Consider the following 64,704-nt stretch of genomic DNA (forward strand, 5'->3'; position numbering starts at 1 on the left):
ACGGCCCTGAAATATCATTACAGACAAAATGGTAATATATTTACAAGTGCACTTTACGTATTGTTCTCCACGGGCAAGGGCACAGGCACCGGAAGTATGAATACATGTATTTAGAGATTGGCCTTCTACTGGTATATAATAAAATGAATTTTATTATACCGGTAGAAGGCCAATCTCTATACCGGTAGAAGGACAATCTCTAAAGCTTACCAAAAAAAAAAACGTGAAACGATTACATGAATCGAAGAGGGATGAAATAGACGCCGAATTCATACACTTCAGAGAAATTATTCCCATAAAAAAAATATGAAAAAAAGTTGAGGGGGGGGGGTAGTAATATCCATATTTAAGGTGCCTGTGGACAAGGGCGCATCCAGGAATTGTTTAAAGGATGAGCGGATTGCGACCCAAGTTTGTGCCTATTCCGCCCCGGCCCCAAAGAGGGGTGAATATCGCAAACTGGTAAAATGACCAGTTTTGTTTAAAACTATGGAAGTAAAGTGGAGTGACTACAACCCTCTCGATCCGCCACTGATGAACAAGAACTACATTACGGGGATTAGAAAGCACAGGGTTCATTTAGAATAATTGTAATCTTTAAGGAAATCTTCGTGGAGCACATTATCGCAAATAGTTGCTGAAATTGAACCTTACCATAATTCCGCCGGCGAGGATTGCAGCTATTTTCACTTTCACATCGCAGGAGGTGCGTTTGATGAGCTATCAACTTATACAGACAGTATCTCCTCATATCTACATGTACAGGGGCGGATCCAGGAATTGTGGTTACGGGGCGCCACTTTATGAGGCAGTGGGTCCATGGCGAAGCCCTGGTTGGGGCCCAGGGGGCGAAGCCCCCGGAAACTCCTGGGTTTTACAAATTTTATGGGGCTTGAAATATTTCTCCTATTTAGTCATTTGTACTACTTGTATTTTCTATCAATTTAATAAGGTGAAATTAATAAAATGACCCAAATTTTAAGGGTTTTTTGGGGGAAAATATTAAGTTCTCCCAATAAAGTAATTAAAAAAATTAAAAGATTTTGTCATTTATTTCTCCGCCTACGCCCCCTCTAAATCCGCCACTGATGTATATTGCAATAATCTACCAGAATATACTGACACCTTATAGGTGATACTTCATTAGTACAAATGGACACCACCACCACCACCATCCCTCCAAAGGGAGGGGGTGAGACTAACAACGAAAGGGGAAAAACACATTCCGCAAATTATAATATACATGTAACAGGCTGTCTTTGCATTTAGTCCGAGTGTTTTCAGTTATCTTTTTAAAAATTCTATATATTGATTGCAACACAAACATCCTATTATAATTACATGGCGATGATAAAGTCTCAGTAAGTTTCCACAAAGCTGAAAATTGGTATACACCATATTGTACAAACTGATACAGAACTAAAATATTGCGGAAACTTATCAAAACTTTGCGGTAGACTATCAGTATAGCAATGTGCATACTAAAACAGAACAGTTTCTGCAAACCGAAATTTGCGTAAACTTGATCAGCTTTCAGCAAATTGTCGTTGCGGAAACTACTTGAAAACAACGTAGATATATCAAGTTTCAGCAGGACACACCAAGTTTTTGCAGGGAGAAAGCTGAAAAATGAGTGCGGAAACTTGACGAAAACCACTTGTACACCTAAGTCTATGTAGTGAAATTTGTATTTTTCATCCATTTGTAAATTCCATGTTTTTAATGAAAAGAACTTATAATAATTGACATTAGTAAATACTATGTAATATTGCAGGTAAATTTTGTAGGGTATATAAGCGAGTGGGGGGGGGGGGGATTCAGACCAGCTTTTAGTGTTAGGAATTGCATGCTTTAGTCCCAGTTTGTGTTACTCTGAAGTGAAGTCCCAATTGGTTATTAAAATGCACGTACATAGATCTATACATTTCCATACACCTATATTCAGTGCAACCCCCCCCCCCCCTAAAATTTTCAAATTTAAGGTAAATCGCGGTATCTTGTTTAGAAAAATGTACTAAACGATAAAAGAAGCAATAATTTCTTCCACTCCCGGAGAAATAAATGACAAAATCTTTTGATTTCTTGCATTACTTTATTGGGAGAACTTAATTTTGTTCTAAAACCCATAAAATTTGAGTCATTTTATTAATTTCACAAATGACTAAATAGAAGACATATTTCAAGCCCTGTAAAATCCCGGAGCTTCCAGGGGCTTCGCCCCCCTGAACTCCACCAGCGCTTTGCTCTGGATCCACTGTGGGCCTCAAGGCGGCCCCCAGACCCCCTGCCTCATAAAGTGGCGCCCCCTCCCTGTAACCGCATTTCCTGGACCCACCCCTAATATTACGAAGTTCATATAACCAGAATCATCGAAGCTTAGACTGGGTATTTTGAATTGAAGATTTCCAAAACGCAGTTTGACAAATAAAAACGGGTGTGTAATGCTCTAGTATGAAATTATATTGGAAAAGAAGAATCTACACGCGTGCACATGCGCATGCCTTTCTGCTGTCTGACTGGCTCTATCCTTCAGACTCTCGCGTTATAATCTAGGGGATAATTGAATTATCTCTCAAGATCCATGCAAATGGCCACATTCAAGTAATAAACAATTGTGTAGTATTACATGAATTTACATTTGTTGATTTTAAAGCAAGATAACCATGAATTATGTATTGTATTCAGAGGCGGGTGCAATATTTCAGTTTGGGGCCCGGAGAAATTGCTGGGTGGGTGGGTCTAAAGACCGCCTTTAGACCTCAGTAAGTCCAGGACAGAGTCCTGGGTGGTTCCAGGGGACAATGCCTATGAAAGCTCCCGCTTTTTTCTCTCTTCTTTTTATTGCAAAAACTAGCACCAGTACTCTCTAAAGTATTTTGATTGCATATCTTTATTCTTAAAAGCTGTATATTTGGCATGCGCATATTTAATATACATTAATGAAAAAAAAGTCTAAAACTATATCGCATTAAAAGTGTACAAATTAAGTTTACTTAGTTCATTCCCAACATTGGGTGCATGATCTTTAGTTCCTTAGAATGTATTAAGTACTAGAGACACACGTTACATGGATATGAAAACAGACTCAGATTTGATTGATAGGATATTGTTTAAGTTTCCTCTCGAGAATTTTTCACTCATATGAAGACGTCACCATTACCGGTGAAGGGCTGAAAACATAGGCCTATGCTCGGTGCTTACGGCCTTTGAGCATGGAGGGAATTTATCGTGCCACAGAAGTTGAGACAGTGGGCCTCGGTTTTTGCGTTCTCATCCGAAGGACTGTCCCATTGGGTCGTCTCTTACGACAGGCAAGGAGTACTGAGGACCTATTCTACCCGGTGTTGTAAAGCATAAGATTCTCCCCCGCATAGACTTTCCCTCCGGAAAAACGGGCCCGGGATAGACATTCCCCCCGGAAAGATGGGCCTGGAATAGAATTTCCCCTTACGAAGAATTAACCCGGGTCCAACCCAACCCCCCTTGGAAAAACCGTCCCAATATAGAAATTCCCCCTAAATGACAGTACACCCCCATTCTTACATTTTAGCTATGTATCTGTTTCCATTTCTATTACTAGAATTCTCTTGCTTATTTAGACCCAGTAATTCTTCTGATTATTTTTGTGTGTGTGTATCGTGAACAATCATCATCTTATGATTTTTTTATAAAAAGGAAATTGCTCAAATCGTGTAATGGTATATCAAAATTCATTCAGACATCTTAAAAGTCTTTATCGTTATTTACTAGTATCTAACATTTGAATTAGTAAAGTTGGGAAGAACTTAAATGATTTTTTTAATTTAAATAAACGAGAAAATTTAATAACTTTTATTTATACAGTTCATCTATTTTACTTTTCAAATATTTTAATTATACATCTTATAGTCGATTTTTTACGAAAAATCCTACTTATATTGACCATCGTTAAAGTCTTTTGGTAAGCATATTGTATTTACAATATGCATTTCAAAGTTCATCTATTTTACTTTTCAAATATTTTAATTATACATCTTATAGTCGATTTTTTACGAAAAATCCTACTTATATTGACCATCGTTAAAGTCTTTTGGTAAGCATATTGTATTTACAATATGCATTTCAAAGTTTTCAGCGTGTAAATCCAACTTCATCATGTCAACAACAAACAATATTCGTTTGTTTTATGAATATCGTAATATTAATGAGCGCATCTCTATTTCCTTAAACTATTATAACAAATGAAATCCGGAAACAGGGGGGGGGGGGGTGTTCTATATATACCAGGGTGATTTTTCCGCCAAAGGGGAGACTCTTTATTGACTTTGTACATAGGGGGAAATTATATGCTGGGGCGCAATTCCGGGCCCGTTTTTCCGGGGGGGGGGGGGGGGGTCTATGATACAACACCGGATCCCCACGGGATAAAACATATCTGATATACATATTACATGTAAAAGCCCTACATTAACTGGATACTGGATATTGGACTACAGGGGCTTTGCAATTGAGGACTAACCAAATCACGGTTAGGGTGGTTCGGGAGGGGTTGTCCCCCTCCCTTACGGGAGAAAATATTGAAGCAGAGCAATTTCAAGCACATTAAATTCTTATCTTTGAAATGATGGGGGGGGGGGGGGGGGTGCGATCTCCACACCCCTTAATTCCGCAAGTGAGACTGTTAGTTAACTCTATGTTAAAATTTAGAAGATATAAAACAGAAAGAATTTTGATACAAGTAAAAAGTTTCATATATTTTTGGAAAATTATCTAGATGTGCAATATTTAGGATTAAACTCAATAAAAATCCGAAGTATGTAACATTTGATAAGGGTAATTTTCGCATGGGGCGCCTCTATGCCGGCTTGATTAGATCGCGTCGTATACGTACATTTAATGACAGAGTGAAATTTCAGTGTTTTTATTGAAGAAAATATGTGGTTGTCATAGACAAAAAACTCCGCACTTTTATCGTGTCCAGAGTTAAATGTCGCACTTTTAAAGGTATTTTGTTGATTAGGAATATGCATTGATTGATCACTATTTTACGATCAAGTGTTGCATCTATATATTTTGGAAAATGAACTATACGTGATGGCTGGTCGAGGGGTTGGGGAAAGGGTGGGTGCTTTGATCAGTCCGCTACTAAAGTTTTCCTAGTAATGAAGACAGTATTAGTTCTTCATTGTAAAATCTATTTCCAATATCAACCGTAACTATTTCAACTCCAGTAAAGCTTCCACCAAAAATTACAACAAACAACAAATCATCAATACATAAATGTTCGAGATTATGTCTCTAGGTAGTGTCAAAAATAACAACGAAATCTTTCTTTGGAAGCGGAAGACCATAATGATAACAGAGATAACAATGAGGTCTTCAGTTGGAAGCGGAGGACCTGAATTACAGTAATCAAAAAACCCATATATACTAGACTAGATAGGTTAGGGTCAATGGCTTATGATCTCGTGTCTGACGAAGCGTAACGTGTAGAATTTAATAGGGTAGTTTGTTAATTGGGAATACAAAATGACTGACTAGTGGGACCACTATTTTTTTTAATTTTATTATTATTATTTAAGTAGTGTCAAGAACAACGGAATCTTCCGTTGGAAACGGAAGACCTTAATGATATCTTATTCAGGTTTCCATTTGGGAGCAGAAGACCTTAATTACAAGACTTGTTCGGTTAGGGTCAATCTGTTATGTTGTCGTGTCTGACGAAGCGTAACGACTAGGATTTAAAAGGATAGTTTGTTAATTGAGAATACACAATGACTGACCAGTTGGGCCACTATATTTTTTTTTTTATATCCGTGTGATTATTTCCTGTACATATAGTATTGAAATTGTACATTGTATAGAATATCAGGGACTAAGTAGAGTGATTGATCAGTATTTTCCGTTCAAGTGCCATTTCTATCTGGTCAAAACGAGCCTTTTGTCAATTTTGGACAATAAATCCTGCAGGAGGAGGGGTGGCTTCTGCTCCTCCGCCGCTAAAGTTTTTTTTTTTAAATTTCAAAATATTCAAAAATAAACACGATTATCTATTCTAAATATTTAAATTATTCAAAATGTTAACGTTGTCTATTTCAACTTCCAATATAGTTAGGAAGCTAAGTGAATAACGCTGAATATTACCGCAGATATCCATTGACTTCATTTACCTAATTATTATAGATCAACACAATTATATTTATACATTTACTTAAAAAAGTGGCGGATCCAGGGGGTTAAATTGCAATATGAATACTTTACTTTTGAAAAAGAAGAAAATAGAAAACCCAAACAAATAGAAACTCCAAATAAACAATGAAACATACTAGTAAAGATCACAGGAATTTATCACGTACAAAATCAGTATCTAGGTAGTATTAGTGGGTTAGTGTCTGACGAAGCGTAACGGTCAGGACTCAATGGTGAAGTTCGTTAATTGGAATTACACAATGACTGACCAGTGCTTTACGTTCAAGGGTAAAAATGGGCCACTTGTCAATTCTAGAAATTGAATTGTGCGAGGGAGAGGGGGATGTTCGCTCTCAGTCATCCACCACTAAAGTTAATAAACATCATATGATGAATTCCTTAACATGTATATATGTAAAGTATTCAAAATGTTAACATTATATCTACTTGTATTTTAACTTCCAATAATGTTACAATGATAGATGAGTACCGCTGTTATAGGCATCACCAAAATTATCTAGCTAGTGGCGGATCCAGAGGGGTAAGAAGTAGGCATAAAATCGTGATAACAGTACTTTGCTTTTGGAATAATGATAAATAAACCCTGACAAGACAACCCTGATATATATATAAATGTCCGTGATCATAGAAATGTATCACATAAAAAATCGATGACTAAGTGGAATAACAATTAATTGTCAATGATAACAGGTTTTCATTGCGAAGCAGACCTTAATTACAATAAACAAGTACATCCATACATACAAGACTAGTTCGGATATGTTGTCATGTCTGACGAACCGTAACGAGTAGGATTTAAAAGGGTAGTTTGTTAATTGGGAATACACAATGACTGACCAGTGTCCCCACTACATTTTTTTTTATTTCCGAACTAAACATCGTGTGACTGTTTATACCATACAGATATGAAATATTCAAATTGTACATTGTAGAATACCAGGGACTAAGTAGAGTTACAATGGGAGTAGTTTTTTTAATTGGAAGTACACAATGACTGACCAATATTTTCCGTTTGAAAGTGCCATTTCTATCTGGTCAAAACGAGCCTTTTGTCAATTTTGGACCATAAATCCTGCAGGAAGAGGGATGGCTTCCGCTCCTCCGCCTCTAAAGTTGTTTTTCTAATTTCAAAATATTAAAAAATAATCCTCGTATGATTATGTATCCTAGATATTTAAAGTATTCGAAATGTTAACGTTGTTTATTTCAACTTTCAATATAGTTAGGAAGCTAATATTAAGTGAATAACGCTAAATATTACCGCAGATATCCATTGACTTCATTTACCTAATTAGTAGATCAACACAATACGTCTACCTAATAACTGGCGGTTCCAGGGGGTTAAACTGCAATATCAATACTTTGCTCTTGAAGAAGAAGAAGAAGAAGAAGAAGGGGAAAAACCAAACAAATAAAAACTCCAAATAAGCAATGAAACATACGAGTAAAGATCATAGGAATCTATCACCTACAAAATCAACTCACGACTAAGTAGTGTCAGTGGCAACATAACGGTCTGTATTCAATGATGAAGTTTGTTTATTAGAAATACACAATGACTGACCAGTGTTTTACGTTCAAGGGTAATGTCTATCTGGTCAAAATGGGCCGCTTGTCAATATTAGAAATTGAATTGTGCGAAGTAGGGGTGGGGTGTCGTTCTCGGTTATCCACCACTAAAGTTAATAAACATCATAACATCATATGATGATGGCATGCCTTCATCATATGATATATATATATCTAGTATTCAAAATGTTTACATTATATCTACATTTATTTTAACTTTCAATAAGTTAGAATGATAGGTGAGTACATGTACGTACCGCTGTTATAGGCATCACCAGAATTAATTTAGCTAGTGGCGGATCCAGGGAGGTATTATAAGAAGTAGGTATAAAATCGTTGTAACGGTACATGTACTTTGCTTTTTGAACACTGATAAATAAATCAGATAATCCTGATATATAAATGTCCGAAATCATAGAAATGTATCACAATACAAAATCGTTGACTAAGTAGTGTCAATGGATTGATTTAAGGTTTCATGTCCAACGAAGCGTAACGATTATGATTTACGAGGGTAGATTGTTAATTAATTGGGAGTACACAATGACTGAAAAGTGCTTTACATTCAATAGTCGTGTATATCTGGTCATTAAGTGGCTGGGGAAATAATTAGTATTATGCGTGAGGGATGGGAATGGGACGGGGGATCCGCCCATTCGCCACTGAAGTTATAATTTGAAAAATAAACATCGTATAGTTAAATTCTTTTGCGTATACAAGGTATTCAAAATATTAACGTCATCTATTTTATCATCCAATGAAATTAAAATGATAAGTGAAGACTGTTGTAACCACACAACTTGTGTAACTAATTAGTGGCGGATCTCGGGGTTAATACATTTGTAAGTAGACCTAAAAATTTGCGATAACATTGCTTTGCTTTATAAGTAAAAAAGTCTACAATATTCATAAAACATTGATACACAAATGTCGAAAATCATAGAAGTTTATCACTATAAAATCGCTCGAGATGTTTAGAACACTTAGGGCCGAACTTCCCTAGAGTCGAGACGTCTGTTAACCGTTTATTCTGACACGCCTGTCAAAGTCTTTTCGACGCTTAAGGTAATGGTAGCAATCGGAGAAAGTACTTTGACTTGAGAATGAATACGATTGTAGAAGGGAGGGAAAGATGGACCGAAGCATGCATTTTGTAAAACGATTCTTGTGTTGTTAAATAATCGAGAATCTTATTTGAGATGTCTGATTCGGTTCACTAAACAACTTAGCATCACCTAGCAGAGTTCATCTTTCACCGTAAGCACTTAACACTAATTTTAGAATATGTAAACAAGTTGTAAGTTGGGCCTATTCCGTAATTCAACAACATATCACAGGAACTGGTAATTTAATATGTAGTAATAATACTGCTACCCTTTATAAAACCACAAGGATGGTGGGTGACGATAATTTTAAGAACTATTTTGAAACGAAGTTTTGAGTGAAGTATCAGCCCTTGTACCCCCCCCCCCCCCCCCCAATAGCAGCTGATTAGGGGATGGTACGGTATATGGTATACCCACACTATTATTAATACACTGACAAATTACCGGTTCCTGTGAACATATTTTAACACCTGACGACATATGAAGGGTTGTGAATAGGGAATGTGAGCAACTGCATGTGAATGCAGGGGCAATGGAAGTTGATGTAAATAGATACATGCACATACTATATATTTACATTAACTTACAGTGCCCGTGTGAATGAGTATTTCATACTGTTCTTGTCTGCTTGTTGCAATAATATAGTCCCGTCCAATTTTATATGGAGATTTTTGTGCAAGGTTATATGTATACAATTAAAATTGCATGGGTAAAAGTTTAGTAATGCAGAGCTCTAATATCCTTTATTATCTCTCATGTTTTTTAGACATTTATTCACAAACACATAGGCCGACACATAAGAGTTTATAATTACTATATATATTTAAAAATTAATGTCATGCCTTGGCTTTTAAGTATATTTTAAGAATCATGACAAACAACACTTTTTAAGATACAATTTTCTGTTTTATTGTTATATTCATGGAATAAAAATCCCATCCTGTGCTTTATTTGGGATATCTATTCCCATTCATGCTCAAATAGGATATTTACTGCCATTTCATGTTCATTATGGGACATTTCCTCCTATGGGACATTGTATCCCATAATAAGTTTAAATATGGGAGTTAAAATCCTATGGGAGAAATTATATTTTTTCTCCCACAGGATTTTTGGTGGGAGTGAAAATCCCCCAAGTGGGATTAAAAATCCCTCCAAAATCCCATGGGATTTTTTGATTTCAGGTGAAATATCTTAAAAACTACAATAGTTACAAGTGTAAATGTTGGTGCATGTCTTGTGAACATAAAATCCCATCTTTTTTTGTAAAGGGTTTATTTGTATCCTTAATAAAAGGGTTGGCGAAACTCCGGACTTTTGTCGTGTCCAGAGTTAAATGTCGCACTGTTATAAGATGGGTCCACAATAGGGGATAAAAGGTTTACGTGCAAATGTCAAGGGAAAATCTTTAAAAATCTTCTCAAGAACCAATGGGTCAGGAAAGTATAAATTTACATGAAAGCTTCCTGACATAATGCAGATTAAAGTTTGTTCAAATCATGGTCCCTGGGGTAGGATGGGACCACAATAGGGGATCAAAGATGGGAATATATAGGGAAAATCTTCTCAAGAACCACTGAGCCAGAAAAGTTTACATTTACATGAAATCTTCCTGATATAATGCAGATTCAAGTTTGTTAAAGCCATGGTCCCCGGGTGTAGGGTGGGGCCAACATAGGACGTCAACGTTTTACATACAAATATACCGGGGATATATTTAAAAATCTTCTCAAGAACCACTGGGCCAGAAAAGTTTATATCTACATTAAAACGTCCTGACATAGTACAGATTCAAGTTGGTAAAAATTATGGCCCCTGGGGGTAGGATAGGGCCACAATAGAGGGTCAAAGTTTTACACTGAAATGTATAAGGGAAATCTTTAAAAATCTTCTTCTCAAGAACCATTAGGCCAGAGAAGTTTACATTTACATGACAACTTTCTGACATAGTGCAGATTCAAGTTTGTTAACATCATGACCCCCAGGAGTAGGGTGGGGCCACGATAAAGGATCAACGTTTTACATACAAATACAGTGTATGTAGTGAAAATCTTTAAAGATCTTCTCAAAAACCACTGGGTCAGAAAAGTTTACATGTACCTTTTCTGACCTAGTACATATGAAAGTTTATAAAACGCGTATCCCTTCCCCTCGGGGGAGGGGGGGGGGAGAGAGATTGGGATCATCGTTTTACACGCACATATGTGGGGAAAATCTTTAAAAATGGGCCAAGGTGACTCAGGTGGGCGATGTGGCCCTTGGGCCTCTTGTTCAATAACTTCTGTCGTATAATCTCGATTGTATTCATTTGTTCCATTAATTTTAAACATATTTTTACACGAGTGTTGTTCATTTTTGTTCGCCGTTATATACCGTATGCAATCCTACATATTGTAGCAAGATGGTTCACTTCTCCCACTTTATCTTCCACTCTCTGTTCTAAATTTTCAATTAGTCCACTTTGTCATGTAGAGATAGTAGAGTCGTGTTGATCAAGTTGAATCAAGTTTTATTTTTTCCTCAAATATTTTTTATGACATCAAGATCGTTTCTGGAATAATGTCAGATTTTAAACATCTTTTAAATTTCGTCCATGATACTTCAATGTTGGAGCACTCTGAGGACTTGAATCAGTTTTACTACTACCCCCGCTCTAGTGGCTCTCCCCGAGATGTGGTTGTAGAAAAGTTTACAGAAAACTTGTGTATGCGAAGTTATGAATAATTACGATATCCTCATCCACAGATGCATGTAAACAAAAGTTCTATATATAGAAACAATCACTACGCATGATTCTGTCAATGTGTAAATTTTATGATCCAATATTGGACACTATTGTATATCTCAAAACACAAAAATATAGTATGTACAAACACAAATATTATCACTCTAAAAAGCTTCTAATGTCGGTATGACGATATTGTAGTAGTTAGGGCTACACGAGCCGTAGATATTATGCACAACATTGATCTTTGAATACGATTGGTTTTATTCACTGACAGTAGATTGGTTTTATTCACTGACAGTAGATTGGTTTTATTCACTGACAGTAGATTGGTTTTATTCACTGACAGTAGATTGGTTTTATTCACTGACAGTAGATTGGTTTTATTCACTGACAGTAGATTGGTTTTATTCACTGACAGTAGATTGGTTTTATTCACTGACAGTATATTGGTTTTATTCACTGACAGTAGATTGGTTTTATTCACTGACAGTAGATTGGTTTTATTCACTGACAGTAGATTGGTTTTATTCACTGACAGTAGATTGGTTTTATTCACTGACAGTAGATTGGTTTTATTCACTGACAGTAGATTGGTTTTATTCACTGACAGTAGATTGGTTTTATTCACTGACAGTAGATTGGTTTTATTCACTGACAGTAGATTGGTTTTATTCACTGACAGTAGATTGGTTTTATTCACTGACAGTAGATTGGTTTTATTCACTGACAGTAGATTGGTTTTATTCACTGACAGTATAAACTTATACAGATAACATGTAATTATTGGTCATATAAAGGTGACGATAAAACAAAGCGTTGTCCTGATATTTGAATATAGACACGCGGTGGTGCCAAACTTCCCCCGATCGTCGGAATTGTGTTGAGGTGTTTGATAAAACTAGAGAGTGTACAGTGGATACATTTCCATATATTCCTGAATTAATGCTTTCTTCCGTAACCGTATGCTTTCCTGCGAAATATATCCATAAATGAGATATTACGCAAAAACGAACCTCCACCATCTATATTGTCGCTTCGGTAGCCTACACTACGATCACAACAAAGCCTACACCCCGCATGTTGGGGTATAATACTAGTAGGTGTTTTTATTGTATTTTTAAAACAATACTACTGAATTTCTCGGTATTAATTTCACTATTACGTGGACAAACCCCCGAAACTACAATTTTACGAAGTGCATATTTTAAAAGAAATCACCATAAAATCCATGAAATTAAACCTTGATTTTGTTAAAGATATAAGACAACCTGTAAAAACTCAGTATAATAAAATATTTGGTAACGTAAGCATTACTCTATGCACTGTTGATACCACATGTATTTACGTGAAGCCTAGGACCGCAATGGTAATCGCGCCCCCAACATCCGGTGTAAGTGAAGTAAATGTAGGACATTAAGAAACATATTAACTTCCATTGCAAATAATATTTAAGTTGAAGACATTCATTCTAGACACAGAAAAACGGTCTTGTGGTTGTACAGGAAATATCGTCTAGACCCCCACTTGGACACCACTGACCCATGTTGAGATCGACACCCAGGCACTCAGTGTCCTCGTACGGCTGATCCAAACACCACCACCCCGAGGACGGGATGGATGAACCGTCGAACCACTCATAGGATTTAGGTCCCACTCGTCGGGAGAGCACATGAATCCATTCTAAAAAGCAAGTTATTTTTTAGAAGTTTCGATTAAACGCGAACGAATGACATGTACATGTAGGTGAATTTACATTGTAGTGATTCAAAAACAAACAAAACAATACACTTAAGTACTTAGTAAATCAAAATGTATTTCAATGCTGGGTACTTACTTTTCCAATTACAACGGCAATGCTATCATGTTTAATCACTATCATTTTATACATTATTCTAACCTTATTTAAGGTTTGTAAAGATAGAAATATCAATCAGGAATTTGACTTACTGAAATTAAGAAGATTCATTAAACTTTGAATTTGAATTTTATTTTTCGCTCCCATCATGATTTTGCCTTCTGATTCACATCGATCTTTTGCCTCGTGGTAGTTCAGAACATCCGTGTGGATCCAAACACACTTTTGGTATTCTGGAAACCATTCATCTCTTCCGGAAATACAGTCTGTAATTAGTGAATAACAAAAACTATTTTCACGACTTATGTAAAAGGAATAAATTTAAAATTTACTTGTTTCCCTTTGTTAAACAATTATCATGAAATCAATAGATTAATAATAGGTAAAATAATGAAAACATTGTTACATTGAAATACACTGAAGCAATGGTTTATAATTGGAAGCAGCAAATAATATGCACATAATACAATCTATGATACATGAAATGTAAATGTACGCCATTACTCAGGTAGTGCTTGTTTGTTATGTCCTGTTTGATTATTATCCACTTATTTATGGACGCTTTGGGATTGATTGATTGTTTTTTACGTGACGTCGAGAATTGTTCACTCACATTGAGATGTCACCAGCTGTAGGTGAAGTACCACAAATTTAGACCGATGCTTAGGGCTTAGGGCAGTAGCAGTGAGGGTTCCTTATCGAGCCAATGCCTGCCGCGACTCGGAACCTCCATTTTAAGGGCATACCCGAAAGACCTGTGACTCTCACTTCTGAATGCCGGGCGTTTTGCAATGGAGCATTTACTACCTGGTTTGACGAGGTCATGGCACAAGCTGGACTCGAACTCACGACCTCCCGGTTACGAAGCGAACGCTCTACAACTGAGCTACCGCGACCGGTTGGTAAAGTGCCTCAAAACGCCTAACCTGACCTGACATGGTATCTCCGTTCTTAATGGAGAATCGAACCCGATTCAAACTATCGAGAATCGAACCCGAGCCAAACAGTTGTAAAACAACGTGACTAGCCACTATATCATCACGACCGTACGACATTCTTGTAGTTACACCCAATGTGATACCTTTGTAGGTACTTGCCAATGCAATACTGTTGTAAGAACACACAAAAGCAATACTATTGTAGGGACACACTAATACGATATCTTGTAGGAATATGTCACATATATGTGGTTAAAACATTTATAATTCGTTTGAGACCATTTGGCCGAAAATATAATTATATACATTTAGGACGGCATCCATGTAGACAGGATTATCTGTTTCTAATCCCAAGTGCTACATAACGTTCTTATCTACAATTAAATGAACAAGTATTATTCATCGGTAAAGTATTCTCATATACAGTATATGTATTTTTTAAAGAAATATTCATACTAAAATTGTATCGTCTCATAATATCAGAATCATCTTTGTAAGAACCTTTAGTTTCACTTTCCGGTACACTGTGCATTCCTCTGAAAATTGGAGATAACGAACACCTTATAGGCACCTGGTCCCACCTTTGGTATATCCAGGGGTCCGTGTTTGCCCTACTCTTAAATTTGTGTAAAGATATCCTATAAAGAGAAACGTTCTAATGAACTTGATTTATGTGGGAATAATGAAACCACTTGACTTCCCTTGGAGTGGTCTACTCCAAGGGTATATAAACTACTGCACTGCATAATCTGGGAGAGTTGGAAGTGAACAGCAGCGGAGAAGATTGCATAGAAAGAAGAAGAAAACTCAGTGGCAGGAAACCCAGGGATTGGGGTGATGCGCTTTGTGTAGTAAATCTGAAGAAGGTTGAGACACCAAGTGCTTCACTCTCAATAGGAACCGGGTACAGACACACGGTGAAATAAGAAAGCCCACCTCGTACATTATTCCCATTGATTTTTAGTGATTGAAGTATTACCCAATTAGAGAAAAATTACTATACCGATCATTATTAACTCAGGTATAATATCCCTGAAAACCCAAGAAAAACACGTCACAGTTGTATTCTTTATAGGAGTTATGAGATTGATCACTGTTCGTTATCTTCACCTTTATAGGAGTTATGAGATTGATCACTGTTCGTTATCTTCACCTTTATAGGAGTTATGAGATTGATCACTGTTCGTTATCTTCACCTTTATAGGAGTTATGAGATTGATCACTGTTCGTTATCTTCACCTTTATAGGAGTTATGAGATTGATCACTGTTCGTTATCTTCACCTTTATAGGAGTTATGAGATTGATCACTGTTCGCTATCTTCACCTTTATAGGAGTTATGAGATTGATCACTGTTCGTTATCTTCACCTTTATAGGAATTATGAGATTGATCACTGTTCGTTATCTTCACCTTTATATGAATTATGAGATTGATCGCTGTTCGCTATCTTCACCTTTATAGGAGTTATGAGATTGATGACTGTTCGTTATCTTCACCTTTATAGGAATTATGAGATTGATCACTGTTCGCTATCTTCACCTTTATAGGAATTATGAGATTGATCACTGTTCGCTATCTTCACCTTTATAGGAATTATGAGATTGGTCACTGTTCGCTATCTTCACCTTTATAGGAATTATAAGATTGATCACTGTTTGTTATCTTTACCTTTATAGGAGTTATGAAATTGATCACTGTTCGCTATCTTCACCTTTATAGGAATTATAAGATTGATCACTGTTTGTTATCTTTACCTTTATAGGAGTTATGAAATTGATCACTGTTCGCTATCTTCACCTTTATAGGAATTATGAGATTGATCACTGTTCGCTATCTTCACCTTTTTGATCATGAATTAGTTAATTGTTTCTTTTCATCGAATCATCTATTTTACAGTTGTATGGTCCGAATTTCGACAAATTGTTCCACCCTGTAAAACCACTGTTCCGTTGCGCGTTTTAACAACAACCCATCTAAATTGCATAGCAATAAATTATTGAATTCAGGTTTTTTTATGGAGACGCAGATAATTTTCTACTGAATTGCCATTTTTTCCAACACATGTATATCAAAATTGTTGTTGTGTAATATTGCAACCCAGTATAGTTAGTGGTAAAGTAATTTAAAAAAAAAACAAAAAAAACCCCCCACAATCAAAGCCCCTTTTAAATTTAACAAAAAACTGCCATTTTTCAGATTCTGAAGTAAAGTGTGTGTTTTGACAATAAATGATATATATTATTTACGGCTTTGAAATAGTGAAACGCGATGACTTTAAAGATAAAGATAGGTATTAAGCATCTGATATCACCTCAGGTATATCCAGGGGTGCGTGTTTCCCAACTCTATTTTGAATTCCTATTGGGAGTTATGAGAATGATCACTGTTTGTCATCTTCACCTTTCTATATGCAGAGAACATGCAAATTACATACAAAGTGTTAAAACAACAAGAACGTCTACTGCCACATTGTAATGAGAGTGTATACAAAGCAAAACCGGAAATGTATGGCACATCATTGGCAAAAACGAAAGCGAAAGTGCAAGGCAGTTCTGTCATTCCGTTAAATGTTGTCTGACGTGTTTCGTTCTTGACTGAATTTAACTACTGATTAGTTTTTTTAGTTTAAACAATATTTATTCGTAAATAATTCGATAATGTTTACAAACAATGTCTTATACATGAAATAGATTGAGAAACAAGCCAAAGGGCTTATATTAATCTCGCTCTAAATATCTTACACGTAAGAGGTGAATGAAAATTCCAAGTAAAATAAGTCATATACTAATTATTACAATACATGCGAAAAGAAATAAGAATAAGAGACAAAAGCTGGAATTGAGTATTGGGAGAAAAAATAACACACGTTTATATGTATGATATGTGTCGATACAGATCAAATGCATATAAACTATAGACAAAGTTGAAATAATAAATTGTAGAGTTGTGCCATATAAACAATAAGTAATAAACACAGGTTTTCCAATTATTACAACCTTGGTGCACATGAGTAGCCTCAGAACCTTTTACTTTCAACAAGAAATTTCTGGGCTAAATAAAAAATGCTGTTGTTTTCACTTTCAGATAAATGTTCATTACCGTATAACAATAATTCTACATTAAGTGGATATGGCAGTGTCAGAATTATATTGGTCCTAACTCTTGAGTACATATTACAGCGCAAAAGAAAATGATCAATACTTTCTACTTCTCCACAAATGCAAAGGGGTGAATTGCATAATTTTCTTTGAAACATATGAAGATTAAGAGCACTGCATTCTAATCTCAATTTTGCATGAAGAGTTTGTCCGATTCTTGTTCCTAAATAAAAATAATTTGGTATATTAATGACACTTATATTAAGATATTTCTTAAAGCTAGCTAGAGATGGATTAATTGGACATTTCGAGGAAGTGCATTCCATTTCCTTATTGTAGATGGAAAAAATGAATTAAAGTATAGCTTGGTTCTAGAGTTGATTTCCTGCAGTGAATTAGTTGCTCTTGTGTTGTAGTTGTGACCTTGATTTCTAAGAGACTGAATTATATTGTTTAGATAATTGGGAGTCATGTTATGGTATATCTTGTGGAGTTGAATAAGTCGATTATTTTCTCTACGCTTTGACAATGTATCCCATCCCGTTTCCTTATATAGAAGATGCCTGGATGCTAGTCTATTACCTCCCGTAACTATTCTGGCTGCTTCTAACTGTATGTTTTCAATTTTATTAACTAAATATTCTGGTATTTTGTCCCATATAATGTCAGCATATTCTAGGACGGGTCTTACAAATAAAAAATATATTTTTGCAGAGTTTTTTATCTAAGATAAACTTGTCCGTTCGCAATATACTCAGACGTGAATAGGCTTTTTTCACTATTTCGTCTATATGGACGTGCCAAGATAAATTGCTACTGAAAATGACCCCTAAATGTTTATAAGATTCGACTTCTTTTAGATGAACATCGTTAAATATCAATGAAGAATGGAAAGGTTTCTTGACTTTATTAGATATAGTTAAATATTCTGTTTTAGTGGGATTAAAAGATACGAGCCATTGTTTTGACCATTTGTTGATTTTTTCGAGATCTTCATTAAGCAAAGATGCTGAAGTGTCTGCATTATCGACAACAATATAAAGTGATGTATCATCAGCAAACAGTTTGACCACACATGCAATATCTATGACCAAGTCATTTATATAAATAAGAAAAAGTAGAGGACCAAGTATACTCCCTTGGGGCACCCCAGACCTAATGTATCCTATGTCTAAATTACTATCATTAATAACGACGTACTGTTTCCTATCATATAAGTAACTTCTAAACCAAGCGAGTAATTCACGAATTCCAATTTTTTCAAGCTTGTATAATAGCCCCTTATGCCATGCTTTGTCAAAGGCTTTACTTATATCGAAAAATATAACTCTAACTTCTTTTCCCTGATCGAGTGCCTTATAGAAGTCACTAGTAATACTTAATAATTGATTGACTGTAGAGTCGTTAGGCCTAAAGCCAGATTGATGTGACGTAAGAATAGCATTGGTATGAATAGAATTGTATAAATATTTAAAGACACACTTTTCCATGCATTTGCCAACTAACTGATTAATCCGTTTACCTAATCAAAATACAGGGTTCAGGGGGCGGATGTGACCATGGATCCGTGTTTGGCCTACTCTTAACTTTGTTTTCGTTGATGGTAGTACGTTGACATAAGACAATTAAATATAACAACAAAATTCTCTGCAGAGTTATCTTACTTGCACTATCCGGTACTTTCTGGTAGAACTGGTTCCCTGGTATGTGTGTCGCTGTTTTATAGCCTCCACCGTCGTATAAATCACATTCGGATGTCAATTTATTAATTCGGAACAGTTTACACGTCGCTCGGATTTCACATTCGAGAGCACATGACGAAGTTGTGTGATGCATACTTGTCTGCACAGGATTTTCAGTGATACCCAAATCAGTCATGCGTGGAATGATTTGCCATGTGTACAACCCAAAACATTCTGGAAAATATTTTCGGTTTATGAAGTATCATCATACATAATATGTTAATGCAATACAAAAATGTTTCTCTCCCAAATTTCATTGATAGTATCAACCAGTTGCTGTTCTTTTGTTTCTATTTTTGGTGGTAAGTTGTATATTGTTTAACATCCCTCTTTGAGAATATTTCACTCATACAGAGACGTCGCCATTGCCGGTGAAAGGCTACAAAATTTAGGCCTATGTTTAGTGCTTACGGCATCTGAGGAGGAAGGGATCTTTATTGTGCCCCACCTGCTGTGACACGGGGCCTCGGTTTTTGCGGTCTCATCCGATTGATTGATTTTATATGGTTTAACGTCTCTCTCGAGAATTTTTCACACATATGAAGACGTCACCAAGACCGGTGAAGGGCTTAAAATTTAGGCCTTTGCTCGTCGCTTACGGCCATTTAGCAGTTAGGGTTTTTTAGCGTGCCACACCTACCGTGACACGGGGCATCCGTTTTTAAGGTCATCTCTGATGATTCGTGACATTCACATCTGATGCCGAGCGTTTGGCGATGTAACTGTCACTACATGTTTTAAAGACTTTGGTCTGTCGCGGCCGGGAATCGAAAACCGGCCTTCCGCATGCGGAGCGAACGCTCTAACCTCTAGACCACAGTGGCGGTAAGGTCGAAGGGCCACCCCATTTAATCACCTCTTACGACTAGTACGAAGTACTGAGGACCTATTCTAATCGGAATCCCCACGGGGTTACATGTTATAAACTAGATGTCTCTTCTCTTGAAGTATGTAAAGATTTCAGCTTTATACAACAGAAAAAACTTAATTAAGAATAATAAGTAATAGAAGTATTATTTATTGTATAAAGGCATGTCCTTTAATCTAAAAATAAAAAAGTATCAATTTTGAATAATAATACATGTATAAATGAGTTGTATTGATTAAACTCATAATCAAATAAATACTATCAGTAAAATGTATTACATGTATAATATAACGTCTTACCCCAACCTTCAACAGCGTGTTTGTTTGAACTCTCATCAATTCTTTTGATCAGAAATGACATATGAAACTTGGTTGATTAGTTGTATATCTATATTGTTTTTAAAACGTCCTTCACCCATATGGAACTTGCAGATTAGAAGGGGTCATCTACTTGTCATGAACAGCTCGTGTGTGACATCTGATGATTGGTAAGGAAAAGCTTATGTACTGAACAATTTCTAAACAAGATAATTTGTTTATGAAACATCAAACAAGAATATGACAACCATCAGTGATATCAAATTTAACTTGGCGAAAAGGCTACTTACTAATTCACTTAAATGAGGTACTTTTAGTTTAGGCAATTATTTTCATGTTAAAGCACCTTCTTACAACCAATACACCGCACCGCTAGGGTATATAATGAACCCGTCTTGAACTTTGTGTACATGATGCATATAAATGTTTGTATTCTCCAAAATCACCCACAGACCAGGTTTGATGGAGCTAGGCCTTTCAGTGTACAAAATACGATCCAGACACGATATGTATATACGTGTATATATAGACATAAAATCCAAATAGGCCATGATGACTTACGTTTGGGTTGAGACACACATTTCCCTCAAGATGCAATAACTGATCACCAGTTTTGATCATCCTAGGCCTCAAGGTGAGAAAAATGTGACCCGGACACGAGCAAGCTAATGAAAGAAGTCTGGTGATCAGTCTAACAACAGTATTTTGGAATTCTTTTGGGCACAATTTGTGCCCCTTTATTATCTGCCCTGTTTTTTGTTGTTTTGTTTTATTCTTATGAGGCAGAATTTATGCAAAAGCTTCAACATGAGAGAAAACTGATTTCTTGCTGTGGCTTAGAACTCGACATTTAGATATATCAGCACACGCGTTATCTATTAAAAAAATAACCTTTTCCTTCATGTCGATTCGATGTATCCCAGGGAATTTGAAATGAAAGACAGTTCCGAGTCGTCTATACCTGCTTTATATTTGGATAGTCTACTGAATATAGATATTAACGTTAAACTAATAACTCAGCTTTTTGACAAACGGGATGACTTCAACTTCCCCATTGTCGATTTCCTACACATATATAAGTGAAAATTCTCAAGCGTGAAGTCAAACAATAACCAACCAACCCACCCACATTGATGTAGCAATATTCAAATTTCACCTGAACATGGTGTTTATGTCTCTCAACTGATTCTATACATAATATGGCCCAGGCGGTGACCGAAACAGGCAACTAACTAAAACGTTAATGTTACAGGCGTTTCAATAGTAAGCATTTCGCATATTGTATGGTTGTTTTGATGATCTAAGTATACCCCACGCAACGAAGTTGCGGATGGTATAATGTTTTTGACCGTCCGTCGGTCTATCAGTCCTTCAGCCCCTTTCTTGTCAGCGCAACTACTCTGAGACCGCTCAAAAGAATTTCGTGAAACTTTGTAGTTAAAAAGGACACACTGTGCAGATGTGCATATTCCCAGAAAATTATGATACAATAATTTTTCTGGGAGTTAAGCCCCTGTTGAACTTAGAAATTTGAGTCCGTCTGTCTTATTCTTGCAATAATGCATAGCATTACCATTCATTATGCGAGGCATTGTCAAGCAATGTTGGAGCGTGGTGTATATGAGCTTGCTCACCTCTTCTTTCTTTCATTTGCATTTGCAATCCCGTGGTGATACGGGTTAGAATAGGTCCTCAGTAACCCCTTGCTTGTCGTAAGAGGCGACTAAATGAGGCAGTCCTTCCGATGAGACCGCAAAAATCGAGTTCCCGTGTCACAGCAGATGTGGCACAATAAAGATCCCTCCCTGCTCAATGGCCATAAGCGCTGAGCATAGATCTAAACTTTACAGCCCTCCACCGGCATTGGTGACGTCTCCATATGAGTGAAATATTGTCGAGAGGGACGTTAAACAATAATCAATCAATCTTGATTAACTTAATGCAACATGTCATTAAGTTAAATGCTGTTTGACGTATTCCATACCCATTGTTAGACCGTTCTTTACATACTGATTTTTACTATGGATTACTCAGTTTACCCGATCTAGATAGAATGCCTACGGCTGGTGTGACCGGTCAACGGGAAATGCTTATTCCTCTGGGACACCTGACCTCACCTCTAGTGTGTACAGGGTTCGGTGTTTGCCCTATTCTTAATTTTGCACTTTTAGATTTTCATGGTCAAACGAATGGAGGGATGGGAGAGTCCATACCATAATAAGGATCGTCAAAGATGGGCGTATATGACGAAGACCTGTATACACCCCCTGACAAGCGTAGGCGGGGGAATGATTAATGTCGATTGAGTAATAATAAAACTGCGATTACTGCTCTGACTTCCGGTGTTGTAGTAGTGATTACTGCGTGCAGGTGCGAGGCATGGTGGTAAGTATATTGTAAACTTTTGTAATAATGCTGTAAAATCACTTCATTTTTAAATTTAATGAACTGACCATCCAAAAACAACATTTCCCATTGCATAGAAACAGAATTTAAAATGGAACACGGGTTGACCGTTTCTGTAATCATTCACGAAAACTACCAGTCGTTGTACACAAAGTTTATAATCATTCGTTCTATGGCACACATGTATGTTAAACCAGAGAAATTTGATATGGATGAAAAGTGGAGGGTGTGTACATCAATATTTTGAAATTGAAAACTTTCAAATTTTCTTGATTAAGTTATCACAAAACACATTTGATTGAACATTTGACCGTTTTCTTATGTAAAATGCACTTTTATATCATGATTACTGCAACCAAGCTGGAAAAGATTACTGCGTCTCAGTATTTCTCTGATTACTGCATACACAATGATCTTCTATTTGAATTTGTCAAGTGTTTCAAAGATGATATTTGCAAGTCCAACCCACCATCCACACACTCCGCTTACGTATTGTTTTTTCTTTTGTCTGTTTTAGGAAGAAGAATTTTCATGTGACCAATGCAGCGATTTAAATAGATATGCACTAGTTCACAATAGGAAGAAGTCTTACAATGCAACGAATGTGGAGCTGTTTTATGACGAGGTTCATTTGGATCGACACAACAAAAATGGAAAATACCAATGTGGGCGAAATATAAAGCTTATTTATGTATCTCTGAGCCTAGAAATAAAAAAGCTTATTCATGTATCTCTGAGCCTAGAAATATCCTTTCTTCGAACTCATATTACTGAATTTATGTGTGTCAAAGAACGAATGTTTATAAACTTATTTCATTCAAAGTGACCGACAGGTGAATGGCTAGTAGACTTCAGTATTTTGGACAAAAGTTTACAGATATTTTGTTGATGTAACTCACTTGCATGTTACATCATATTTTACAAGCACAAATGTGACAAAGTCATGTATGCAAATACAAAAAAATCTAAATTAAACCAACAGTACGATGGTTTGTAAACATTGAAATAGTATATGACAAAATATATATATATTGCAACTGATTCGATACGCAAAAGCTTGTTCTGCGTATGGTCAGTTTTTAAATCGAGGCAAGCTACTGACAAACAAGTTGATGGTACAGGGTTTCCAAGAGTCTCGATTAAAGTCAGCATTTCGCAAATTCTATGGTCGTTAAAACGATCTAGTTCGTCATTACAACCTCGCATTGGGTCAAATGCTGTCTGACGTGTTTCATACCGATTGTTAAGCCGTTCTTGGCACACTGATTTTGACTGCGGATAACTCCGTTTACCTGATCAGGATATATGGCTCACAGCTGGTGTGACCGGTCGACAGGAGTTGTTTACTCCTCCTAGGCACCTGATCCCATCTCTGGTGTGTCCAGGGGTCCGTGTTTGCCCAACTCTCTATTTTGTATTGCTTATGGGAGTTATGAGATTGATCACTGTTCGTTATCTTCACCTTTCATTGATGAAATACCATATGACTCATGTTCTTGTTCAAAACAATTCAAATGTATAGTTCTTACGAATCGATTTCACGAATCGAGTTCACCATGTGAAATTCTACATCCACTGGAAATACCGAAAATTAAACAAAGCGTTAATTTCTATCATAATCGTAAATTTCCTGGAAGTGAAAAGACTCCCAATTTGCAACTTTAAACATTGGTACTTTTAGGGAACTTTATTTGACACTTCTACTTTCATCAGGGCAGCTTGCAAATAATTATTGTCTGTACTGCCTTCACATGTAGTTCCTTTATTGTTTTTTCATGATAAAACTACCACAATTGGATACTTTTGGTATTGTTACAGAATGGATTTGGGGATCATCATCAAATAATGCAGTGACTGGTCCTATCTTAAAATTAACTCTGGCAATGTCTTCACAATTCCGTCACTGTCCACTTTACCATCAGAGACAAGCAGTAATGTCTTATATTTATGTAGCAATATTCCATTATCACCTGCATATGGTGTTTATATATCTCAACTGATTCGATATGCAAGAGCTTGTTCTGCGTATAGTCAGTTTTTAAATCGAGGTAAGCTACTGACAAACAAGTTGATGGTACAGGGGTTTCAACAATCTCGATTGAAGTCAGCATTTCGCAAATTCTATGGTCGTTATAACGATCTAGTTCGTCATTACAACCTCGCATTGGGTCAAATGCTGTCTGACGTGTTTCATACCGATTGTTAAGCCGTTCTTGGCACACTGATTTTGACTGCGGATAACTCCGTTTACCTGATCAGGATATAGGGCTAACGGCGGGTGTGACCGGTCAACAGGGGATGCTTACTCCTCCTCGGCATCTGATCCCTCCTCTGGTGTGTCCAGGGGTCCGTGTTTGCCCAACTATCTATTTTGTATTGCTTATAGGAGTTATGAGATTGATCACTGTTAGTTATCTTCACCTTGCATTATCTCCATCGTTTAGATTACATATCTAGGATGTTCATCTATTAATTCGGAACAGTTTGTATGTAGCTCTTGTCTCACATTAAAGAGTATATGTCAAAGTTACGTGGTACACACATGTCTGCGAATAAATCTCAATAGTACCAGAATGGGTCGTAAGACTCACCAATTTAATGAAAGGAACGGTATTCGTGCAAACTGGCAGTAGTGCTGATATTAGTTTATACAGCATTTATCAACATTGCAGAGATGATTTACAAACACTTACCTTGGATAAAAATGAGCAGAAGCCTTTGCGAAAACAGAATATCAACCTGCATATTGTCAAAGACTATGGATATGAGGTATGCAGAGCTATTTATTAAGGAGAACTTTCATCGACCTGACTTACGAAGTATGGAATTTGTTTTGAAGATTATAATTCATACAGATCAATGTATATCATTTATTCATTTAGGTCTTTTCAGCATTTTCTGGTAAGAATTTAATTAAATTTAGGTAATTTCAGTGGATACTATAAACTTTAATTATGAACTTTTGTTTAAATATAGGATTTATTTTTTTAGGTAAAGGATTAATTATGGCTCTAACGTGCATTCGCCATTTCATTGTCTACATTATCACGTTATCTTCGCCTTTCACCCATACTTAATCTGGTATGAGATAGCACAGGATCCACAAATCCCTGTTTGATAATTCTTAATCCTTTTACATACCTTTTCAAGTAAATGATGAGATGACAGGTGTTGTTTGAAATATTTTACTTTCATCTGGGTACAGACTGGATAAGTTCTAGCTTGAATAATATACATAAAATCGTGAAAGGTAATCAGATTTGAGCAGGCTAGATATTATTAAAAAAAATCATTACTTTCGGGTTTTTTAAAAATTCTTTCGTTATAAAATTAGTAAGTGAAATGAGTAAAAAGGAAAAATAAAATGATTCAAGTAAGTCATTGATGAAAAATACGAACATAAAGAAAAGTGATCAATCTCATAAATACCACAAAGAATACACAATTATTAAGAGTAAGACAAACACGAATCCATGGAAACACAAGAGTTGGTATCAGATCTATGGGAGTAAACAATTCCTATTAACCGTTCACAACCGATGTGAGCACTATATATTGATCAAGTAAATGGAGTAATCTGCAGTCAACCATCATCCCAAAGTAGCTGTACCATTGGAGAAGGTATACTGAACATTCCTATGTACATGTAGTCTTTTGAGGTCTTCCAACAATCTGTTGAAATTTCTATGGACACAAATCGTGTTAATTTATTAACAGTCGACCTGGTATTCACAAACTTCAATATGAGAGGATGGAAATTCTTGCTGTGGTTTTCTCAACTCGACATTTAGATAATATAATTCATAACAATTACATGTATGTATAAGAATGAAAATTATTGTATAATGGTATAGTTAATTGCCACACTATTTGATTTCAGTAAAATTGAATCTCAATTTAACTAAATAGAATTTAAAAAACCGCAATATGCCAAAAACCTTTCAATATCTCCTACTCATATGTCAGACTGATCAGCCGCAAATTAGAGAGAAAGCGAACACTATATTGTGTTCTGTATGAAATTAAAGTTTAGATATGTAAACGTCCCACACCATTAAGTGTATAATCACTTCATAGAATTCTCCAGTAGTATAAGTATAGATAAGAAAGGTGTTGCACGTCTGGCCCCAAGACCATGAACTGAGAATAGACTTCAGTCAACATTTTGATTACTTATATCTTAAGATTTATCTAACACAGATGTTTAACAAACTGCAGGTTTATGAAAATAAAAATCAAATGCAAACATATACTGAAAATTTTATTTGTTTATGAAAATTATTTCAAAACTTAACTGGATTTGAAATTTAAAGATCGATAAAATGAAGTCATTCAAATATATGATAAAACCAATTGGAACTTACGTGTTCATTCAAACATTTTTGAAAATAAGTTTTAAAGACGTGTATTGACAAAATTAGCCAAAATAATAGTTTAAATCAAGCAATAAGCGATTTATATGATTTTTAGCGTTAAAGTAAAATTTTCATATTACACTTTTCATCTAGATTGTTTTCTTAATTGAAACACACTTCTGCTTTTTATAAATGTTTCAGGTCAAGTCTCTGTTTATTACAATGTGCCGAGTTTGAAATAAGCTTCTAACCTGGACACTGTTGAGTTTGTGAATGGGATTCGCTGTGAACACGCCGAATACAGCATGCAATACCTGTGTTTTATTAGTCAAGGTTGTTAACGAGAACTTGTATGTTTTTCTGAGTGAAAGGTGTTGACAAAAGCATAATATGGTGTCTTTCACGAAAAAACGTTGTGAACTTTGCAAAGCTCTGAAAGAAAAAATTTAAGGCCAAACAAGGTAAATAACCGTTAAACAGTTTGAGTGGATAAGATGATATGTATTCCAGTATAAAACTGCTATGGTGAATTAATGTTTTCAGGTGCATGTACATATAATTTTGTTGAACTTTATCAATGTGTATTAAACTTCCCATATTTTGTTTGTGGTCAGAGTCATGTACATTTGCTAACTGTTGGTTGTACAAAATACAGTACACGACACGAGTTTTATGCGTGTTCCACGCAACGCGGTGGAACAAATTTGCCCCAAACACGGTGGACCTTTAAAATTGTCGGCACCTTTGAAGTCCTATTTTTCCGCGCGAGCTAGACATTGAAGTCCACGGAGGATCTCCGTGGATCCCACCGCGCATCTCCGTGGATGTCACCTGTACCTCCGTCGATGCCACCGTGTACCTCCGTGTGATAAAACAAAGAAATAATTTCCGAAATGATTCACCCCAAAAAGCCAGCATGCATACCCCCACCCTATTACTTATTTAGAAATTAGCTATCAATCATTCAATTCTTGTAATTGTTCAATGATCCGTTGGTGTTTTCGGTACATATCCGTATGTAGACTTCCCTGCAAACGTTCACACCTTTTTATGAAACGCCCAAATTCTCGACATCCTGTGTATAAACACCTGTGTTATTCCTACCACTCGTCGGTACATTGTTTCACGGCACGTGCAGCACAATTTCACCAAATAAAAGAAGGGTCATTTTTTTTGGTTCTGATGGAGGACCGGTGGTTGTTGACCCGTCTGCGAAGGTCTGTTGTTTCTCTTATGTACTGCTTCTGGCAGACATCGCAACTGATGAGATAGATGCAGTTATTGGTTTTGCAGGAAAAGTTTCAACTTTTAACATTGATTGGCAAGCCTAAAGACCAAAAACATGTAGTCTGCGTTGTGAATACGTTTGTAGATTAGTGTAGTTGTAGTGCTAGATGTATTTATATGTAGTTTTTGTTATTATGCTCTGTTGATATTGACCACATTGTGTAATTCTTTTCGTTTGTCCTGAAGAAGGGACGGGTCGTCCCGAAAATTTGACAATCTCGTTGTTCGTGTCGTTGGTCATTTTAGTGCTTTATATATATATATATATATATATTCTATCACAATTATGCTATTTTATTTGTTCTTTTATTTTCCGATTCATTTACCGTCACTATAGCTTTAAAGCTAAGCACATGAGTAAAATACACGGTCTATACATCAAACACCATATAAATACCTTCATCTTTCACAACTACGTATTTGCAGAGAAAACTGATAAATATGTTATGCTTATTACACAAGGGTTTCAAGGTTTGACAATCAAAATCATCAAAATTAGGGAGAGTTTAGCACAAAACTAAACCACATTGTATATACATCAAACAGCATTTAGAATATCTTCATCTTTGATAACTCTGTAATGTAACGAAAACTGCTAAGCATGTCAATGTTGAAATTCATTTTTGACAACGACATAATGTATAAAGAACAAAATGGTACATTGCGTCAATGCAAAACAAAAGGTGTTTTCATTATTTTTTGGTGATAAAATTCGATGCTTTTGGATCCGGAATTATGAATGTGCACAGTTTTGGTTTTAATATTAGGAAGCATCAAGCTCAGTTTTCCTCATTTTTTTTTTAGAAAATTATCAGCTAAACGAAGTACACTCCAATCAATCAAAAATGATTGTGGAGGAAAAAATCTCAGGTAGGAGGTGTCTTTATCAGTTTTAATTCTGTGTATAAGATATGTAAGTTTGCAAATAAGGAGCAACGATATGTTGAACCAGTTGAATTCAAGCTAGATTGGACAAGACACGATACCTATTAGTACGTTCCAATTCAAGAAACTTTGCCATTTCAAAAAACTTTAACTCAAACTTTTAATGAGAAACCATTTCTTTTTGCATTCTAAAAAGCATAATTAAAGAGGTTCGCACCTGAGATATGGAGTAAAGTCATTTTTTTGGATGTGTATTTTTGATTTCTACGTTGAAGGAGAATTAGGAAATCAAAAAGAAAAACTGGGGTAGCAACGTTTGTAATTGAGCTACAGTGTTCTAACATGAATTTTTTGCACTTAAAATTCATTCAATAAACCTTGATTCGTCTGATGGTGTCAACACAACATAATCAACACAAATCAATCATTACATAAAATAGATATACAATCATGTCTTCTAACATTCCAGAAAAGAAAAGGTTTAATACTAATTATGGAAATAAGCAATGGGGTTTTTACACTTGATATACTAAAAAAAATAGTGATATCAAATTTGAGAGTTTAAAAGGACATATTGGGAGTATTGTCAGTTTCTAAAATTTCACATAATTATCAAGGTCTTGTCTTAACATTTGAAATGGAACTAAAAATGTTAGGGTTGGAGACCAAAGTTTAAAATTGTTATTGAAAATACTGACTTTTTATACAACATTTCGAGTAAATTAATTTATATATTTTTAAGAATTGGCGTTCTGTTTGAAAAAAATATATATCAACCAAATTAATAAATTAGAACATTTGAACTAGTTCCAAGTCTCATCTACTTGTATCATAATTATAAAACTGAAATACACGCATAGAAGTATAGAATAGAAAATATATTAGATATATTTTCACCAATGGGATCAGTATTGAAGCAGTAAATACTCAGTTGTAGCATCCTTCACAGTTGTGTCCAAAATCTCAGGAGACAACATCCTTCAATGACAAAAAACTTATATTTCTTTTTTTATGCATGTATCAAAGGAACAATTGGACGGGAAACCTTTCCATCAATATGCTTTTCGCATTGATGAAGTTTTCCGTCCAATGTTTTGCTTTATACATGCAAACAGTTTCATTTCTTAAATCGTAAATCTTGCAGCCTTTGGAAAGTATTTAGAGAGCAAATTTTTTACTATTAATGGTTTCAGAAAAAAAGTTAACAATATCATTAGTATCAATTAAGCACATCACGTAGTACATTTTGGTACATTTTCGGGGATAAGTGGTACACAACAAATTGTGTAAGTCTTGGTGTCCTTTAATATGAATCAGTGTGCTCAATTTTGTGATAAATTTTATATTCACTACATACAGGAATACTAGAGAAAAGCACAATAACGGTAAATAAAAAATGAAATTTGAAAATAAGGTACATATTTGCAATTACAACTGTATTCTATTTTATTGAACTTTATATACTAAACAGGAGATAGAACATATCCAATGAATTGCTTCGTTAAAATAAAATAAACTAAACATTTACTTTGTAAACTGAAACTATTCTAAGTTTACTCTAAATTGGTACAAACATCATTTTCAACACGTGCAAATAACTATGCATTTTTGTCTCGAATGTGATTTTGAAACCAGACATTTTTTTTCAAACTCATTACTCACTATCGATTTATTCATAGTTATCAGCACGGATTCTCACTGTCATGTTCAATTGATGGCTGTGAAAAAATGCAGTCATGGATTCTTACCTACAAAATGCTCAAAGAAAGCACAACTTCTACTAAGAACACTTATTTAAGGCAGGAGATCATTCATGAAACGAGACCATTTTAGATTCACTTGTTGAGGTACATGTATATGCTAATCATGATCATGCATGGTAGTATAATTGAGGAAGATATTGTAATTAGGGAAACAGGAGTCGATTTAAAAAAAAAACTTTTTCCTATATCTTTGAGAGAAAAGTACAAATTGTCATCAAAAGTCATTCCTTGAATCATAAATGAATTTTTGAACGTGATTTGTTACCATAAAGCTGACTTCTCACAAATACGCAACCAATACCTAACAAACAGTCACTCAAATGAACAAGAATACAAAAGGTTAACGGAACTAATTGAGGTAAAATATGATGTAGAAAATGCATTTCTTAACTTGGACTAAAAATACAAATGTATAAGTTGAACAAGTTTGCTACGCTAAAACTGAATTATGCTAAACCATTTGAATATAAACTAAACCCAAGGAAAATGAAACGTATCAATATGTTTCAATACTAAAGACTACAAAATTTGTTGTCACACTATAGCATATTTTCAGGTTATAAACAACCACAAGTCGAGTGATGGCATATTCCGTGACCTTGTGATGGTGTGGTTTATCTATGAAAGAAATACGGTATTTTTTAAATGACCCCACTGACTGTACTTGAAATCATGTTATTTTTGGATGAATTTACAGCTGCTAACCATCGTGGTCACCAACAACGAAAAGTGCAAGGTAGAAGGGATTTATATGTTTTGGGACAATCTTCCCCCTAAGTTCAGGTCACAGTTATATTGCATTCAGCTTGTTACACTCCGTTTGGGAAAATACTATAAGATACAATGATTTTCAAACAGCCATTCATTAGTGATCCTCTTGGGTTAGAAAGAGAGGGTATAACTGTTTCCACATCCCTGGGGTATATACTCTTTTAGGCACAGTGAATGTTGTGATAGTTGACAACTTAGGTCCCACAGCATTGTAGATTTCAAGGAGTCATTCACAACTTTAAGAAATTGTAGGTTTTACTTCATAGCTTAGGAAGAGATGCAAAGAAAGCATGGTTATGAAAACTTTACTTTGCGAACAGTTTAAATGTATACCGAACATGTTAGTTTGGTAGAAAATGACAAGTCTCTAACAAATGTGTATGGGCTAAAGGCAAACTCCATCAAATCTCGTAGACAATTTTCTCTGCATCACTGACCTACCATCAAATATTGCCAATGATATGTTTGAAGGAGTGGTTTCTTCAGTCTAGAGGATTTTAACAAAAGTCTTATATTATTTAAATTGTCAGAAATGGACAAAAGCGATGAACTATCAAATGTTGGTCGAGTACTCATTAACCTAGAAATATCCCATTCTGCACCACAAATGTGGTGCTTCGCCGTTTGTTTGTTTTTTCTTTGCTAGTCGGGAATCAAATTTCCCTAAATAACAGAAAGTGGAAATGTGCACTTCTTCTCAGAGATCTGCTGTTTTGTGTGTGTTCACTAGCTCTAGCAAGACAACATATTTTGGTTATGTCAGGTATCATTGAAGAATTTCATAAAAGTTACAGAACTTGTTTCCTTAAAGAAGGTGACAAACCTAAATTACACTTTACCCTTTATCATCCCAAACTTATACTGATGTTTGGTCCCCTGTGAAGGGAAAAACAATCATTTTAAAGAACTTGTCTTCAAAACTGAAAAGAGAGAAAAATATCTGTACGTCTCTTGCAAAAAGACATTAATATCACCAGTGTAGATTTAATACTGGTGGTCATTTTTTATCAGATAGAAACTTGGAATCTACTGATGGGTGCAATGTTCCAATTTGTCTTTTAGATGACCTATTGGGGCAATTGCTTACTGGAGTTGTGGAAGGAGAGGACATTTTCCTTTGCTAATCGCTCAAGTATTTTGGCATCATGTAGTGCAGAGATACATCGGTGGGGTATTTTATTGATAACTTTAATATGGAGTTCTGTAGAATTGAAAACTATGTTCCTTATTTTATTTGTCGAAAGCTGGAAACAGTTGAATTTGAGATACATTTTCCTGGTTTTATGGTTTTAAAAACAAAAAATACAATGTTGAGTTCTGAAAGAGGTAGGCTTAAAAGAACTAAATCATCTTGGTATATATTCTCATCCTAACCACCCTATTGTATAAGGGAAATTTATTGTTTCAAAATGTAAAATTCTAGTGTAAGTGAGAATATTTCAGGAAATTACTTAAACATATTCAGTTGATAATATATACATTTTACCTTTGTCATTTCATACTGCTTCGACATACAGTTTCCTTTTGGAATATGTGGAAACAAAATCAAAATGATCTCATCCGATCCTGCAGATGTGACATTAACTAGAATATTTGAGATTTACAGACCAAAGTTTGAAGTTAGAGAAACGTTTACTGACATAAAGTACTTTGACGATGATGTTAAAGACAAAGATTTAAGATTTAAGGAGTGATTCTGAAGAAAATACTGTAAATTTGAAAGTGATTAAAGTGAAACTTTTCAAATAAAATCAATACAAATGAAGCATCATTGGACAAAACCGCAATGCATCCTCGGAGCTGCCAACTCTAGTTCATATTGACAGACAGAAAAAATAGTTTTCAGAGCGACTTTCTGTGTCAAACACACCAGCAACATCAATGTCAGCATCTCCAGCAAGTCCACCATCAAGACCGGCAACATCAGCATCAAGGCCATTAACACCAGTATCAAGACGAGAATTTCCTGGTAGTCGTTCAAGTGAGCTGGACATAACTAAAAGGGTAAAAACATACTATTGTCTATGTCCAATAAATTTCATAATGCAACATGTGTTGGATTGTTTGCATTATAAAGAAATGTATTTTTTTAAAATTCTAATTCTAATATTTTGATTGTAGCCATTCTGGCCTAGGAAATATAAACTACCTAAAGAAAACATTGCAAGAGGCATTACAATGAAGCTGGATAGCAAATAGAACTTAACAACTCGAGAGAGAAGGGTATTGCTAAAGACCACCTACAATGATGTAACGAAATATAAAGTAATTAATGTAAGTAATTGTATATAATATTGCAAAGGTTAAAATTCGTTACAGAAATGCATTTCAAAAACATATCATGTTTTATTAATATGTAGTGTCAATTCTTACCATTTAGGTATCATATATGCGAAATGTATAGGGGTTAAAGACAAATGTTCCTTTATAGAGGTAAACTTTGGAAGGGATTTTGCAATACATGTTTTATTTCAGGCATACCGGAAGTATAAAATCATTTTGAAATTTGGGAATGCAAGGGAAACTTTTGTACATCAACAAAAGGTCCCGAAAAATAAAACAACAGTTACAGGCTCGTTCAACACAGGTGGAAAAGTATTTCCCAGTAGCTAAGTACTTCGTTATGAGCTTGAAAACACGGATGTATATTTAATTGCTGTGATAAAATTTTGAAATTCAAAATTAAGGATCATCTCCCTCATGCATAGCTCTTATCCTTAGACGGATTTGACTCTACTTTTTGGCACTCTGTTTTACCCTAAAATAGCTCCAGCACATTTATCGTTATTTCGGATTTCAAACATTTCGGTTGAGCATCACTGAAGAGATATTATTTGTCGAAATGCGCATCTGTTTCATCAAAATTGGTACTGTATAAGTTTTACATTTACATGGGGCTTGGAACATATTTGCCAGAATCTCCCGTCAGTGAGGGTGAAACATCCATTGCCATACATATACAGTCACTTTTGCACATAGACGAAAACTTATTGTGACGGAACAAAATGTCCTTGGCAGAAATCATGGAACATTTTCTCTCAGTGCAGTTTCGTTGTGAGGTAAAATATTTTTTATTTCTCTGGTCATGGTTGAAATTTTATCTTAATGTAGATTTACAGAATATGTATGCTTAGCTTTAATTTTCAATTTATATTTCATAGATACTGGAGGAGTTTAAGGGGGTTGGACCTAATTTAGAAACACTAGGTCTAGAGGATGTACTTGGACCTAATTTAGAAGCACTAGGTCTAGAAGATGTACTTGGACCTAATTTAGAAACACTAGGTCTAGAGGATGTACTTGCAAACGCGTTAAGGAGATGCTTCAAATGTATCATGTCTCTTCTCAAACCGGATATGTAGACAACATTAAGTCATTTTAGAATAGCTGATCAAAGAAAGTGTAATGAAGCTTCAGAATTGTTTCACAATTAAAACATTTAAACCCATTGATCATTACCAAGTAATTGGCTATACATATTCAAGAAATGATTAATAGATAATTGAGGAAAACGTTTGTAGAAAAATATGTTTAAGTTAAATGCAATATTTGTATTTGTAGATGCATTAGCGGGTATTTTTTTTAAAAAGAAAAACCAGAGGATCTCTTTAAATTCTAGCTGGATGAGGAGTGTCTCGTCTATATATTAATCAAAGACACATTTTTGTCCATGGGAGCGAAGTTAATTGTTTACATCAAACGATTGAAACTGCAAGGCTGCTACAATTTCTTCCAAGCGTTTCTTGCTCTAATTGCTTCAATTTCTACGTTCCATTTATCTTATGACAAATATGCGAATATGGTTTTACCTTGATATCTTAAATCATTGGATATTTTGAACAGTTTGTCTATCCCCTGTTAAAGGTTTAAAATTGTATATGAAATTGTATATGAACAAAGCATGGTTAAAATAAGTATCCATATCTAATTAAACATATTTATTTCAAACATTTATTTAATGTTTTTCTCAATTAGTAAACAAATGAAAATGATTTCAAGATTTTGTGATCATGATTGTTATACATATACATGTATAATAATGATATTTGTAGAAATCTAAAATCAGCTGCATTAATGTTTTTTGAGGTTTGCATATCTTGATGCATTTTTGAAACAATTTCAAATCATTATATACAGACCCTGAAGTGTACTACTACACCACTTGCACGGAACGATACGAAACGATTCTTGCACGGAACGATGAACGGTTTGTACGAAACGCTGAACGATCTGCACGGAACGGTGAACGGTTTGCACGGAACGGTGAACGGTTTGCACGAAACGCTTTGCACGAAAGGCTGACCACTTAGTAGGCGTGGCTTGCAAGCTTTGTGAACGATCTGCACGAAACGGTAGGCGTGGCCTGCATGCTGTGATTTTTTCGGTAATATTTTGTTCAAATGGTTTCAATATAAGTGCAGTATTCTAGATATAAAAAAGGTTGAGAAAAAAATGATAATGATTCATTTTAAATGCGGAAAATATTTTACTGTAAATGATAACATGTCATGCAAATCGAAAAACTAACTATACTGCATTATGTGTGGCGAGGAAATATTGGACAAACCGGAACACAACTAACAGCCAGGATGTGTGTCCATCGCCAACAAATTAACGATCCTAGTACAAGAAATACCCCATGCAGCGAACACTTTGACACCTGTGCTAGAGGCAACTACAGCGTATTTCCATTTTATAAACTTAAAACAGAATCAACGTCCATGAGACTTGCTAAAGAAAATTATTTCATTAAACTGTTTTCTCCTAAACTAAACGAACTTTAATCAATGCATATATGAAAATTTCTGATTGTTTTAAAAACCTCTTAATTCATCAACTTTTATCATGTAATTTTTATGCTTATTTTGTCACCTTTCCCGAACTTATGGCGTCATGTATCTATCCCCTCCTCGCAAAGACTATCACGACGTCATGACGTCACAATAGACGTCTTTAAGATAAGCAACTTGTATTCACCTGAGGATGGATGTTAAAATCCAGAAAGCGCTAGTGATTTTTAAAAATATATTTTGGAACTGCATATTTTCCTGCTTTTTTATTGAATTATATATATATATATATATATATAATATATATAACATATATATATATATATATATATATATATATATATATAGTTTTTTTTCTATTTATATATCTATTTACTTATTAAAATTCAGATACCTGTGCTAAAACGCAAGGGTGTTCGGGTAGCGCAGTGGTAGTGCTCTCACTTCTCACTGCTGCGACCCGAGTTCGATCCCCGTGAACGGCAGTGGTTGTATATGATAGGGCATGGCAGTCGCCCGCACGGACACGTGGGTTTCCTCCCGGTACTTCGGTTTCCTCCCACATAAATGACCCCCTAGCGCAAGTTTTACATCCGTGCATCAAAGGACCCTGTTGAAAATAAGCTCTCGAGCTTTCATGGGTTATCCTTGGTATTTATGTATGTATGTTTGTATGTATGTATATACCGAATAAATATTCATTTATTTTATTTTTATAACCGAAAATAAACAAAACCAAATCTTTATGAATGAAAAAAATAATCGCAGTAGAGATAACGAGGTTTAAAGGGACTGGTTCACGTTTTTCATTTTTTGATGTTAAAACATTAACTCATTTAATGTTGACAACCAAAATTTCGCTACGATTCACCACACAGATCAATAATGTATAATTAGAGCTTCTGATCCCTGGTTGTTGGCATTGTTATCGGGGGATGTATGAAGGGAATTTAATCTTCCCTACCTGAAACTGGTGGCAGATGGTGATAGCGAGTTTTGCATTATATCAGGGTTTTTAGGGTGTATAAAAATCCGTTCTACACATTTCGATGGCGGTATGCAGGGGTGGTGATAAAACAAGTGGTGCTATACCGAGGTTACACTGTATATAACATCAAAGCTAGAAATGTCAATTCTAATTTTTTTTCTTTTTTATCAATTCAGTTTTAAAAACGCTACTTTTTGTGAATGCTTTTCTTTTGCTATCAATGTTTTCTAGAAGGAAATCTGTAATTCTAGAAGGAAAACTAAAAAAAAAAGTAATTTCATGTTAAAATACTGAAAATGAGAGCAAAATATCATTTTCATGATGCTATAATTTAGGTTCTAAGTCATTTTGATGAAACTTAGAATAACAACAGAAATGCATCAATTTTAAGATTCGATCTAATTTTAAACCAAAAGCACATATGTTGATTTTGGTTAGTAAATAAAGTCCCATATAGTCCTTTGCAATCCTTTAAATACATAATTCTCTAAGTGACCTTGACCCTGGCCAATTGATCTTGGTTAAGGGTCATGACACACCCTTACTTCAAAATCAACTGTTAAGTACATCTTCCAATGTATGTTCATGCATGTTCCCTTCTTATCAAGTGATGGCCCAGACACAATTACACAGACAGACAGACACCGTGATTCCTATATATTTCCCCAAACATCTTCTGCAGGGGGATAACAATAACTTGCATGAGTTAGACTTGGGTTGCTGAATACTGACAATGACATCGGCATTCTGGGTGATCTACATGTATCAATTTTTCAAAACATCATTTCTTATTTAGCATTTCTTCAGAGTTTTAACTTGTTTTTAAGACCTTAACACAAGAATTCCCTCATCTCCTTTAATGTGAAGAAGAAATACGCGGATTGTAATCCTTGGCTAGCAATATTGGCCGTGTGGGTTTAGAGTACTAAAAGATGAGTAAAAGTGAAATCAACACGGAAGTCAAATGACATATAATTCTGTGTACTTTGGAAACATACGATAACTCCTTTAAAGGGTGACCTATCTACTCAGTATTACAGAGTACAATCCTAAGACATGTATAAATTATATCATAGTCAATTATCTCAACAATTAACCACGTAAATTGATTCTTAAAGCAACATGATTTATTTTATTTTCTGCAGGATCAAAAACATCCATTTTTAAACATATAAATGATGCAACAACATTACCCCTCTAAAGACATTCGATACTACATATATATAAAAATATGTATTTAACTAATTAATATGATTATAACCCAAACTATTCACATCAAAGCAAACTTTTATCTCTACATACATCATGTTTTGATCTTTACAGGTCTTCTTTTGTTTTTACTTAGAACTTACAACATAAATCAAGACAATTTTCCATCAAATCTGACAAGAAATCGACACAATTTTATCCTTGAGAACAATATGGTGCACTCCTATTGTAGATGAGATTCAAGTTAACACTGGATAGCGTTATCAGCACTGGAGTGCCCTTTTCTTGCTATGTAATCAGTAGGTTTGAACCATTGGAAATATCTATAGCATATGTTAAATTTATTGATTTTCCAGGGATCGTTTTACAAGAACTGTGAATTTTACTTCGTCAAAAAATACTGAAAATATGATTTCAAACTGATAACAAACTCGTTCATATATCTTGCTGTAAACAACAAGTCAGCAACTGCACTTAAACACTGCGCTATGTCAATTTTAAAGTTAGAGTAAAAAAAATCTAAATAGTAAGCAGCTTCAACGGAGAACTATCCCTGGGTTAAAATACATTAACATTCTTCTTACTGTCATCCTAAGGAAAGTGTCAATCATATTTTTAACATAAACAACGATATTTCTCCAACATGGAAATATAAATATGTATTATCACTACAGAGGATTTTTAAAGATGTTTCCCTATATATTCCCATTTTGTGGCCCCATCCTACCCCCTGGGGTCATGATTTGAACAAACTTTTAATCTACACTACCTGGGAATGATTGCATGCAAGGTGAAGATAACGAACAGTGATCAATCTCATAACTCCCACAAGCAATACAAAATAGATAGTTGGGCAAACACGGACCCCTGGACACACCAGAGGTGGGATCAGGTGCCTATGAGGAGTAAGCATCCCCTGTTGACCGGTCACACCCGCCGTGAGCCCTATATCCTGATCAGGTAAACGGAGTTATCCGCAGTCAAAATCAGTGTGCCAAGAACGGCTCAACAATCGGTATGAAACATGTCAGACAGCATTTGACCCAATGCGAGGTTGTACTGATGAACTAGATCGTTATAACGACCATAGAATTTGCGAAATGCTGACTTTAATCGAGACTGTTGAAACCCCTGTGGCCCCATCCTAACCCTAGGTGTCATGATTTGAACAAACTTCTATTAGCATTATTGGGGATGTTGGCATATCATGGCCCTGCTGTAATATTTTTGAGGATTTTAATTATGTATATTCCCATGTAAAACTTTGCTCCGCTACTGTGGCCTCACCTTACCCCAGAGACCACAATTTGAACAAACTTGAATCTGCACTACCTGGGAATGCTTGCATAACATGAGTATACATGGCCCTGTTGTTCTTCAGAAATTTTTAAAGATTTATTATATATACTTTGATCCCCCATTGTGGCCCCATCCTACCCCCAGAGGCTATGATTTGAACAAACTTGAATCTGCACTATGTCAGGAAGCTTTCACGTAGTTTCAACTTTTCTGACCCAGTGGCTCTTGAGAAGATTTGTAAATGACACCACCCTATTTTTCCATTCTCTTGATTATCTCCCTTATGGAGAAAGCATGGCCCTTCAATTGAACAAATTTGAATCCCTTTACCAAAGAATTATTTGTGCCAAGTTTGTTTGAAATTGGCGCAGTGGTTCTTGAGAAGAAGATTCTTAACCTATGCCACAAAATTTTGACTAATTCTTAATTATCTCCACATCAAAAAGACCATGACACTTCATTTGAACAAACTTGAATGCTCTTTACCCAAGCATACTTTGTGACAAGTTTGGCTAAAATTAGCCCTGTGGATTTTGAGATAAAGTCGGAAATGTTAAAAGTTTACAGATGGACGCCGGACAAAATGTGATCAAAAAAAGCTCACATGAGCTGAAAGCTAAAAGGGGAGAAGGTTACACACAATGGACTATGGACAAAGAGATAGAGTGAGTCAGGTGATCTAAAAGTTCCAGGGAATTTCATTCAACCATGAAACTAAGTCTTATAATTTTGTTAGAATGACTTTGCCAGTAATGAACTAATGAATTGCTCTCTTGGCAATATATGTAGTTGTAAAATACAACTTGTATCAAAGTTCATGTATGTTCTTCATATTCATCCAAAATGACAAGGTTCCCTTAATTTGATACCTATAATTAATGACATAAATGATCGCTCTGCCATTCTGATTGATAACACAAAACATTTAGCTGAAATATCTAACAATGAATTTGAAATTATTGAAAACACTATCAATATGCATGATGAAAATTCCATTGTTGATGTCGATGATTGTGATTCATGTTATATAATTAAGAATTTACAACCTACCCTTTTTTATATGCATGGTTATGGAACAGATGTACTATGTTGACATACCTGATATCCCAACTTTTAAGACAAAAGGCCCTACTTTACATATAAAAATGAAGTAGTGTCGTTTAGCTCTTTCAATTATATACATGTATAGTGAAATTTTGTGTGTGTATGGCTCTCACTTCTCACCGCTGCGACCCGAATTCGATCCCCGTGATCGACAGTGGTTGTATGTGGGAGGGTATGGCGGTCGCCCGCACAGACACGTGGGTTTCCTCCCGGTACTCCGGTTTCCTCCCGCATAAATGACCCCCTATATAGCGCAAGTTTTACATCCGTGCATCACAGGACCCCGTCGAAAATAAGCTTTCGAGTTTTCATGGGTTATCCTTGGTATTTATGTATGTATGTATGTATGTATATACCGAATAAATATTTATTTATTTTATATTTATAACTGAAAATAAACAAAACCAAATCTTTATGAATGAAAAAAAAAACATTCAAAGTACTAGATTTACTGCTTTTTGGTACGGTAATCACAAAAAAGTTTGATATCATTACATTTAATATTCAATCTTATTAAAACCAGATCCTCCAGTGTAACGGGTAGAGAAGATATTAATTAGATTGTTTAATTAGCATTAAGATACTTCTGGAGAACTCGTACCCAGGAGAACCCGTACCAAGAAATTTACGACTTCTCCAGTGGGGCGACTTCGGTTGATACCCGAGTTAGTACGTACGGTAAATATTCCAATGTTCTTTCTTACTCCCTTGTACAATACTTCAACCAATCACAATCCATCGTTTGAAAACTGACACGTACGCAATATTATTACATGTACAAGACCGACATATTGTTACTACCCTTAGAGAAGGCAGGGTTACTTGGGTAGAGTTCAAACGTCACAATACGTCATAAAATAGTTGAAACTCTCTCCGTTCGATTGCAACATGTGTAACCCAAGTTCATACTCGGGTATGAACCGAAGTCTTCCCAGGAGAACTCGTACACGGGTACGAGTTCTCCTAGGGCGACTTTGGTTCATACCTGAGTTAGTAAAGTAAATATTCCAATTTTCTTTCTTACTCCCATGAATAATACTCCAGCCAATCACATCCATCGTTTGAAAACTGACACATGCGCAGTATTATTCCAATACCGACATATTGCTACCACACTAACCCTCATAGAAGGCAGGGTTAGTTGAGTAGAGTTCAAATGTCACCATTATGGAGCGCCAAATTAACATAAACTCAAATAATTGAAGATATCTTCAATTATTTGAAGATATAATCAATTCATTTGATGCGCGCAACAATTCAATTAAACATCTCTTCAAATAATTAATGATATCTTCAATTCTGAATTATTGCGCGCATTAATTGAATTGATGATAGCATTAATTCTTCCGCTGAATTGATGCACGCTTTAATTGAATTAATGATCTTCAAATGAATTAATGATATCAACAATTGAATTAATGCGCGCTACAATTCAATTGAAGAGAGCAATAATTGATATAATGTGCGCATTAAATCAATTGATGAGAGCAATAATTGAATTGATGCGCGCACTAATTCATTTGATGAGAGCAATAATTGATTTAATGCGCTCATTAATTCAATTATTGCTCTCTTCAATTGAATTAATGATATCTTTAATTTATTTGAAGAGAGCAATAATTCTTTTAGAGAGAGCAACTATATAATTAAAGATATCTTCAATTCAACATATCCACAATTGAATTAATGACATCTTTAATTGAATTGTTGTTCTCTTTAAAAGAATTGATGCGCGCATTAATTCCTTATACAAAAGCATTGTAAATGATTTAAAGATATCTTTAATTGAATTAAAGAGGTCATCAAATTATTTATACCGAGCTTTAAATTAATTATTGCGAGCAATATTTCTACTAAATTGATGCTCTCATCAATTGATTTGAAGAGAGCAATAATTGAATTAATGCACGCATTAAATCAATTATTGGTCTCATTAATTAAATTGATGCGCGCATTAATTCAATTGATGAGAGCAATAATTGAATTGAAGCGCGCATTAATTCATTTGATGAGAGCAATAATTGATTTAATGCGCGCATTAATTCAATTAAAGAGAGCAATAATTGAATTGATGATATCTTCAAATACTAGTAATTGAAGATATCTTCAATAATTTGAGTTTATGTTAATTTGGCGCTCCATATACAATACGTCATATAAGAGTTGAATCTCTCTCCGTTCGGTTGCAACGCGGGTAGCCCGAGTTCGTACACGGGTACGAACCGAAGTCGCCCCAAGAGAAGTAGTATCCATCAATATCTGGATACGAGTTCTCCTGGAAAAAAACTTGGTCATTATATCAAACAGAAATGTGGGTACGAGTTCTCCTAAAGAAAAAACTTGTCAATTGTATTATAAAAATCTGGGTACGAGTTCTCCCGGAGAGAAAAACTTTGTCATTTTATCGGATAAATCTGGGTTCGAGTTCTACAGAAAAAACTTTGTCATTTCTGTCACCAAAATCTGGGTACGAGTTCTCCTGGAGAAAAGCTTTGTCATTTCTGTCAAAAATCTGGGTACGAGTTCTCCATGTGTCGGAGAATAGAGGTACGCTTTAAAAAATGCAAAGTCGCAGGTTTAAAATTGGTGTTTAATTGCAATAATTATACTAATTATCGTCTCAAGCCAAACAGCAATTCAAATGAAAAAAAACAACACAACAAACAAGTATGATCATTGTATTTACTTTTTTTATTCAATTGAAAGGCATGTTTATAGTAAGTTATGTATAATGTATGAAATCGTCGATTTTTTCAAGGTATACTGATCACTAGCCATTGTGGTTCTTTATTGGGTACGCTATTAATAAAAAGTTGTAACAAAAATGTTACACTCTATTACAATTCAGAAAATGTAGACATTACACATGACATAATGGTGTAACAATGAATAATTCAATATAATAAATATGACTGACTGGTGAGAGAATGGGAATCATGGTGACACCTACATGTTGTATATCAACACTCAGCTACATTTGACATGCGTCCTAAAATTATTGTATATATTTTTACACATGTAATATCACTTCAAATATGGGGTATTTCCATTTTTTTTTAAAAGTTGACGGGCCTATAGTGCGAAACTGTCCCCTGCTAGATCTACCACAATAGAACTTTTTACCTTTTGTGCGTACTACATTTACCGCTTGCCGAACTTTCGTGCGTACTACATTTACCGCTTGCCGTAAACGGAAGTAAACAATAATGGCAAGTTCATCTGTCAAATACTAGTAAACTCAACAACAAAACCCCGGCAATCCTGATAAAAGTGGCAATTATGGACAAAGGCGAACATTCTACAGAATCATTTCGACCTCAACCCAACGATACTTCTGGCAGACGATACCGGAACTTGAGGGAATACACAGACCAACTTCACTTATGGCTGTACCAGTATCGAATGTGGAACTCGATGCAATCCTTTCCATTAATGCTTAATAGCTGTTCACTTACTGGGCTTTCGTTACCTAATAGCAGCAACACCACATTCACACAGTTTACGCCCACAACAGCAGCACCAGAAGCGACACAGGCAGCACCCGATAACAGGAGACCGGTGCCCAACCCGGGTATCCAAGGCCAAAGAGGTATGGAGATCTAGACGTAATCCTCGTGAATATTGATGTATAGCATGTAGACAAACTGATAGTTTTCTCAGTTGTCACAGTGAAACAGATTGTTAGACACTTGCATAGGTGTCTAGCTCTTAACTTAGTGAAACAAAAACTTATGATATATCAAAGAAAACATAAGTTATATATATTGAATAATTCTACCACGGTTATTGCAAAGATCAAAGGACTGCCGTGGTCATTATTCTACGATTAGATATATTATTACTACATTAACTTGATCCGAAGAGTTAGATCACGTCGATTTGACAGGCGCAGATCATCAGATCACAGGAAACGCAAAGTTTTGCATTCAAATATATAGGGAAAATCTTTAAAAATCTTCTCAAGAACCATTGAGCCAAAGAATTTTACATTTACAAGAAAGCTTCCTGACATAGTGCAGATTCAAGTTTGTAAAAATCATGGCCCTAGGGAGTTGGTTGGGGCCACAATAGGGATCAAAGTTTTACATGCGAACATATAAGGAAAATCTTTAAGTATGGGCCAATGTATCTCAGGTGAGCAATGTGGCCGTTGGGCCTCTTGTTTCTTCATTGAAACCAAGCAACAATAAAACGTACGAAGTTATGAGAAAGCTTGTCGGAAATTTAATAACGGTTGCGGTACTTTCCAAAGTATTTATTTGTTTTATCTACGGGGTTGTCCATGAAGTATACTGCAGTGACGGCGACATTTTTCCATAAGCATTACGAGTAATACTCATAATTTTTCAGCTGATGAAGAGCAAATCACACGACTCATATGTGTAATCATTAGAACGAGCTCCTCAGCGATGCTAGCTTTGCTCACTTTTAATTTTATAAACACAGTGTCACACTAATGAATATATTTTATCATTTTTTTAATAGGACAGTTTATCCTATTAGTTAAAAACTGGTTACATGCAGAGAAATATAAAAGTGTGATGTGTCTTGTTAGTGTTGTAGATAGTGTTGGTTAAAGCAAGCAAAGTAAGAACTATAGGGTACATAGTTTTACAAAATAATTTTTGTACTCTAACAAGCTTTTTCCAATTATTTTTTTCAATTTATCAAAATTGAAAACAATGTTGAATCATTTGCATGCCAGTTTCATCAATCTTGTTCTTTGGGTTTACTTTGGAAACTTGTCAGTCTAAATCAAGATCCAAATTGAATGATAACATGTTAACTTATCACACTTTATTTGTTGGCAGATACTTTTTCTCAGTACATTTTAATTGAGCATGTATATTAGTAAGAATCCAATTAACAATAACTGCTATGTCATTGCGTATTTCTTTTTATTGTAGTTGGGACTGTACATTTCCTACCACCATTATGGAAGAGAGTAGCAGCAGAAATAATAGATTTCATCGTCTTATTCTATTTAAAGATTATGATGACTGTTTTGGTATTAAGACAAATGGGTTATATGTAAGTGTTATTTGTTATACTGCGTCTGTTTAACATTTAATTTGTGTGCTTTTCTTTATTCACTGACAGATACATGGCTTTGTCTTATGTTGCACCTTTATAGTAGGAATGTTTTGTGAGTACGTACTTCTTGTGGGTTTGTGAGAAGTAAATATTTGCAGAAACTTCACATTGTAAAGATGTTCACAATGTTCAAATTGACGTTCTGCTTTTTGCCAAAAAGAGCCTCATTGATTTAGACATACATACATGCACTTGCTTTAATTCTATTATCATACAAGAGTACAGGACTAAGTGAGGTAAATATTGTTGAGCAATGTGCAGACTATAGAATTCATTGAACAGAGTCTTTCAGAATTTATTTCGTGATCTGTACCCGAAGGTGATACATGAACTATCAGATATAAAAAAAAAATATATAATTGTAATGAATAACTGTATATCATGAAGATTAGATGTAAGAGCCCTGTAGTTATCACTGTCTTAGTCCATCCATCTGTTGATCTATGATGTAATGCAGTATTTCCACCTACAGACTTCTCTATGAGTTTGTAAGTGGATAATGGTGGTATTGTGAGGTAAATTACTTTTGCACAGAGTGACATAGTGATGTGAACTGAAGTTATGAGTTGGTGTTTTTTTTTTTCATACTCAGTACTTAAGCAGGGAATGGTCTCTGAATGATACCTACATTTATAGATTTTTAGACCACTAACTAACGGGTCAAGGTCACAATAAACATGATAAAGATGACTTCAAGATTGTAGAACAATGAAGGGTTGATCAACCTATGGATTTACTATATTTAGGCATAAGAGTATTTGGAGGTTAAAAAGTTAGATATCAATATAATTTTGATCGCTATGTTAGAGGTCAAGGTCACAATAGCTCTTACTGCCTGAGGTTTACAGATAGGCTTTGTATAGCTTTGTCAGTTTTACTACTGCAGACTTTAAGAAATATTACAATGTATTTATTCAGTCCTCTTTTTGCTGGGAACACATGAGGCTTTTCAATGAGGACCACCATCTCAGTCTGTCAGCTGACATATGCTCCACCAGCCCTTGTCTTTTATCTGCTTGATTGTCTCCATGTCTCATTTAGTCACTCTCTGCTTTTCTTTCTTGGTGGAGTCCGTCTTAGGAATCTTTCCATTTTCAAGACAATATCCAACAATTTCAATCCCCTATCCTGAATTAGCCAGATATGGCTTATGTTGATGTTCTTTTTGTACAGCTCCTCGTTGTTTGTGTTTGGTCAGAATATTTTGAGTATTTTATCTGGAAGGTATCTAGTCTTTATGTGATTTTCCTTCTCACCTTCCAAGACTCAGAACCATAAGGGAAGACTTAAGATCCTTATTTTAGTTTCGATTCATTGTATTCATTGATTGTATCTTGTTTAACGTCTCTCTTGAGAATTTTTCACTCATATTGAGATGTCACCAAGACCGGTGAAGGGCTTCAAATTTAAGCCTATGCTTGGTGCTTATGGCCATTAAGCAGTGAGGGTTCTTTAGCGTGCCACACTGACTGTGACATGGGACATCTGTTTCTAAGGTCATTACCGAGAACTCGTGACATTCACACTTGATGCTGAGCGTTTGGCGATGGAACTGTCACTACCTGTTTTAACGACTTAGGTCTGTCGCGGCCAGGATTCGAACCCCGACCTTCTGCATGCTGGTTTTGGTTCAGATTACTGATGATTTTCATATGTTCCATTAGCCGCAGAACTGTAGCTCTCTGAAAAAATATTATGACGTTTTATTATGATGATTATGTTCCGTCATATTTTTTCAGAGAGCTGCAGCTAATGTTCCATAGGTTTGCAAAGGTGACACAGGCTTTTGTCATTCTGTTTAAAGTTTCAATTTTCATGGTGGATTCATTGGCTGTGATTTTTCTGTCCAGATGAATGAAGTTGTCAATATCTTTTATTCTGCTGTTTACAGTTGCTTCTCTATCTACATATACTCATAGTTATACCCCCCGCAACAAGTTGGGGGGGGGGGGGGGGGGGGGTATACTGGAATCGGGTTGTCCGTCTGTAGACACAATGGTTTCCGGGCTCTAAAGCATTATCCTTTCCACCTACCATCACCATATCATATATATGGACTACCCATGGGATGAAGATGTTCCCTATCGATTTTGGGGTCAAAAGGTCAAAGGTCAAGCACACTGGACATTGAAGTAGCAATATGGTTTCTAAAGCATTATCCTTTCCACCTACAGTCACCATATCATACATATGGACTACCCATGGGATGAAGATGTTTCCTATCGATTTTGGGGTCAAAAGGTCAAAGGTCATGCGCACTGGACATCGAAGTAGCAATATGGTTCGGTTTGTCATGCCATTTGTTTTTTACACTCAGAAAAGAGGTAGTTTATACCTATTACCAACACCCTTTGGGAGATTGGGGTAAGCGGGGGGGGGGGGGGGGGGGGGGGGGGGGGGGTATTCTTAGTGAGCATTGCTCACAGTACCTCTTGTTTTGATTTGCTGTCATTTATTTTTAGCCCTATTTGTCTGTCATATTGGACTAGGTCATCAGATTCGTGTCGCTGAGCTAGTAATATATGATATGTCACCTTCTGATGTTTGAAATTAGTAATACATAATGTGGAGAAATCTTATCACAACAAATCAAAAGTGTACATGTACAAGCGGTAAGTGGAAAGAAAAAAATTAACTTGTAAACATTATTTATGTTTTGATTTCAGCTTTTTATTTTTACATCTATTCTGTTGTAGAAGAGAAGACAATATGATTGATGCTCCTATGGATATAATGCCAAAGTTCGACTTTACAGATATTACAGAAATCGATGTTGAAAAGGCCTTTAGTGTTACATCCGAACTAATAGCACTGGAGATAGTCAACAGGATGATGATAACTGTGTTTGAGGTAAGATTTTATCATCATCCAATGATGTCATACATCTGTGCAGTCAAATTTTCAAAGAAAGAGAGCGAGTGCTTTGAGGACACAATATATTGAATGTTTTGAGAGAACCATTTACATAAATCCACCCCACCCCTTTTTAATGTGCAAAACAAAACTGATAATCAAGGTACATGTATCTTACCTGAAAGGGGGCCTCCCTGGCCGAGTGGTTAGAGCATCATGGTCAAAATCACATGACCTCTCACCTCTGGTCGGTGCAGGTTCGAATCCCGCTCACACCGTTAAGTGAGAAAGTTTCCCAGTTTACTTTCGGAAGGTCGGTGGTCTCTTCGCAGGTATATTGTATCTGGGTTAAACTCTCGAGTCTTCCACCAATAAAAACTGGGCTCCACCATATAACTGAAAAATTGTTGAGTGTGGTGGAAAACACCAATCAACCTGAAAATTTCTGACAAATTCAGGTAAACAGTATTACAGTAAGGGAGGGTCTCATTTTCAACTGGATTTTCAAAGTAAATGAGCTCTGATTTACCCATTTAAAGTAAAGACCCCCTGACTGTTTTAAATATGACATTGTTTCTCACCTTGCTATAAACTTTATAAAGTAAAACTGTAATTTAAGCATTTCACAAAAGTGCAAAATGGCTTTTGGAGTGGAAAATACTAACATGTAGATGCAATGGACAAAGAATCCTCATATGTACAAAAAATTTGTCTTATTAGTTTTGCATATTAAAAGGTGGGGGAGGGGGTGGATGGAAGGGAGTGTGGGTTTAAACATTATGTGTCTGTGGTAAAAATAAGGACTCTGCAAAGCAGCTAGGCCATCCCCTTGTAACATGACATACTCCCATGCATGATCTTCTGTGACCTTGTCCTTTGAATTTTAAAACACAGAATTTTGTATATTAAGATATCACCTAGCTATTCATATTAATTGAAAACTGGGTACCAGATTTGTTCGCATATTTGTATACAGTTGCAAGGAATTGTGGAATTTCCCTTCTTGTGAACTTCAACTTTGACATTTGACCATGGAATACTAATGTTTGATTGAATATTGTTTACCATCCCTCTTGAGAATATTTCACTCATATGAAGACGTCACCATTGCCGATGAAGGGCTGCAAAACTTAGGCCTATGCTCGGCGCTTACAGCCTTTGTACAGGGAGGGATCTTTATAGTGCCACACCTGCTGTGACATAGGGCCTCAGGTTTTGTGGTCTCATCCGAAGGACAGCCCCATTTCACCACTTATGACAAGCAAGGGGGTACTGAGGACATATTCTAACTCGGATCCTCACAGGACACTAATAGAACAGAGATTCGTGTGCATGTACCATACACAACCTGATAGTTTGATGATATTACTTACATACTCATGTCTTCTAAATATAGATATAAAAAAAAAATTGTGTAGGTAGAGTGTCGTCATGGATATCCGATAAGTTGGTTAATCAAGGTAAAAACACATTTGGTTTTGTTTTGTTAATGTCTTACAATATCCCATTTTGTTTGCTACACGCACTATGATTGGTTTGATATTTTTATCATTCTTATGCTAACCAATGAAATTCCGTGTAACATCGGTAATAGTAAAACAAAACATGGTGACATGTGCAAAAAAATCTCAAGGGTGGGAATATTCTAATTTCATGAGAAAAGGAGAGTCAAAAGTTTTTAACCTAGTAGTAACAGTCTGCAAAATGTGAAAGTTTAAGTAGGATTTTAGAAGCTCAGTTTGCTTTGTCAAGTCATGCATTCAAACATGGCATTTAGTAGTGACAGTTTAAAGTCTCTGAGATATGACCTTAAAAACAGAGCTTCCTTGTTATAGCAGGCAATGGCAGGCTTGGAACCTACTGCTACAATCGTAATCACCATCTCTAAATTTTCAGTACCTCACGGTCCTCACATACAGCTTATATAGTCCATTATAAAAGCTCCCGAGAGCTTATGTTACCTGTTGTATTGTACATAATGTCATCTTTAAATAAAAATTATTTACTTATTGTTATTTTGTTGAATAGAATGCATTAGAAATTGGTGTTTGCATTTGTACAGTCTTCAGTGTCCTCATTATCCTTGAATTCATTAAGTTACTTTATTTTATTACACTAGTCTAAATAAAACTGAACAGATAAAACTGAAAACTGGTTTTGTTTCCTGAACCAAAAATTGTCTGAAACCTTAAATTGACAGCCCTATATTAAAGTACAGTAGTTTAGAAATAGAAATGACTGATTGCAATTTCTCAGCATCCATCATACGTCATACCTCAACCATTGTGTGTTAGCAATCGAACATTTTTAACCTCCTTTTGATAATTTTTTAGATTTGGTATGAAACCTCTTTCAAATGGGACAAGGGGGACATAAATTGTCAATTTAAGGGCTTCTGCACTGTCTGGGCCTAATGGGCAGGGTATAAACTGCCATACATTGCTATATGTAACAATCATCTTCTCTACATCTGCATACTCTAAGAAAAACTTAATGTACAGTTATGTAAAGCGAAAAGGCCTCAGAGCTACCAAAATTGTAAATTTCATGATCAGCAGGGTAGAGGTTCTGACCCCAGGGCGGGGCCATACTTGGTATATACATGTATACTACTCAAAATTTGATAAGGATCATAGATATTTTTATGTTCAAAAAATTAATAACTGCATAACTGGCAATATTGTGTCCAAGTGAAATCAAAAACGTCTTCAACAAACTTGAACGTACATTTCATGCCATGGGAAATGCATTTCTCATCACAGTTTATGCTTTTGCTACCATTGCACGATTTTCACTCAGGCATCAGTGTCTGATTCTTTCTAAAATTTTAAACTCACTTGAGTGTTTACACTACGTTTATCAACACAATGCCCCCTCAACGTGTAAGGCGTCGCCTGACGACAGAACAACTGGGCAGATGTATTGGAATGCTTGACACTGGCTATTCACAACGTGACATTGCAAATGCACCAAACATCAGCCAGATCGTTGTAAACAAGGCCTGGAACCGACAGCAAACTTTTGGTACAGCAGCACACCGAAATGGGGGTGGTCGTCAGAGGTCGACAACCCAACGCCAAGACCATTTTGTGGCTCTTCAGACACGACGTCATCCCTTATGGACAGCAACCAGCCTACGTAACGACCTCCTGAATGCCTCGGGGGTGAATGTGTACACTCAGACGATACGGAATCGGCTTCACAATGCAGGTCTCAACTCGAGAAGGGCATGTATTCGAGTCCCTCTGACTGTTCGACACCGGCGGGAGCAATTGGACTGGGCTGCAGATCATGTCACTTGGACACAGAACGATTGGGTTCAAGTTCTGTTCACCGATGAGTCCAGGTATTGTTTGGACTTTACAGACAGGAGGAACCGAGTGTGGCGACAACAACGTGAACGTTTCCATGATGCCAACATCAGTGAACATGACCGTTATGGTGGTGGTTCCATCATAGTCCAGGGTGGAATCAGCAGGGATGGAAGAACAGATCTTCATGTCCTGGAGAGAGGAACAATGACGGGGGTGCGGTACCGGGATGAGATCCTCTGAGTCAAATATATGTCTTTTGTTATGTTAGTGGTAAATTGCACACATATAACCTTGTGATCCTTATCAAATTTTGTGTAGTATATTATAGTGAATATATGTGTAAAACTTTTAGATAATATCTGCTTTTAGTGCTATTGATACTAAATTGAAAATAAATACATATTTTGAAGGAGCTAGTACATAGTTCTTTACCAAAATTGTAAATTTCATGATTCCAGTGGTAAGGGTTTTTGGTTCCAGTATGCGGCCTAAATTATTATAGTGATTATTGTCTTTATCATTTGAAAGAGTTGATTAGGTTTGCTTAGCCTAATAGAAAAAGCAGAAAAGGATGTACCAAAATGAATGTGAATTTCACAACCCAGAGTTCAGGCTCTAGGAAGGATACATACTAGTACATTTATCAGCCGATTATTGTAATCAAGACTCATGGGATTGATACCCTGTAGAAATACATTAGTGGGTTTGTTTAGGTTTCAGATGAAAGAGGGGAAATTTCTTGAGGTCCATTTATCATCCAAATGTTGTCAATAATGCAGAAATAGCTAGACCCTCACATATAAAATCCTATGCATTTTGAAGATTCCAGGTGAAAGGTCATTGGAAGAGAATTTTAAGACAAAAGTTTAAAGCTACATTTCCTACACAATTTGCATAATGACACTCACTTATACAAGCCAATTTTAACTTGTCCAGAACAAGCGGACAGGTGCTTTTTCCTCACACCCTGTGTAGTCACAATTTCCTTTTACATTAGTTCTATATTTTATATTCAATGTTAAATACAGCTTCAAGGATGCTATTTTTACCAAAATTTCTATTCCTACTGGTTTTCGAGATTAAATATAAAGGTCAATGAAATGGATTAATTGCAAAATTCTTAGAGCTCTAATTTCATTTGCACACGCAGGAATGCTATTTAACATTATGATATGTTGTGGGGAGATGCCAGCTACTTTTCCAAGGCCTTGTTAACAATGATAATTCTCCTGCAACTGTATGGGGGGGGGGGGGGATTATATGTGATATTCAAAAAAACTTTAGAAGAACATTGTAGATAGAGGTTTATTTATTCTCTCTTTTGCAGACACTGTGTTTGAGTAAAGGTATAGGTGGAGTGGTGGGTGGAGCTACACCAGGCAAGAGGATGCTGGGATTAAAAGTTGTTTCTTGCATACATGTCATTCCACAGACCCATGGAAGAGTGATAGTATGTCCAGCAAGGGATATTGGATTCTTTAGGTAAATAGTCATAAGTAAATGTAAATGTAATGAAATAGTGCATATGCAAAAGATAAATTGTGAAATATAAATGTACATGCGTATATTATGTACATGTATATATATTTACATTTCTAAGGTTTTTGCAGATGATATATCTTTACAAATTTTAATGATAGTCATTTCCTCATGAATGCGCTGCAGTCGTGAACATTGCGTGTATGAATCTTGATAAATATAGAATATCTATTTATACCATCATGTTCTTGTCCATAGGGTTATAGGTCTGGGATTTAAAGTTCCAAAAACTATCAGACAAACTCAGTGCAGAGGTATAATGAAAGGTGAAGATAACGAACAGTGATCAATCTCATAACTCCTGTAAGCAATACAAAATAGAGAGTTGGGCAAACACGGACCCCTGGACACACCAAAAGTGGGATCAGGTGCCTAGGAAGACTAAGCATCCCTTGTTTACCGGTCACAGCCCCTATGTCTTGATCAGGTAAACAGCGTTGAGTAAAGAGATGAAACTCAGGGCACCATGGTTAGGGGTTCAAACATCATCAGGGCCCCAGCGTTAGGGGTTCAAGCATCATCAGGGCCCAGGGTTAGAGGTTCAAGCATCATCAGGGCCCCAGGGTCAGGGGTTCAAGCATCATCAGGGCCCCAGGGTTAGGGGTTCAAGCATCATCAGGGCCCAGGGTTAGAGGTTCAAGCATCATCAGGGCCTCATGGTCAGGGGTTCAAGCATCATCATGGCCCAGGGTCAGGGTTTCAAGCATCATCAGGATCCCAGGGTTAGAGGTTCAAGCATCATCAGGGCCCCAGGGTCAGGGGTTCAAGCATCATCAGGGCCCAGGGTTAGAGGTTCAAGCATCATCAGGGCCTCATGGTCAGGGGTTCAAGCATCATCAGGGCCCCAGGGTTAGAGGTTCAAGCATCATCAGGGCCCCAGGGTCAGGGTTTCAAGCATCATCAGGGTCCCAGGGTTAGAGGTTCAAGCATCATCAGAGCCCCAGGGTTAAGGGTTCAAGCATCATCAGGGCCCCAGGGTTAGGGGTTCAAGCATCATCAGGCCCCAGGGTAGAGGTTTAAGCATCATCAAGGCCCCAGGGTCAGGGGTTCAAGCATCATCAGGGCCTCATGGTCAGGGATTCAAGCATCATCAGGGCCCCAGGGTTAGAAGTTCAAGCATCATCAGGGCCCCAGGGTTAGGGGTTCAAGCATCATCAGGGCCCCAGGGTTAGAGGTTCAAGCATCATCAGGGCCCCAGGGTCAGGGGTTCAAGCATCATCAGAGCCCCAGGGTTAGAGGTTCAATCATCATCAGAGCCCCAGGGTCAGGGTTTCAAGCATCATCAGGGTCCCAGGGTTAGAGGTTCAAGCATCATCAGGGCCCCAGAGTTAGAGGTTTAAGCATCATCAGGGCCCCAGGGTAAGAGGTTCAAGCATCATCAGGGTCCCAGGGTTAGAGGTTCAAGCATCATCAGAGCCCCAGGGTTAGAGGTTCAATCATCATCAGAGCCCCAGGGTCAGGGGTTCAAGCATCATCAGAGCCCCAGGGTTAGAGGTTCAATCATCATCAGAGCCCCAGGGTCAGGGTTTCAAGCATCATCAGGGTCCCAGGGTTAGAGGTTCAAGCATCATCAGGGCCCCAGAGTTAGAGGTTTAAGCATCATCAGGGCCCCAGGGTAAGAGGTAAAAGCATCATCAGGGTCCCAGGGTTAGAGGTTCAAGCATCATCAGAGCCCCAGGGTCAGGAGTTCAAGCATCATCAGGGCCCCAGGGTCAAGGGTTCAGGCATCATCAGGGCCCAGGGTTAAAGGTTCAAGCATCATCAGAGCCCCAGGGTCAGGAGTTCAAGCATCATCAGGACCCCAGGGTCAGGGGTTCAGGCATCAGCAGGGCCCAGGGTTAGAGGTTCAAGCATCATCAGGGCCCCAGGGTTAGAGGTTCAAGCATCATCAGAGCCCCAGGGTCAGGAGTTCAAGCATCATCAGGGCCCCATGGTCAGGGGTTCAAGCATCATCAGGGCCCCAGAGTCAGGGGTTCAAGCATCATCAGGAGGCTACAAGACTTACATGTATATATTAAATTATGTATTAAAATGCATTTAAAAATTGTCATCTTCTCACTTGAAATCATGTATGTTTAACCTAAATGAACCAAGGCTTTCTTCAAATAATGACAAGATAGATGTCTTTGAGCAACTGGAGAATTTTGATTACAGAAGGAAAATACAATGATTGAGAATGATAAAGATAAGAGCACCTTACACCTCTCTCTTGCTCTCTCTGTTTCTCTCTCTCTCTCTCTCTCTCTCTCTCTCTCTCTCTCTCCTGTAAATGATAATTTACAATGAAAATAAAGAATTAAATTCTCAACAAAATCTTTAAGATAATTGGTAAATAAAAATCATTTTGAAAATTTAATTTATTCATGTACATGTAGTTATGTTGCAAACTATCCACATGTTTCTGATCATGATATCCAAATGACTACCTGGCAGGCAAAGTGGATGTTGGTAACATGTGTATGTGTAATAAATGTATAGAGACCTCTACCAAAATGTTAAGTGTGGGACCACTTACTGGTAGTCAGGTTCAGTGTCTAGGATTCATATACTGCAAAGGCATTACATATTTAGAATTCTATCATGGTTATTCCAAAGGTCAAAGGAATGCCACGGCCATTATTCTACGATATACCTTCGTACGTATTAACTGATTATGAAAAAATTGAGACACATCTCGCTTTCACTTCATGTTTCACTAATACAACTATAAAGTCAATAACTAATAATTCAATTTTGTTATCAAAGATAAAAAATAATCAATATGATTATGCTACAATTGTAATTCCTCAGTATTTATATTTCAAAACAACATTTCTCGACGTCGGAGGTTGTCCTACAATATCCACGAAAATGCAATCTTTATTTCTTGAATCTACATTGCTCTTGAACACATAACAGGGTGCATGGTTCTAGCCCCGTCAAACAGGATTAAATGTGAAATGCATATTATAGGAATTAGGAATATAATATGTAACTAACTTATTTATTACACCACTTCTAATTTTGTGTGATACCTAAGAGACTGCTACATATTGTATGACCCATTAGCTTCCTTTTTAGCCGAGTTGCAACGAAGTTGAACTCGGCTATTGGTTTGGTGATGCGGGCGGGCAGGTGGGTGGGCGGTTGGGCGTCAACAATTGGTTTCCGGATGATAACTCGAAAAGTTTACAATCTAATCAAATGAAACTTTGAGATATTGTTGGGTACCAGGTAAGCAAGACCCCTATTGATTTTGGAGGAAAATGGTCAAAGGTCAAGGTCACAGTGACCGAAAATAGAATGAAAATTTCAGAAAAATTTGGTTTCAGGATGATAACTCAGACAGTTTAAATTCGAATCAAATGAAACTTTGATATATTGTTGGGTACCAGGTAAGGAAGACCCCTATTGATTTTGGAGAAAAAATGTCAAAAGTCAAGGTCACAGTGACCGAATATAGAATGAAAATTTCAGAAATATTTGGTTTCCGGATGATAACTCATAAAGTTTAAATCCGAATCAAATGATACTTAAAAATATTGTTATGTATTAGGTAAGGAAGACCCCTATCGATTTTGGAGAAAATAGATCAAAGGTCAAGGTTACAGTGACCGAAAATAGATTTAAAATTTAAAAAAAAATTTGTTTCCTGAGGATAACTCAAATTTTTTTAATGTGAATCAAATGAAACTTGGATATATTGTTGGATACCAGCAAAGCAAGGCCCCTTATGATTTTGGAGAAAAAAGGTCAAAGGTCAAGGTCACAGTGACCGAAAATAGATTGAAAACTTCAGACAAATATAATTTATGGTTTCTGGACAGTAACTCGAAAAGTTTAAAACTGAAATTAGTTCTTCACAATTATAAATATGCCACATCATTCCTGACTTTACAATGTATCCCATGCAACTCAGCTCATGCACCCCTGGGTGCATATACATGTATTGATTTTTTTTAATTGCAATTGGTTGTCATCCCTCGTCGTGTGACATACGTCGTGCCTTAACAATTGAACAGGTTTAACTTCTTGATAACTACTATTCCCATTCTTTTCAAATTTGGTATGAAGCATCTTTGGAACAAGGAGGACATAAATTGCAAATTGAAGGACTCTTGCAACCCTGGGGCCCTAGGGGTGGGGCAAAAATCTTCTCTACAACCACACATGTTTAAGAAAAACTAAATGCATGGTGATGTAGAGCAGGAAGGCCTCTACCAAAATTGTAAATTTCATGATCCCCGAGGTAGGGGCTCTGATCCCAGGGCGGGGCCAAACTTACTATATAGCATTTATTTGTAAAACACTTAAATAACATCTTCTTTAGCGTTATTGATACTAAATTAAAATTAAATGGATATTTAGAAAGAGCAGGTAGTCCTTTGCCAAAATTGTAAATTTGATGATCCCTGGGATAGGGGTTCTGACCCCATGGTGGGGCCAAACTTAGTATATGATATTTATGTCTAAGTTTGTTGATACTGTATAAAATCTAAATGCATACTTAGGAATAGCAGAAAGGGATGTACAAAAAAATGGTGCATTTTACAACCCAGGTTTTTGACTCTAGGATGGGTCCAAATTAGTCATATCTTTTAATGTTAATACACCTATTATATTACATGTATGTAAAGCCTTTCAGCAGTGTATGCACTTTTGAGGGCATTGAAGTTTTAAGAACACATCTTGCTTTATACTGTTGGTGAACATTAGAATTTAACTTAGATATTCAGAACAGGAAATTTATTCTCGATTTCAAAGCCCTTGGGAGTAGTGATACTTTGTCACTAGTACTCATGTGACCAATAAGGCTTGTGGGCCTCTTGTTCTTACAAGTGAATTGAAAAAACACAATCCCCATGATCATTTTAATAATTATGTAGCCAGCCTTCTTGTTATTATTTAATTTAGCTATTTAAGGAATTTATTAAATATCAAAATGTTTCACCATTTTGGAAATTGGATAAAAAAAATTAAAAGAGACTAAAATTTATTTTATGTACAAATACATGTAGTTAAGCAATCTTTGTTAATTAATGATTAATAATTACTAGGTTCTTTTCTCTCATTTACAGTGCATTAGTGAGATCTGTTATCAAGAACTTCACCATGGCGTTCTTCTTTCCTGCATGCCTGACCGTCTTCATTTTCCAACACAACAGGGCTGCCTATGACATTTTAGCCAAGACAATAGTTATCGATGCTCGCCCACAACGACAATAGTGTAAACGGGTCTCTGGTGGTAAATGGACATCTTCATTTCAAAAGTATTGTATTAATGAGTGACAATGAACTTTGACACCAGTTACTTGGATATATGGCAAAATGGTTTATGAACAACTCCGAGCTCTAGACGACCCAGAGCATTCTTGCTGTTTGTCAATGAACTTGTTTATATGTCTACTGTATTGTAATAAATTCCAGTCTTCAAAAACCAACAACACCCAGATTTTTCATGGAAAAAAAATGTGATGAATTTTTTTTAAAGTGTTTCTTGAATTATAAAATCTTACTTTGCAACTGTTTGGAAGTGCATGTCCTTGTCAGTTGAGGACTTTGTCAGATACTTTTAGGGAAGTTTATTTATGGAATTAAATTCCCAAAGACTACAGGAAATGTTTACTGTTGCTGATACCCATTGCAAGAGACATTGATTTGAATGTAAATTTAGAAGATCTTGAACAATTAGAATTTCTTGCATTTTCGAAACTTTAAGTTTATTTTGCCTCACTTCAAAGAAGAGGGGCATATTGCTTTGCCTGTCAGTCGGTAGACCACATGTTGTCTGCTCAATATCTTGAGAACCATTCACTTTATCGTAATGCTATTTCATATGTGGGTTGGTTATGAGCAGAAGAGGACCCCTATCGATTTTCAGGTCAAGGGAAATTTCACTCTGGACATAGGAAGACACTGTCCACTCAATATCTTAAGAAACCTTTGCTTGACACACATCAAACTTGGTACTCTGGTACATCCTAAGGAGTAGATGACTCCTATTGATTTATAGTCAAGGGTCAAACTGGACATAGGGATATAATGTCCACTCACTATCTTGAGAACCCTTTACTTGACAGACATCAAACTTGGTACACTGGTACATCTTCAGGAGAAGATGTGAAGTCACATGGTCAAGGGTCAAACTGGACATAGGAATATACTGTCCATTCAATATTTGGAGAACCCTTTACTTGATAGACATCAAACTTGGTACACTGGTACAGCATAAGAAGTAGATGACCCCTATTGATTTTTAGGTCACCTTAGTTTACTCAGGTGACCTATTGCAATTGGTTGCCGTGTGTTGTGCGTTAACAATTGAATATTTTTAATTTCTTGATAACTACCAGTCCAATTCTTTTCATATTTGGCATGAAGCATCATTGGGACAAGGGGGACATAAATTGTAAATTTCAGGACTCTGGGACCCTAGGGGCAGGGCAAAAACTGCCCAAAATTGACCAATTTTCAAAAATCTTCCTTAAGAGCCACACGTGTGTAAGAAATACTAAATGCATAGTGATGTAGAACAGGAAGGCCTCTACCAAAATTGTTTTCATGATCCCCAGGGTAGGGATTCTGACCCCAGGGTGGGGCCAAACTTGGTATATAGTGTTTATGTTTAAAACACTTAAATAACATCTTCTTTAGTTCTAGTGATACTAAATTGAAACTAAATAAATATTTAGAAAGAACAGGTAATCATTTACCAAAATTATAAATTTGATTATTCCAGGGGTAGGGGTTTTGGTATCAGAGTGGGGCCAAAATGTGTTAAATGTGTGAACAATAGACATTTTTAACTTCTTCTTGATAGCTATCATTCCAATTCTTTTCAAATTTGGTATGAAGTATCTTTGGACGAAGGGGGACATAAATTGTAAATTTCAGGTTTCCTGCACCCCTGGGGCCTTAGGGGTGGGGCAAAAACTTCCCAAAATTGAGCAATTTTCAAAAATCTCTACAACCGCACACACGTGTAAAAAAAAAAAAAAAAAAAAAAAGAAAGAAAAAAAAAAAAAAAAAAAAACTAAATGCATAGTGATGTAGAGCAGGAAGGCCTCTACCAAAATTGTGAATTTCATGATCCCTGGGATAGAGGTTCTGACCCCAGGGCGGGGCCAAACTTGGTATATAGTGTTTATGTGTAAAACACTTAAATAGCATATTTAGTGCTATTGATACTATATTGAAACTAAATATATATTTAGAAAGAACAGGTAGTCCTTTATCAAATTTGATGATCCCCGGGTTAGGGGTTCTGACTCCAGAGTGGGGCCAAACTTAGTATACAGTATTTACATGTATCTGTAAGTTTACTGATACTGTATAAAATCTAAATTTAAAAAGAAAAACTGAGGTTATGGTGGTTGCTAGTGCCCACAACCAGTGCCTTGTGAAGGATATCCGTCTGAAGATTCATGAGGCAATATTGACACCTAAATGCAAGGTGAAGATAACGAACAGTGATCAATCTCATAACTCCTACAAGCAATACAAAATAGATAGTTGGGCAAACACGGACCCCTGGACACACCAGAGGCGGGATCAGGTGCCTAGGAGGAGTAAGTCTACTGTTAAAAACCTCGGTGCTGCCCTGGACGCCACCTTATCAATGGAAATACAAGTCAACTCCGTGGTAAAGAAGATGTACATGTACTTCAACACCAGGAGAAAATCCAAGGTGAAACACCATCTCACCCAGGAAGCGTGTGCGAAGGTCATCAATGCAACAGTCATATCCCACCTTGACTATCACAATGCCCTCCTGCTTGGCATGACCGATCGCCCCATGCACCGACTACAAGTAGCTCAGAACAACGCTGCACGTTGTCTCACAAGAACATGCTACGTATACAGACAACATATTTCGCCGGTACTTCAACAACTACACTGGCTGCCTGTAAATCAACGTGTTGTGTTTAAAGTGCTGACAACCATACATAAATCACTACACTCTTTCTCAGTACCAGCATACACGAGAGAGCTATGTCCTGTTTACCAGCCACATAGGACCTTGAGATCATCATCCGACCAATGGAAACTGGTAGTGAAGAAGTCATCAAACAAATACGGTGCAAGAGCCATAAAAACACTGGGTGCACAATTGTGGAATAAACTGCCACTGGAACTTCGAGAGCTTGAAGCACATGGAGCATTCCGCAAGAACCTAAAAACACTCTTGTGCAAGCGTGAATATGGCCTGTGAATGTAAAATTCAGTGTAATATCAAGGATTCCATGTGCAAGCTCTTGCAAACTGAATTTTGATCTAGAATACGAATATCTGTATGCCAATTTTATCTTGTCAACTCAAAGTCAACCACTTCGTCATTTTACTACCATGTTTTATTTTAATTCTTTCTATTGTTTTATCATTTTCTTTATATCTCTTGCAGGTCTTTTATTAGTATATTATCAATGATTATTAGCACAAGCATTGTACAGCGCATAGAAACTATAGGTAATTTTGTGCTTTATAAATGAATAAAATAATAATAATAATACATGTTTACTTGTAGGAATAGCGGAAAAGGATTTACAAAAAAATGTAATTTTACAACCCAGGGTTTTGACTCTAGGATGGGTCCAAATTAGTCATATATTTTAATGTTGATACACCTTTTATATTATTTAAAGCCTTTCATCAGTGTATGCTTTTTTTGAGGGCATTGAAGTTTTAAGAACACATCTTGTTTTATGCTGTTGCTGAACATTAGAATTTAGCTTTGATATTCAGAACAGGATTTTTTTTTCTAGGTTTCATGGCCCTTGGGAGTAATGATACTTTTTCACTAGTTCTCATGTGACCGATTGTTTGTTACATGTGTATTAAAGCCTATAAAGAACAAAAGTTGGCAACTTTGTTCAAAGAAAAGGGTTTATATCCGATTGTTTTAGAAACTGTGTAAAAACCACTGTGGAATTAAGAAAAAAGATATACTTGTATGTTGAAAGCAGTTTAACACTATCTCCCGCAGGTTGTGGATTGTTATTTTATGTCTCGTCGAGATTAAATTCCGGTGACCTATTACAATTGGTTGTCGTCGTGCGTTAACAATTGAACAGTATTAACTTCTTCTTGATAACTACCATTCCAATTCTTTTCAAATTTGGCATGAAGCATTTTTGGGACAGGGGGGCATAAATTTCAGGACTCCTACACCTCTGGGGCCGTAGGGGCATGGCAAAAAGTGCCTAAAATTGTCCGATTTTCAAAATTGTTCAGCTAGCACCGCACATTTAAGAAAAACTAAATGCATAGTGATGTAGAACAGGAAGGTTTGTAAATTTCATGATCCCCGGGGTAGGGGTTCTGACCCCAGGGTGGGACCAGGCTTAGTATATACGTTTATGTGTAACTTTGCTGATATTGTATAAAATCTAAATGCATACATAGGAATAGCAGAAAAGGATGTACAAAAAATGGTGAATTTCACAATCCAGGGTTTTGACTCTAGGATATGGGTCCAAATTAGTCATATCTTTTAATGTTTTAATTAATGTTAATTAACCTATATTATATAAAGCTTTTCATCAGTGTATGCACTTTTGAGGGCAGTGAAGTTGTAAGAACACGTCTTGTTTTATACTGTCGGTGAACATTAGAATTTAGCTTAGATATTCAAAACAGCAAAAAAAAAATGTCAAAGTCCTTGGGAGTAGTGATACTTTTTTACTAGTACTCATGTAACCGATAAGGTTTGTGGACCTTTTGTTCTCTCATATTGAGACGTCGCCAGTTGTAGGTGAAGTACCACAAATTCAGACTTGGTGTTCAGTGCCGTAACAGTGAGGGTTCTTATGTTTGACATGGCCCGGTTACGAAGCCAACGCATTACAACTGAGCTATCGCGACAGGTCACTCCCGCAGATATCAAAGATGTTGTGGAATCTATAAGCTAAAGAAAGAAACAAGATGTACTATTTATATAGTACTGAATTAAAATTAAGTCTAGCATTGATTACGAATCTTGCTCGACAGGGCCTAGCTCTCGATGGTGATCATGAGGTCCTATATTCGAACTATGTCTACCTATTGAAATACTTTGGAATCATCATTGTTCGTTGGGGATTGATTTTCGTCACTCTTACCCACGAATTTACGTATCTTCGAATATTTCTTTAAAACATGAAGAGTTATCTCTCCTAGTGGCATCGGATCGCTTACCCACGAAATTACGTCCCCACGAACCAGCAAAGGTTTACAATTACCCACGAACATTGGCCCCCACGAATTAAAATGATTCTACTCTACAGTAACATCGTTCGGATGATCCTCAAAAACTGATTTGAAAGAAGAGAAAGATTGTCTTCAGAAAGAATCTCTCGAGATATATTGAATGGTCAATTCTTCGTGTAAAGATTAATTTGATACAGGGGACATGTTCGGGTCTTTTATTATTACAGCGGATGAAACTGTTATTAGTTCAAACAAAGATGAAACTTTGAATTTGTTTACGATGGATAGACGGAAAGTTTGAACTACATGAAAAGTATGGTTTGTTTAATTATACCATACTGATAGAGGTATCCACAATCTTCATTGCCATTAAGTAAGGATGTACATGTATACAAATGAAAGATTAAATTTTTCTTTTGATCGCGTACGTGGTCAGTGATATGATATAGCAGAAACTATAATAGCTGGACCC

General features: G+C 36.2%; 1 protein-coding gene across 1 annotated transcript; it reads left to right on the forward strand.

The window, feature by feature from the left end:
• Positions 1-44,420: 44,420 nt before the first annotated feature.
• On the forward strand, positions 44,421-59,488 carry LOC125646701 (protein FAM8A1-like). Its single transcript, XM_048873209.2, has 5 exons — positions 44,421-44,857; positions 46,176-46,299; positions 49,059-49,212; positions 53,857-54,011; positions 59,126-59,488. The coding sequence occupies exons 1-5, from the start codon at positions 44,548-44,550 to the stop codon at positions 59,271-59,273; spliced, it is 891 nt and encodes a 296-aa protein (XP_048729166.1). The 5' UTR covers positions 44,421-44,547; the 3' UTR covers positions 59,274-59,488.
• Positions 59,489-64,704: the final 5,216 nt, after the last annotated feature.

Source organism: Ostrea edulis, chromosome 6 (genome assembly GCF_947568905.1).
Source record: "Ostrea edulis chromosome 6, xbOstEdul1.1, whole genome shotgun sequence".
Taxonomy (NCBI): domain Eukaryota; kingdom Metazoa; phylum Mollusca; class Bivalvia; order Ostreida; family Ostreidae; genus Ostrea; species Ostrea edulis.

Bases quoted from the DNA above. Each gene is read 5' to 3' on its own strand.
- LOC125646701 (XM_048873209.2), top strand. From the start codon at position 44,548: ATGGACAAAGGCGAACATTCTACAGAATCATTTCGACCTCAACCCAAC. The intron at 44,858-46,175 runs GTATGGAGATCT...TTTTTATTGTAG, and splicing joins GGGTATCCAAGGCCAAAGAG to TTGGGACTGTACATTTCCTA. The intron at 49,213-53,856 runs GTAAGATTTTAT...TCTCTTTTGCAG, and splicing joins TGATGATAACTGTGTTTGAG to ACACTGTGTTTGAGTAAAGG.